Source organism: Apodemus sylvaticus, chromosome 4, assembly GCF_947179515.1.
Source record: "Apodemus sylvaticus chromosome 4, mApoSyl1.1, whole genome shotgun sequence".
Classification (NCBI taxonomy): Eukaryota; Metazoa; Chordata; class Mammalia; order Rodentia; family Muridae; genus Apodemus; species Apodemus sylvaticus.
Genome location: NC_067475.1, coordinates 77,072,411 through 77,133,511, shown reverse-complemented (window position 1 = coordinate 77,133,511; position 61,101 = coordinate 77,072,411). Strand labels below are relative to the sequence as shown.

At 46.8% G+C, this 61,101-nt stretch overlaps 5 protein-coding genes across 11 annotated transcripts; 3 read left to right on the top strand and 2 right to left on the bottom strand.

Moving 5' to 3' along the window:
* Positions 1-6,093: 6,093 nt before the first annotated feature.
* On the bottom strand, positions 6,094-16,728 carry Chtop (chromatin target of PRMT1). 4 transcript variants are annotated; one of them, XM_052179916.1, is made up of 6 exons: positions 16,419-16,726; positions 14,797-14,878; positions 13,354-13,507; positions 10,187-10,373; positions 9,217-9,354; positions 6,094-7,257 (listed from the first exon to the last, which is right to left on the bottom strand). In XM_052179916.1, the coding sequence occupies exons 2-6, from the start codon at positions 14,859-14,861 to the stop codon at positions 7,052-7,054; spliced, it is 750 nt and encodes a 249-aa protein (XP_052035876.1). In that variant the 5' UTR covers positions 14,862-14,878; positions 16,419-16,726; the 3' UTR covers positions 6,094-7,051. The 4 variants fall into 4 exon arrangements, with proteins under 4 accessions (XP_052035876.1, XP_052035877.1, XP_052035878.1 ...); XM_052179917.1 differs by having other exon boundaries at positions 10,187-10,370; XM_052179918.1 differs by lacking the exon at positions 9,217-9,354 and having other exon boundaries at positions 16,419-16,728.
* Positions 16,729-18,207: 1,479 nt separating this feature from the next.
* S100a1 (S100 calcium binding protein A1) lies at positions 18,208-22,995 on the bottom strand. The gene is made up of 3 exons (XM_052179914.1): positions 22,897-22,995; positions 20,674-20,827; positions 18,208-18,526 (listed from the first exon to the last, which is right to left on the bottom strand). Exons 2-3 carry the CDS (start codon positions 20,812-20,814, stop codon positions 18,383-18,385), a joined length of 285 nt encoding a protein of 94 aa, XP_052035874.1. The 5' UTR covers positions 20,815-20,827; positions 22,897-22,995; the 3' UTR covers positions 18,208-18,382.
* A 180-nt stretch (positions 22,996-23,175) lies between these two features.
* On the top strand, positions 23,176-31,715 carry S100a13 (S100 calcium binding protein A13). The gene is made up of 4 exons (XM_052179915.1): positions 23,176-23,265; positions 23,460-23,728; positions 24,535-24,727; positions 31,480-31,715. Exons 3-4 carry the CDS (start codon positions 24,575-24,577, stop codon positions 31,609-31,611), a joined length of 285 nt encoding a protein of 94 aa, XP_052035875.1. The 5' UTR covers positions 23,176-23,265; positions 23,460-23,728; positions 24,535-24,574; the 3' UTR covers positions 31,612-31,715.
* Positions 31,716-33,790: 2,075 nt separating this feature from the next.
* Positions 33,791-35,752, top strand: S100a14 (S100 calcium binding protein A14). The gene is made up of 4 exons (XM_052178669.1): positions 33,791-33,858; positions 34,161-34,278; positions 34,681-34,827; positions 35,041-35,752. Exons 2-4 carry the CDS (start codon positions 34,249-34,251, stop codon positions 35,176-35,178), a joined length of 315 nt encoding a protein of 104 aa, XP_052034629.1. The 5' UTR covers positions 33,791-33,858; positions 34,161-34,248; the 3' UTR covers positions 35,179-35,752.
* A 7,786-nt stretch (positions 35,753-43,538) lies between these two features.
* Positions 43,539-49,314, top strand: S100a16 (S100 calcium binding protein A16). 4 transcript variants are annotated; one of them, XM_052179911.1, is made up of 3 exons: positions 43,539-43,669; positions 48,164-48,342; positions 48,519-49,314. In XM_052179911.1, exons 2-3 carry the CDS (start codon positions 48,190-48,192, stop codon positions 48,747-48,749), a joined length of 384 nt encoding a protein of 127 aa, XP_052035871.1. In that variant the 5' UTR covers positions 43,539-43,669; positions 48,164-48,189; the 3' UTR covers positions 48,750-49,314. The 4 variants fall into 4 exon arrangements, with proteins under 4 accessions (XP_052035871.1, XP_052035870.1, XP_052035873.1 ...); XM_052179910.1 differs by having other exon boundaries at positions 48,161-48,342; XM_052179913.1 differs by lacking the exon at positions 43,539-43,669 and adding an exon at positions 47,387-47,499.
* The last annotated feature ends 11,787 nt before the right edge of the window (positions 49,315-61,101 follow it).

Below are 61,101 nucleotides of genomic sequence, written 5' to 3'. Positions count from 1 at the left end.
GCCAGATTATATTCATATTAAGTCTTTCTTCATCCCCCCCCCCCCCCCCCCCCCCGCCCATCTCTCTCCCTTTTCCTTGCAGACAGCATTTCTTTGTGTGGCCCTTGCTGTCCTGGAACTCTCTTGATAGGCTGGGCTGGCCTTGAACTCCAGTGCTGGGATTAAAGGTATCCAGCAGAGTGTTGGATTCCTGAGTGCTGGAGTTGACAGAAACTTCCTGATATGGGAACGCATCTGGAGACCTCTGAAAGTGCTGTAAATACTCTAAATCACTGAGCCATCACGTCAGCTCTCTCACTCACGAATATTTTAATGGCACCAAATATGCAGTTGTGTATGCTTTAAAAATGGATTTAAGAATGAAATCCAGATAGAGGATAGGGCAGGAATGGCCCTTAAGGATGTTTTTGCTGCACAAAATAACCCAGCCTCCAAAGAACAAATATATGGTTTCATTTATATGAATGGCCAAATTCAGAGAGATAAATGTCGGTCAGGGCTGAAGTTGAATGTCCTCTGGGTGAGGACACCTGCAGTGGGCCCAACGCTCCAGGTTAGATTATCAGCACTGGCAGACAACAAGAGCAGAACTGGATTGGGAGGAGTGGAGAATACAGTTGCATAGGGTAAGAGTCCCAGCTTGGGAAGATCATGCATTTGCTGATACTGAACTTAGACATACTTAAAGAGGTAAATTGTCTTATGCACATTTATTATGTCTTGTTTTTCAGGCAGAGTCTATGAAGTCTGGGCTGGCCCGGAACACAAGAGATATCAAGCACACAGAGGAAAAGCAGATATTCAGAGCAGCCACAGCCACTGGAGATTGGAAGTTGTTATATCACCCATCCGAGGTCCATGTGGGAAAGGGCATGGATCAGCCCTCCGACTGGCAGAGAAATCGCGGCAATCCCATTTGTGGACTGTGCTAGAGTTCTTGCTAAAGCAGTTATGGCAGATGGCCCACTCAGTATGCTGCTATAAAACAGCTTGGACACTGGGTGACACTGGCTGTTCTGCATCCCAGAACGTTAAACACGGAGAAGCCCAGAGCCAGGAAGCAGCACTGTCTCCTGACAGTTTCTCCAGCCTTCTCTGTCAGATGGCAAAGCAAACATTTCAAGAGCCCCAGCACTAATTTTACTGAGTAGACAAAAAGGGATAATAAAGCATTGTGAGGGTATCTTTCTTTCATTTTAGACGAGGTTTCACTGTGTACCCCAGGATGTCCTAGAACTTTCATTGTAGACCTAGTGGGCCTTGAACTCATAGAGGTCCACTTGGGGCCTGCACCATAATACCTGGACTATTTAGTTTTCTTAGAGAGAAATGTATCAAATGTTTAAAAATTATGAAAAGGAGCAGGGCATGGTGGCTCACACCTTTAATCCTAGGCAGAGGAAGGCGGGCCTCCGTGATCAAGGCCAACCAGGGTATGGAGAAACCTAATCTCAAAAACACCACCAATATCTACCACCACCACCACCACCACCACCACCACCACCACCACCACCACCACACCACCACCACCAAACAAACAACCTAAAAAGGGTAGAGGGTACCTAAAGTCAAGAGAGGGAAGGAATAGGGCAGAATTAATAGGGAGCTGTACAAGGAAATGCAGAGATCACACCCTGACAATCATCAGTGGTCCTCTGGGTCTGTCTTTTTCTTTTCCCTGTGGGGGTCCAACATGGGGCATTTGTGATTTACCAGCCTTTTCACTTCTGAAGACTTCATGGTGTTTGTAGACAGTGAGCTGGAGCAAGGTGCTCAATCCCAGTACAGTAGCATCTGTATTCAGATGGATGTCAACGATGATCTGACGGTAGCAGTGTAGCTAAGACAGCTAAGCATTCACAAAGCTTAGGTAGAGTGCTCATAGCTACTGCTCATTGACTATTGCAATGCAGCACTTTCTGACAGTCCTAAGTGGCCGAGAGGCTGGAGCTAGGGTGACTTTGACTTCATAGCCTCCAATTTGGGCCTCAGTTCTTCAATGTCACATTTCATTTCCTTTCTGACTTTAACGTAAGAAACCCCTGTATCAGAACCTACCCAATCAGGCAAGACACCTTCCCTGAAGCAAAACAACAGCCTGAACATTTCCCTACTTCTTCCAAGGTCCCTATAAGGAAAATCTTCCCTTTTGGTTCCCAAATTCAATCTATTGCCTTTCTCCCCAGTCAATCACCTTGGCAGGGATAACTCCTTCAGTCAGGCCTGGAGATGTTGCCCACCATGACACATTAAGTTCTGATCTTTGCTGCTTTTGTCTGTAATAGGTCAACTGGCACATACAAACCCGCTGACCCAGCTGTCCTTAACATGGTCAACCCTCCCTTCAGCCTAGGTTTTTCTCTTTTCTTTTTAGATTTATTTAAGTACACTGGAGCTGTTTTCAGACACTCCAGAAGAGGGCATCCAATCCCATTACAGAGTTTTGTGAGCCACCATGTGGTTGCTGGGATTTGAACTCAGGACCTCTGGAAGAGCAGTCAGTACTCTTAGCCGCTGAGCCATCTCTCTCCCCAGCCCCTCAGCTTAGGTTTCTCATCAGTTAGATTGGTGCTGCTGGATTCCAGTGCTGCTGAGCTTCTGTGTGCCTCCTGGAGGCTCTAGCCCCGCCTTACCTTTGGCTCCCTCTTTGACATCACCTCCCCACCCAAACAGTAGTTAGGCTGACTTGCCTTCTCTCTTGGCTGCCTTAAGGTAGATGCATAAGGAAGCTCTGCAGTTGGTTCAGGTAGCACTGAGTGCCTCTGCCTGGAGGCCACCTGCACCCTGTCCTCCTCCTGGATCAGACAATGCACACTTGTGGAAGGTGCACAAGAATGATGCCTAGCTTTACCCAAGTAGGGCACTGGTGTCAGACACCTCTGTTCTCTTGTCAAAAGGACAAGGATGGGGATATTCTGGGAGGTACTTTTAAGGTGTCCCACATTTCAGTCAAGGAGGTAAAGGAGTTGTAGGGTTAAGTGTTGGAAAAGGTTAAGCACAGCCAGATTAAGTTAAGATGTAGCTCTAGTTGCTTACAGACAGGTATTCCTGGAGAGTAGCCATCTGCTTGGGTGAAATCTCAGGTGGTGCCAGGATTCCTGCTTATCACAAAAGGGTGAGGCTTGAGGATAAGGTCCTGGCCTTGGCAGTGCTGAGGACTCTAGATGACTTTTGTTTTCATTTTTATTATTTCATCTTTCCCTCATCTGTTCCCATATCTTTAGAAAAGGTGGTTCTCAACCAGTCAAGATCTTTGGGGTTGGGGGTAGTGTCAAAGGACTCTTTCACAGGGGTTGCCTAGGCCATCCAGAAACAGTTCCTAACAATAGCAAAATTAGTTATGAAGTAGTAACAAAATCATTTTATGGCTGGCGGTTTAACACAACACTAATTGTATTAAAGGGTCACAGCATTAGGAAGGCTGAGAAGCACTGTTTAAGAGATGTGCTAGTAAATTTCAAGGAGGATTGCCCAGCATTTTGGGAGAACTCTTTTTTCATCACACTCTAGAAAGCTTTTTTCTGAATCTCTTTCCCATACATATTTGTCTTGAGCAGATAATCATTAAAAATATGGCACACTTAAATGAAATAAATCCCTTAAAAGACATCACACATGGGACTGGAGAGATGGCTCAGCAGTTAAGAGCACTGACTGCTCTTCCCAAAGGTCCTGAGTTCAATTCTCAGTAACCATAGCGGCTCACAACCATTTGTAAAGGGATCAGATGCCCTCTTCTCGTGAGTCAGAAGACAGCTACAGTGTACTCATACATAAAATAATTTTTTTTAAAAAAGAAATTCTTTTATGTATGTGATTACACAGTAGCTGCCTTCAGAAAAGGGCACTGGATCCCATTACTGATGGTTGTGAGCCACCATGTGGTTGCTGGGAATTGAACTCAGGACCTGTGGAAAAGCAATCAGTGCTCTTAACTGCTGAGCCATCTCTCCAGCCTCTAAAATAAATCTTTAAAAAAAAAAAAAAGACATCAAACATAACTTACCATGTTCTGGGCCTGCAGGGCAATTGCCATCAGCACAGATCCCAGAGCTGCCCTCGGCCTGCCTGCCTTCATTTCCTAGGCCTGCTTTACCATACCTCTCTTTCCTTATCTTGCCCTGAGCTATGAGGTCAGCCAGGATCTCCAGCACCCCTGCTTGGGTCACTAGCCATGGTGTGAAAGGAGATTGGAGCCCACTCAAGACTGGGAACCTCCAGCTCTATCCCTACCCACTTTGCCATCTTTAGTGAGCAGAGAGCAGCTAGGTGGCAACAGGCTCACACTCCATTAGCATACCAAGCAAAAGAATTGTGGATGTAATGCCAGCCTTCAGGAGGCAGGCAGGACCTGTGTCCAAGGGCAGCTTAGGCTTATCAGTCTTGAAATACAAAACATGGGCAGAACATTATATATCTGGATGTGGATTCCCAGTTCACAGAGAAGAACTGGGTATGGGATCAGAGTTCAGAGGGTAGTATTGTCACGAAGATGATACTTGCACAAGACGTTATGGGGAAATGAAAGAGGCTGGAGCACAACTGAGGCTGAAGCTGGGGAGGGTGAGAGGAGGAACAGAGAGGCCAGATGCCGTCCTCGTCCTCTGCAGGTTCCAGGCATCTAGGGACCCTTGCCTCCTTAGGCCTACCTTAAACTCTTAAGAGCCACTCTGAATGCTGCTTAGTTTCTGGGAAAACAACATCAGTGCTAAAAGCCCCAAGACACCTAAGGGTAGAAGGTGTCTTAGGGCTCTTACTATACTGACTGGGTAGCTAGGGCTTTGTCCCTGTAGTCCTATCTCCCACCAGGACTATGAAAATCATCCCATGTGCTTCTCAAAAAATTTGAATGGGGTAGGGGAGCTGCTTCAGCAGTTAAGTGTGGCTAGCACCTATCTGCAACTCCACTTTTGGGGATTTAGTAGCTCTCTTCTCACCAGAGGGCACAGGTCACCTGGTGACAAACACATGCAGACAAAACTTATACACACAAATCTCTCCTTCTCTCACACACAAACTCCACTTAACATAACTTCTCTGTCTATATGGTACCCACATATTTATTGCCTTTGCTTGTAATTTTTGATACGTAACCCAGGATAGCCTCAAACTTGTATGCAATCTCCACAGTGCCGGGATTACAAACAATTTTTGCATTGTCCTGACTCTTCCCACCTATCTTTGAACCCTCCTGAGCTTCAGCTCTAGCTGCTCAAATCTTTTCCGTTGTCCCAATGCACTTCCATGACACCATGGGATCTTGGCTGGTTCTGGGGCAAGTCCTCAGAAGACAGCAACCAAGTAGGTTTTAAAGGCTGATCAGGAGTCAGGTTTGCTCTCTGGTCCACCTGAGGCATTACTAGGAAATGAGGGTAGCTAAAGTGAAAACCCCGAGACCTGTACACAGCAGGTGGAGTTGAAGCTCAAGGGCCCATGGCTGGTAAGGGAATCGATGACCTTTTCCCTATAGTAGGAATGACGGTAGGTAGGAAGAGGTTCTAGTCCTCACTTTCTTTAGCTGAAATCTACCATTACGCACCAGCCTCCTATACCCCAGAGTCCACCTTCCTTCTGTCCCAGAGATTCCCCACCTCAATCAAGTAAAAATTCAAATTCAGGTGATCTTGTTCAGTATCTCCTTCCTGGCTCCTGATGCATAGCACAGTAGGAGGGCTGTCATCTTTTCTCCTTAATAGTCATGGTCCAGCCCACTAGTACTTTCTAGGCAGGTAATTCTTCTGAAGGGCTTAGTCAAAGGAAAGTACAAGTTTTACTTTCTACCACAAAGCAACATTTCTCCCACCCCTAGAATATTTTTCTTTTGTTGGGGGTGGGGGTGGGACAGGGCTGGTGTAGCCCTGTCTATTCTGTAACTAATTCTGACATTAAGCTGGCCTTGGAACCCACAGATAACACCTGCCTCTGCTTCCCAAGTGACAGGATTAAAGGTTCTGTACCATCCTCTTATCTGGCCCCACCCCAGGAATCTGAACTTGGGAATTTTCAACTATACAAGGGACATATTAACACACCACAAAAATGGTTATATAGAATTTTAAGAACCCCTACCCCCCAAATAAACAGAAAGCCTGGTTTAAATTTTGAGAGAACAATTTGTTATAATGAACCAGAAATACAAGATTCCACTGAAACTGAACAGCTGACAAAATATGGTTGAACTTAAGCCTTCAAGAGGGTCAGATGAAGCCAGTTAAGTGGATAGAGACTGCTTCTGGATAAACACAGGTAACTGCATTTCAGCACGAGCAGCACACAAGCCCTTCCCAGCAGTCAGCTTGTTACAAGTTTCCCACCCTTGTCTCTTCTGCCACTTTGTGCTACAACAATGGCTGCTTCTTCTATATGAGAGGTGCAGAAACCTCTTGGGCATGGCAGAAAGCCAAAAGGAGAGCTTAAAAATATTTTCTTAGGGTGGAAATTCCAATTTAGCTTGTCAGCTACCATCTATGTGGTTTCAAAGTAAGCAACACCAACTTTGATCAAAGTTGCTACCATGTGTAACCCATTCTGTAGCCCAGTAGCAATACCAACATTTCCAATTTACTACCTTCACTATCAACATAGCAAACACACCTTTAGCTCCAGCTATTAACAAGAAGCTTTTAAAGAAAGATGTAAAACTCTATTCCAAAGACCACCCAATAGTGAAAACTCTGGCTCCTTCTGGGATCATAAAAATCAACAGAGGGAATATTTAAAAATGTCAAGAGTATATGACAGGCAGAGGCTGGAAAATTGTTCTACTCACAAGGCCAACGCATTCCTGTTCAAACAGATGTCTGGGTGACTGGATAAACAACAAAACAAACTCAACCAGATTAAAGGAAAATAGGGTTTCATATAACACAGTATCAAAAAGTAGACAGAACAGACTAAATGCACCAACTGGTGGCAGGTAAGTCCACAGCCTATTGTGACAAGTCCTTCCAGCATCGATCAGGTTTTTCTCATGTTTTTTCAAGGTTGTTTTATAGATGTGGTGACTTTAACAAGAGTCTAACAGGTGGGCAGGCAGGCAGGCAGGCAGGCTTCAATCATTGGTTTCAGGATCTGTCTGTGCCATGTAGGCATCCAATTCAGCATCCAGGTGTCCTTTAGTTTTCGACATGTATGCATCCAATTGGTTGTCCAGCTGCTCCTTGGTCAATACAGGGCGAGTGAGGGCACCTCTCCCTCGGCCACGACCTCGGCCTCTGCCTCCGAAGCCCCCTCTTCCCCGACCTATCATACCCCGACCTGGCCAAACGAGAGAAAGAGAGAGAAGAAAAAGACAGTTACACGTTGGTTTGATGGGTCCTAGGAAAAACGCCCCTTTATAGCTGTGGGGACTAGCTGAGACAAGCTCGAAGACAGGGCAAAGAGGAGAAAGCTGAAAAAACAAGAAACACATGGGTAGAAAGCAGCACACGAAAAGCACACACAGTGAATCCTCTTAAATATTCGTCTCTAAATGCTACTATAAGAAAAAAAATCCTGTCCCCTCCCCCTTTGAGGCAGGGTCATGCAGTGCAGACCAGCTAGCCTTAGACTTGCACTCCTGGGCTGGAGTATAGCTCAGTTGGTAGGGTGCTTGTATAGTATGCACGAAGCCCTGGGTTCAATCCTCAGCACCACAAATGCATACCTGTATTCCTAGTATCTGGGAGGCAAAAGCCAGGGCTACAGAAGACCCAGCCTCAAAAAAAGAACAAGAGTCTCCCAGTTGCTGAAATTACAGGTGTGTAGTATTAGCTGAAAAATATTAAACATTAACCTCCCCCAAGACAAAGAATTCTAAAGTCTGCGACTTACTGTAAATTCATAACTAAAACACATTACATATGGTTAGGAGGCAGTAAAAGGGCACAAAAAAAAAAATCAAGGGTATTCATATTAAGCTTGAACTGAGACCTTTCTGGACTGTTAACACATTTGCTTTATAAGTTTATTAAGTTTAATGAAGTGATTCAATGCAGTCAAAGACTGAAAAAACTTAGCTATTTCTCTGACTGGTCACCTTAAGACAACTATTATCTGAGAAGTAATTTCAATTCACTAATCAAATGCTTAACTTTCTCAAAATGGACTTTAGTTTTTCCTAACCTGTGACGTCTCTCTCAGAAACTATGTCAATACAATCTGGAAACATTCTATCTTATCTTGAAACCCAAACTTGTACTTCATTCAATAAGCCAGATGACATATAATAGCCGAGAAAATAAACCTGTTAACAAATATCATTTCCTAAGTGATTATTCAGCACCTTCAAGATTGTGGACTATGAAGACCTGCCCCAAATTTTAGAAAGAACCAAAACAAATATCCACAGGGCTTCTAGAGCAAGATGCTCCATGTATCAACATGTGTTGGGAGCTTCTTACTCAGTTATAAGCCAGAAAGCGCCTATGAAATTTGATACTAACATCGCCATCATTAAACTCTTTTCTAATCTGGTCCATGAGGTCACAGGACAAGAATCAGGGCATCAAAGGTAGGGTTACTAACAGTCAGCTGACTAACTGGTTGTAACACGTCTTACTTTCAACCTTGATCAGGAAAACTGTCTTTGGTTCCTCAGACACAAATCCTATGTTAAATTTACTTGATTTTAAGGCTAACAACAGGTGCCAGGTCTCATCCCACCACCTAACAGTGCTGCTGACTGAATCTAGTCTCATGCATGCTGAGCATGTGCTGCACCACTGAGCTACATCCTCTGCTTCTGACCATTCTCCTCGTCTTTGTTCATATATCTCCCTCTTGTTATTTCTATGGTGTGAGATTGAACCCAGGGCCTCACAAATGCTAGGTAAGAGTTGTATACTGTACTTCATTTCCATTCCACTTCTCTAATCAAAGTTAAACTGGCCTTTGGGCTATGGGATGGGTGTGTAATGGTGGTGAGGGTGGCGGTAGCAGGAAGATACAGAAAAAGGGAAAATTCCAAACTAATCACTGCACCAATAATACAACAACTTAAATTTCTAAGAGCCTGGAGAAGAATGCCTACAATGTGGTTCTAGAAAATGTACCTGTTAAACCTAACAGACCTTTGCATTATCACTGTGTGAATTTAGAAAATAAGCCAGTTTCAAGAAACAAACAAGACAAACAAACAAGCCTGCCTATGACTTGAAGCTGTGCAGAAAGGTGGCTCTGAGTTTTGAAGGGAGGAAAATAAGGGGAGCTATTCTCTGAAGTTGGTAGCTGACTAACCTCTACCACCGATTCCGCCACGACCCATAGCTCCACGCCCTAGGCCCCCTCTCCCAGGACCTCCACGACCTCGAACACCACCTCTTCTTAAGCCCATTCGGGGAGCTACGGCTCGTCCACCTCGGAGCAGGTTTTGACCTTGGAGAGGAGGCATACAATGTATATGCAGGTAAATCCAAGAGAGACAAGTAGATTGTAACCAAAGGAAGGCGGTGAGGGTTAAATAAGAATATTAGTTCATTTTTAGTCTAGGTGGGACAAACTGCACAGTGCGTGTGTGAACAGGTTAAATGGCTCTTTATTCGACTTAGTAATTCTGACCACAAGCTGTCTTTGGAAAAAGCAGGGACTTAAGTAAGTGCATATGTTTAGTAAATTAACAATCAGATGCCTAGCATTATGGGAGATTTGAAAATAAATGCTGTGATTCTTGCTTTCAATACATTTTTTAAGGGGGAGAGTTTTCTAAGGGAACAGTGTCCAAAGGGTATGACAGATGCGTAGGCACTGTGGACCACATTGTCCCCTCTTTCCCCTGTCAGATCACTAGTTTTCACTTCAAGAAGAAGATGGTTAGTCATGACACAGGCCGAAAGACTCATATTCTCTCTCTTGGTATTGAGGATATTCAACCCAGGGCCTCGCACATGCTAACACACATTTCTTAGACTTATTTCTAGAACTTGAATATGCTTTCATTCAAGCAGCAGCAGGTGTTTTAAAATGGAATGGAGATGACATGAATTACCTGTTGTTATGCAGGTTATAGCCTCTCACCATTGCATATTATTAGAAAATAAATAATATTGGTAAAACACATGCAGCAGTACTAAAAATGTGATTTCAAAGTTATCAATTATATTAATACAAATTTGGGATTAAAAATGCTAAACAAATGTGTTGATAAGCAGCCCAAGAGAAAGGGGGGAGGATAGAGCCAAACCATTATCAGCTACACAGACACACTGACCTCGGAGTGACATCCCACCCCTAAGCAGGGTTCTGGTGGCACGTCCCCCACGCAGTCCTCCTCGGGGCAAGCCTCTCTGGATTATGGGTAGGCCTCTTCCTCCAATTGCTCCCCTGGCCAGGGCACCTATGGGTCGGCCTAACCGTGCCTGGATGTTACTCTTACCCAGGCGCTGCTTTAAGCTCTTCTGGAAGAAAAGGTGTTAGAAGATTGAGATCAACAAAGCAATTCCTCAGGATCTGGCAACTTCACGTACAGGACAAAAGAGGCAAGTTAGACACTTGGGGTGGAAGGTATAAACCTGTTGTGTGTAACATAAGGATCCCAAATGAAACACTTTTCCTCAGAACATGGATAAAAGCAGAATTCTGACCCAGAATAAAGGCTCTTAGAAGCTTTAATATGGTCTATGACAGCAGAGCCAGCTCAGATAATCTTACTAATTTGGCTATTCAAATAACACATTAGTAGCTACAAACTTGCTGCTTCTGAGCCACAGGTTAACAATGATGTGACTTCATCCATATCTGCCTATGGACTACACTGTTTGCAAAGGCTTACTCACACACCATAGGAAGTGCATCACATTCTGGGTAAACTTAAATTACAAGTTCACGTGAATTCTTGAGACTCAAAGGAGAAGATTGACTTCTCAGTTAAAGAGGCCAGTGTGCTGAAGTTTTCCTTTGAGTATCTATCTCCAGACGGTCCTTTTTTTTAAACCTTAAGATGCAAATAAACACAAAAAAGTCAACATTCCTTTCCTTACATTTAAAAAAAAAATCTGTAAATTCTACATCTCTCCTTGCCAACAGTTCCCTTAAGCCAGTACAATGGTTTTAAACACACAGCTCAATTGTATCTTCATAGAAATCCAGCCAAATTCATGTTAAAATTAAAGCAAACTGTTAACCACAAAGGCCACCACACAAAGAACAAGGACATACTAAAGATAACAATTTTCAACAGTTTCTCCAAAAGACCCTGAAGATGACATCTCAGAGAATTAATTTCTTATAAGGAAAAGAAGACTATATAGCCTCAAATTCAACCAAGGCCCTAATAATTCTGTTCTTGCACATAATCAACTTCAACCACATCCTAATAGTGTATCTAAGTCTGTGCATATATACTTTCCTTCAATTAAGAGCTCTGAAAAGGATGTGGCATTATCAATTTCTTAGCACAAAACTTTAAACTGGGGGCTGGATCAGTAGTTAAGAGCACTGACTTGTTCTTCCAAAGGTCGTGAGTTCAAATTCCAGCAACCATATGGTGTTCACAACCATCGGTAATGAGATCTGATGCTCTCTTCTGGTGTGTCTGAACACAGCTACAGTGTGCTTACATATAATAATAAATGAATCTTTAAAAAAAAAAAGTTAAAAACACCTTCCAACTTGAGACGAAAGGATCTTAACATTAGATATCTAATACAGGCAGGTACAACCAACCTTAAAGGCCTGTTTTGTTACTCCAATTAATACAATAATAATTTTTTTGTGGTGCTGGTCATGAAACTCATGCCCATGGTAGGCAAATACTTTACCACTGACCTGTACTTCCAGACCCCAGCACACAATTATGAAGTCATACTGCACTCTCATGCTCAATTACTGACTATACTCATTTTCCAGAGTCCTTTGTTTTAGGGAAGAACTGTATCATGTAAAGTTCATCTTCATCCTTAGTTGCTACCCATCCTGGACACTTATACACACTGATAGTACTACTCAGTTTTAACTCTATAGCTGTGCTGTATAACAAAGTAGTCACTAATTACATATGGCTACTTAAATTTAAAAAAAAAAAGTTTTTGGTTCTGGTATGGTAGCTCCCACCTTTAAACCCTGAAGACAAAAGCAGGCATACTTCTGAGTTTGAGGACACTCTAGTCTACATATAGAGTTCTAGGCCAATTGTAGCTACATAAGTATCAAAACCACACTTAACAATAAACAAAATTTGTGTTGGCCTTGAGCTCATAATGCCCCTATTTGCTAAGATTACAATTGTATGCCTTTTGTCTGGCTTTAACATAAGGGAAAACAAAACCAAAAAACCCCCAAAATCCCAAACAAAATTAAGCTCCTCAATTGCACTAGCCACACTGGAAGCCCCTTTGACAGGACAAATTACTGAAAAAATTAAGAACACCCCACCAAAACAGGAGCTGGTGGATGCCACTGGTTTAGAAGTTAGTCTCTTGGAAGGACCTGTCACAGTGTATCAGAGACTTCATGACTCTTATTTACTCTTGGAAAATGTGGGCCTATTGTTTGCTGTTCTCCTGAGTCAGGGAAAAAAAGAAACACCTAACTACTTCAAGGCTGAAAGGAAGACAAAGCAGAAAGCCCTGCTTATTTTCGGTCAGTGAGCCCAATGGTTCTGAGTAGGGGTGGGTGTTATAGGTGCTGACTCTATGCACAGCCATGCAGTGCTGCTACCAGTTAAAATCCTTACAGTTGCATGGCACCGCCCTCTGGACGCCCAGCCACAGCTTGGACACATCGTTCCACAGCCACTGTCCGGATTTGCATATAAAGTCTACGAATGATAAAGAGCAGGTTTTTATTTTAGGCCTGAACTGGATTATCTCTAATTATGGAAATGTGAAAGAGAACTGACACTTGATTATCCTATACGCTTGTTCTATTATGCTAATGAATCTAGGTACTATTTTAATACTGAAAACCTCAGACTAAGGCCAATTAGAATCTTACTGAGAAGAATAAGATTAAACTAGTTTGTAAATCACTTGTACAGAGAGCAAAGCTAACTACAACAAAACTTTCCTCTTTTTTGTTTAAGTGTTGAGAAATGAACCTGGGACCTCATCCTTGCTAGGCAAGTGCTCTAGCATTGAACAACACTGCTACACCAAACAAAAGAGATAAAAAGATGAAAATAAATGAATGAATAAGTAAATTACTCTAAGAACAAGGGCCAGAAAATAATAATTAATCTTCATTGATAACACAGGCTTCAGAGGTGTCAAACTCCTTAAAAGAGAAAGTTATTTAGTTGGTACCTGTCCAAATTGGAATTCTTTGAACATTTGCTCAGCTAAGTTTCAGCCTTTGCCCTGAGCCATCTTGTAGCCATCCAGTACACCCTGACAGCCTTGGTGGACTGCCTGACGCATATGGCAGGACTCATTGCCTCACCTGCTTAAGTTTTAATGCTGCCTGGACAGAGGGTCTATTCTCCATCTGCTGGGCCAGTCTTCTGTTTCTGGCACTGGCTAGCTGCTGCTGCTGCTGCATCGAAGCCCGAATATTCACTGGCATCGGCTGTTTGTTCTTCAGCATATTAGTAAAGCTTCAAGGTCGAACAAAATGGGTGTTTAAATAAAAGCTTTATTATAAAACACTTATTGGCATTTTCATGGCTTGCTAGACCAGGAGCTCCAGATCCCACGAACTTTAAAGTGGTACATTTGGATCAAGGCTGATGTGGGTTAAAGACTCCTCTGTTTCCACAAACTTGCAAGAACCAGAAACTCAGAAATGCAGCCAAGTGCAGCACAATTAAAAGCGATAACAAGGGCTCAGGTAACAGCTCTTAGAGAAGTGGAAAGTATGAAATACACGCAGTAAGCAAATATGATGACAAGAAAGAGATGCAGTTACAAAGACAAACAGAAAATGCCTACACCTTCGGAGAGTGAAAGTTCATTCAAAGGGCAAACAGGAAAAAGGATCAGAGCACTTTCAAAGTCCACAGAAATAATATAGATTCATGAGTTATGGAAGTTTATTACATTGTAACATGTTACTTAGTAACACACGAATACAGGTAATTAATGTATCACATCTTAAAAGATGAGCAGAGAGGCACATGTGCTTTAGAAGCAAACACAGGCATTAAATGCCTGGGGAGTTCTAGCAACAACGTAATAGTGAATGAAAGACACCAAATAAATGAAATTCTTTGGAACAGAAACTGCCTTTAAATACTTTAACGTTTCTTGGTCTCAACCACTCTTTCTGACTCAGGACTTCTGAGAAAGTTTAATTAGTTAAGTCACTTATGAGCCTAAGAGGACATTCTGTCATTCCTGTTATAAGCTTAATGGAAGCAAACACACAGCTGTCGAAAGATTTCAAAACAAAACAAACTAAAAAGCAGAATAGGAAGAAAGTGAGATGGAGCAAAGCGAGTGCCTCTTACAAGGCCCAAGAATGACATTCAGGGGCCTTTGGACATAGTCTCGGCTTGCTACCTGCCTCTTACAGGCCAGACACAACACTGCTGGCCTTGGACTAGGCAGCAAGCCTATTGCAGCCAGGATATACCATACCATCATGCTGCACCACCCCTGTATCAATGTTAGAAAAAAAAAATCGAAGGGAGGGTGTGAGGAGTCTTTTAAAAAAATATATCCCACCAGGTAAATATTTCAGATAGCTTAATATAAAAATCTACTGATAAAGGGTTTTAAAACAACTGCCCAATTTCTTTTGTACCACATTAGATGCAATTAAGAACAGAGGTCTGTAGCCTTCTGTCATTTAGCTTACAACTGGCTTTTTTTTGTATTGGACCCCAGGGCCAATTTAAGTAATGTTTTCTTAGGAAGGAGCTGAAGTTGCTGTTGGCTGCCTCACCGCTCATTTAGAGACATCTTGGTGGTGCTTTTTAGCACAACTTTCGGCGCTGACTGTGCAGCCATCTTCAAATCCCGAGAATCTACAAAGGACAATATGCATGAGTCAATCAAAATAATGAAGTTTGCATTTTCACAAGAAGCAAGGCATAAACCTATTAAAGGCCTGTATTAGTAACTGCTGAACATGGTATCCTGAGAAGTCAAGTTTGCCAGGTGGTGGTGGTACACACTTTTAGTCACAGCACTCCTGAAGCAGAGGTAGATGGCTCTCTTTGAGTTCGAGGCTAGCCAGGTCTACAGAGCAAGTTCCAGGACAGCCAAGGCTACGTAAGAGAAACACTAGGGGGCGGGGAGGGGGGGGCGGGAGGCTTAATTTTTTATGACAGTTATTTTGATTTACCAAAATTTCAAAGCTCTAGCTAGGATAGAGAACATCTGCCCAAGTCTCTAAAAATGGCAGAATCAGATGTAGCCAAAGCCGAGGAGTTTGGCTTTCAATCTGGAATAGTTCTCCTCAGCCTGGGCTGTATATGACTTCTTACATGTCTATAAAATTGAGGGCCATGGAGCAATGGAGGAGCTGGGAAGAAAGCTCAGCAGTAGAGTGCTTGTTTAGCACTGACAAAGCCCTAAGTTCAATTCCCAGCAGCAACGGGAGTGGTGCAACAGTCTGAGGCTGTAGAGGGTTGTTACACTGTCAAACTGGGAGGCCCCGACTCTCTTACACTTAAAATAAACGAAATGCCTAGTTTCAAAATCGATTCTCAATTCCACATGCAAGTGGAGCTCTAGTAAGACATGGCAGGGGAAAGACAGAAAAGGTTTTCTAAATGGGTATTCAATCTGAGAGCTCTGTCAAGAACGCGCCACAATTTTTTTTTTTTTTCTGAGACAGGGTTTCTCTGTGTAGCCTGGCTGTCCTGGAACTCACTCTGTAGACCAGGCTGGCCTCGAACTCAGAAATCCGCCTGACTCTGCCTCCCAGAGTGCTGGGATTACAGGCGTGCGCCACCAACGCCCGGCACGCCACAAAATTTTTAACTGTAGTGCCACATACTGGGGAGGGGCTGAGGCAAGAAGGTCACAAGCAGAAGGCGAGCCTGGGTGATTTAATAGACCCTGTTTCAAACTAAAATTATTATTTATTTTTAAAGCTGGGGATGTTAGTTAACTCGGGACGCTAGTCTAGCCAAAGCATGATTTTGGGGTTCAATTTCAGTGCCGCAAAAACGAACACCCCAGAGCCGCTGGCTAATTCCTGTCCAAGACCCCCACTTTGGTCAGGCGCCTATTTCCGTTGTTATTCTCATCAAACGCTATTCTGGGGCGAGGCTTTGGCTCCGATGGAGGGCGCCTATCTAGATCGGCAAGACACTGGGACTGAGGCCAAAACCAAACCACCACCACCAACCACCACACTAGCCAACCAACCCCAGCACCAACCATCCTACCCGGCCGCCGGCCGGCCGCGGTTCCGGCTGAGCCTCCGCCTCCCGGCTCCGCCCCCTCCCCCCGGCCTGCGCGCACCTCAGCGCCGTCCACACCTGCCACCCACGCCGCCGTGGCCCGTGCCCTGCGCCCCCTCGGCGCTCCACCTCTGCTTTCTCCACAGAAACTCACCGAAGGAGATGGACGCCAGCGCTCCTCCCGGGGTTTCCACCACGGCTGCGGCGGGCGGGCCGGAGGCCGGCCGAACCTGAGCTGACGGCGGACCGCTCGGGTTAACTAGCTGGGCGGTGGGTTTAGATGCTTAAACGGTAGGATGCGAGGCTCCCTCGTTGTGGGTGGAGTATCTAGCTGACCGATCCTCTCGCTCGCCAAGCCTGCCCTTTCCTGCCTTTCGTCTGTGCCACCACAGCCGGCGCCGCCAACTCCCGCCTGGTGTCCAAAACAAAATGGCTGCCAGGCCCACCAGTGCAGCGTGACCGGCTAAAATGGCGCCGACGGGCTTGCGTCATTGCGCGCGCAGCTAGGGGCGTGGCAAAATGGTCCCTTTGGCTTGCGCAGGAATCGCAGGCGAATCCCCACGGACTGGGGCAAAGATCCCTTAAGTTAGGTGTAGTGCTCCGCCCTTGGGGGCGTGGCCAGTGGCCATACTCGCTAAGTACCTTCTAGACTACCTTCTGGACAAGTTTATGCCCCACTTTGGTGGGGTTTTGGTTTGCAAAGAGCAACTTAGATTGGAAGCCGTGTTTGTATTCTTTTTTCCCCATCCCTAAGTTGAAGACAATTGTAAAATTTATTTATTTATTTATTTATTGTTATATGTAAGTACACTGTAGCTCCATTAGAGGGTGTCAGATCTCATTACAGATGGTTGTGAGCCACCATGTGGTTGCTGGGAATTGAACTCAGGACCCTCGGGAGAGTTGTCGGTGCTCTTAACCACCAACCCTGTAAAAATTCTTTATTAAGACCTTAGAACCTGACTGATTTGCTCTGGTCCTCTTCTCATCCCTATTTGTAGTGTTTTTTGTTTCTTTTTGAGGCACGGTTTCTCTGTGTAGACCAGACTGGCTTCAAACTCACAAAGATCTACCTCCTGCTCCCCCTCCCCCCAGTACTGGGATTGAAGACCCACACCAGACTCATCTACATCTTTTTATAGGGACTGCCACTGTAAGATGTGGCTAGTTTTAGGTTGGGACTTTTCACCTCAATCCAATAAAGCAAATCTGTATCCCCACTAATGTATCCCTAGTTCTTACATAATGTCTAGCAAGGATGAGACATCAATAAACACTGAATGAAGCTTGGGAAAAAGTTGTGGTGTTTTGTTTCGTTTGTTTGTTTTGAGATAGGGTCTCTATAATGTAGTTCAGGCTGTCCTGGAATTCCCTGTTCAGACCAGGCTGGCTTTGAACTCACAGAGGTCCTCTTGCCTTTGCCTCCCAGGTGTTTAGATTAAATAACTGTGATATGTGCCACCATTTCTAGCTTTCCTCAGATTTTTTTTTAAAGATTTATTTATTATTATATGTAAGTACACTGTAGCTATCTTCAGACACTCCAGAAGAGAACATTAGATCTCATTACAGATGACTGTGAGCCACCACGTGGATGCTGGGATTTGAACTCAGGACCTTCAGAAAAACAGTCAGTGCTCTTAACCGCTGAGCCATCTCTCCAGCCCTCCTCAGATTTTTTTTGATGGCTTGTTTGTTTCTGGTTTTGGAGACAAGATCTGGCTATGTAGTATGGGCCGGCTTGGAACTCAAAATCTTCCTGCCTCATCCTTCAAGAGCTGGTATAACCAATTACACAAGACCTTGAAAGCCTATGCTTCCGACCCCTACATTTCTAGGTTTTGGGTGTTCCTTAAATAAGATCTGATATAAACTCGACCAGATACTGTGTTGGGAGTGAGCGCCCCTTACTTCACACATAGCCAGACCAGAGGACACAGACATTGATAGTTGGCGAGAGAGAAGACTTTATTAAAACGAGTGGCAGATCTGGACTGCCACCCTGCGCCCTTGGTGCTTGCTGAGACTGGGCAAGGCTGGGGACATAGGGAGGCACAGGTGGGGTGAGGAGCAAGCAGGCTAAAGGGGAGAGAAGGGCGCGGCCCACTGACTGTGTGCTCAACTGTTTTCCCAGAAGAAGTTGTTACAAGCCACTGTGAGAGCAGCCACCAGCACAACATACTCCTGGAAATCCACTTCCCCATCTCCGTTTTCATCCAGTTCCTTCATTACCTTGTCCACAGCATCTGCGTCCTTCTGGACCTGTAGAAGGAGATGGAAGTGTATATCACTAAGTTAGAGCCGCCACAGTGGTTGAGGAGGGGGAGGCGGAAATGAGCAAGCAGGAGAATAATATTTAGTTATGGGAGTCTTCTACAGCCCTAACGACTGGTGAGCTAAGAACTGGTGACCTACAGAACTGAGCAGAGTTAATATTTGCATCAGTTGTTATACATGATTGTCTACAATGTGACAAGTGCTAAGCTGGGAACCTTAAGGAGTTTGTTTCATTTAATTAAAACCTCACACACAAAATCCTTTTAGGGCACCATGATGCCTTTAATCCTAGCACTCAGTGAGGAGAAGCAGGCAGGTCTGTGTGAGTTCAAGGCCATCCTGGTCCACATAGCAAGATCCAAGCCAGCGGGGCTACATAGTGAGGCCCTGTCTCAAAAGACACCATTTTTTGCCATATGACTCAGGCTGGATGTGAGATCTTTCTGGGTCTGCTTTGTGAATGCCAGCATTACAGGTGTGTGCCACCAAGCCTGGTTTTTTGTTTTTTTTTTGTTTTTTAATATTTTTAACACTAATGCAAATAATGTGGGAGCCATTCCCACTACTTTATAAGGAAGAAATACATTGACAATTGGGGTATATACAAAAGTCTTGCAACAGCAGACCTTAGCAGGGCCACAGCTTCCGTCCAGCTTCTGCAGGTTTTGTATGTAGTCTCTGACAGCACCTGCCTCCTACGTCTCTGCATCTTTTAGTCAAATGAAGCTACTGGGCATACTTTCTACCCTTCCTCTCTTGCTTCTTTTCGCGAGGCTACCTCCTACAGATCATAATTTACCTCCAATCTTCCGGTGGAAACCCATGGCTCAAGTGCCATCTCCAGAGAGAAGCCATGTGACTTCAGAGTACTAATCTCCACAGTTCTTTGGCTACCTCTCTCTGCTAAGATTCTGTATTTGAGTTCATGGTTTTATTTATTTATTTTTTTTGAGATGGTGTGTGTGTGTGTGTTTCTCTGTGTAGCCTGGCTGTCCTGGAACTCACTTTGTAGACCAGACTAACACTTGAATTCAAGAGACCTGTGGGCATCTGCCTCCAGAGTGCTGGGATTAAAGGTGTGCACTGAACCATCACCACCACCGCCCTGCTGCCAGCTTCCAGGCCTACTTTCTAAAAAAATTCTCATGGGTGTGGTGGTGCACGCCTTTAATATATCCTTTTGGAGGCAGAGGCAGGTTGATCTTTGTTTGAGGCTAGCCTGGTCTACATTGTTAGATCTAGGCCAGACTAGTAAGACATTGTTTCAAAAAAAAAAAAAGTTCAGTGTGAGTAGTACTTATTTATTTGTACATATAAGAGTGGGCATGCACATACTAAGATGCTTTTGTGGAGGAGAGCCTGTGGGAGTCAGTTCTCTCTTGACTCTGTGGGTCCTAACTCAGGTGCTTATGGTTGGCGGCAAGCACCTGTACCTGCTGAACCATCTGATAAGTCCGGTTTTGAGTCTGTCTCACTTTGTAGTCCTGAATTTAGTCCAGGATGGCCTCAAGCACATGATCACCCTCTGGGCTCAGTCTCCCAGGTGTTGGGATTATAAGTGGGAGCTACCATGCTTAGCTTCGTGGCTTATTTATTTTCCAACTTTTTTTTTTTTTGAGACAGTGTCTTACTGTCTAGATCAGGCTAGCTCAAAATTCTAGAGATTTGATTGCCTCTGCCTCTTGAGTGCCAAGATTAGGCATGCATCATCACACTGGGCTGGCCTTCCTTCCTTCCTTCCTTCCTTCCTTCCTTCCTTCCTTCCTTCCTTCCTTCCTTCCTTCCTTCCTTCCTTTCTTGCTTTCAACAAGGGCTCACATAGACCAGGCTGGCTTTGAACTACTGATCCTCCTGCCTCTACTTGTGTGTGAGTGCTAGGGTTGAATATATCCGCTACTGTGCTTGCCTCTTCGTGACTTCATTCCATGCTGTAGGCAGTCTCATTGATGAGTCTGCAGAGCCTAGTATTGCAGGTGGCCAGCCAACCAGGGCATTTTGACTTGTTCAGAGAGGAGTTAAGGGAGCCTGGAAAATCTAGTCAAGACAGGAAGAGGAGGCTGGTTGGGCTGAGCTGGGGATGAGGCGGGGCACCCATTCCCTTCCTCCGCCCTGCACCTCGATCCTCTGCTTACATCCAGGAAGCCAGAGAGCTCCATCTGCAGCAGGTCTTTCAGCTCCTTCTTGCTCAGCTTGTATTTGTCCCCTTCCTTGGCGGAATGGGCATGGAACACGTTGATGAGGGTCTCCATGGCAGTCTCCAGCTCAGAGCCCATTTCAGCAGAACACCTACCCATTCCCACAAGGATGGAAGAGAATTGTAAACCAAGTTCAGCATATCCGGGGTCTGGGTAAGGGAAATCTTCAGACCTGGCCCTGGTTTCAAAGAGCTCAAATAGCTACAAGATGAGCTCCCCTCCCCACATGTACTTTATCTTTCCTTCAGATTTTGCAGTGTTGGAGGAACCCTAGCACACTTAAATCTGGTCCAGTGTTTTGGGTCCCTCCATCATTTCCCAGTTAGAGGGAGTCAGGGATGGCCATGGAGATGAAGCAGTAGGACCTGGACTGTCTTCAGAAGTCTGCAGAAGACATCTGCAGCAGCTGGCTCAAGGCGGGGAGGGGGAGGGGAGGCATGGGTGGACACCGGACCGGGCAGGCTTCGAGCTCTATTTTTACCTTCCAGGCCTGTCACGGTTAAGCTTTGTTGTTGATATGAAGTGGGCTAGGATCTCCTCTGCCTACCCCAGGAAAAAGTCTGATACCTTTGGTGAGCTGATGGAGGGTTGGCAGTCAGGGGGTGAGATCCAAGAGTTGTTGGGAAGAGGTGTCTCACAGTTTCCAAGCTTTCTGTCAGCAAGCATGACTCTTCCTCTTAAGGAAGACACCGAGGATTAAGCCCACAGCCTTTTGGCTATAGCTCCATCTTTTTGTGCTTGAGCTTTATTTATTTATAACAGGGTCACATTCTGTAGCCTATGCTGTCCCCAGAACTAGCTCAAGCAGAACCTCAATTGTGGGCAGTCGTGTCTTCTTGTGCAGATATTACTGGTCCGAGTCATTATGCCTGGCTCCTCCTCTCTCCTCAGCGTGTCATTTTGGCTTCTTTGGGGGTATTCTTAACATGAGTGCCTGTTCTAGTCCTTTTCTCTACAAACTCATCCTTTTCCCTCCGGTAAGTAGAAGGAGGGAGAGGCGGCGTCTGAGGCTTTTCCTTGGGGATGAGCTTCTAACCTGTAGGTGTTCTCCCTGATGCTGCTCATTCCTGCCTCGGGCCAGCTCCGGTTCGGTAGCCCCAGTGGGAGCAGGATAGGGCTGGTTTGTGTTAGAAAAAGGGCTGAATGTTGAGGTCATTTGAGCTCAAGGGCTGGGCCGGAGTGGGAGAATGGAGAGGTCTATTGAAAGAGACAACTAAGCTAGGGGGCCTCAACATTTTGGCCCTGGGAGGGTCATGCCTTCCAGAGCCTCAGGGGCAGCTCAGGTGTCTCCGCTCAGGTGTCCTCATCCTTCCTCACCACGGAGTGTATTGGACAATGGGTACTGATTAGATGACATCCCAGCTCTTCAATGGAGCCCTTGTGACTGTCACCTGAACTCCAGTCACAAGAAGCAGTCATCACAGAGACAGTGGGAGAGAGAATTCAAGCCGGGCTGATCAAAGGGATAAGAGGGTGCACAAGGGAGGAATCTGGGTGGCTCAGTTACCGGTCTCATCTATGAGGGGCATCTGGAGGTTGCCTCAGCCTTCTAGCAGCTTGGAATTTTATGTAGGGGAGGACCTAGGGCTAGAGCAGTGGGAAACAAAGAGGGAAAAATTAGGGGAGAGAGAAGTGGGGGTGAAGGCTGAGGAAGAAGGGATGGAGAGGAGGTCTTGGGAAGGCAGAGATGGGACAGGGCCCACTGCCACAGACCCCCTTCTGTGTGATATCACATGGATATGATATATATCCACGGAGCAGAGTATGCTCCACTGCTCGGAGCCTTCCCTGGTTCCAGAGAAGGCGAGAGTGAGTGGAGAGGGGGCAGGAGCAGCTTTTCTTATTCTCACCGGAAAGGAGCAAGGCTGCACCCCTCCCTGGCCACACCGAGAGCCTGGCGTCCCTGGCAGGAGACACAGGTTTCTGTGTAGCCGGGAAGCTGGGCCGTCCTCATGCAGCCCAGGCTCCCAGCCCTCCTCCTCTCACTACTTTCCAAACTTCATCTTCCCTAGTTCCCGAACTGTGCTTTCCCTTGACTGATTCCTCCCGGACCCCCGTGACACCACAGTATCCTTTTCAGGGCTCTTGGGGTCCTTTTGAAGTTCCCTTTCCTTCACTCTGGCTAAGCCAGACCTGCCCTAACCAGGGTAGGATACTCACGGTTGGCCTCGGCCTGACGTCGGAGCAGGTTCTCGACAGAAGGACACGCAGCAAATGTGGCTCCTGGACCGGTGTGGGGAGACCTGTCTTTAGTCGTCTTTCTCGGCCGACCCTCCTCCCCAACGGCTCCACCCCTTCACAAACGACACCCGAAGGACTAGGGGCCAGGGGTGGACAGAGGCGCCCTCTGTCTCCCAGGACGGAACGGGCTGCGCTGGGTTTCTTTCCGTCCTTGCTGGCACCACCTCCCGAGCCTAGCGAGAAGGAGGTGGAAGGGAAGGAGGTCGTGGGAAGGGTGCGGCGGTGCTGGGTGCTGCGGTGCGGGCTGAGCAGGGAAAGGGAAGGATTCTGCCCAGGAGTGCTTAGCCTGTGAGTCTCCGAGAGGGGCTTCTGTCTCGGAACTCAGGGAAGACTCTCAATAGGGGTTCGTTCCACTATGGGGTCCTTAGTCTGGGGCTCTCCTTTGGATTTGACTCTCTAGTTTCTCAGAAGGGGCTTCCCGGTGCTGAATTCCTCAAATTTATTTTGTTTGTTTTTGTTTTTAATTTTTTTTTTTCGAGCAGCAGTAGCAGCCCCTCTAAACTCTGATTCCCGAGTAGCCTTCATAATTGGGAGGGATGGGACCCACTGGTCGCTCCTGATCAGGCTGTGTCCCAGTCGCGTGGTGTTGTGTTAGGATGGCTAGTGACAGCAGGGGCGGTCCCCTCTCCTGAATCAGCGGAGGCGGAAACTTGACACTTCGGATTTGGGAGTGGCTCTCTCCTTGCCTGGTGCTTATAAACTTCAGCCTCAGGGCTCCAGATCGGTTAGCGGCACCCGGCTTCTTTCCCCGGTGAGTTACTCTTCCTGACTCTGCAGAGAGCCCGGAGACCATCTTTTCTTTATCAGATCCCGGGTCCCTGCTTCCAAGCGGGTTCAGGCAGAGATTCAGGAAGTGATTTTAGGACAGCAGGCAACAGCCCTTGCAGGAGTATGCGGGTGGGTGGACACAGAAATGAGGGGGATGAGTAGGCATGCTCTCCCTTCCTGGACCCTCGAGGGCTCTGGCGTCTAGGCCAAGCACTTTGTGGGTTGTGGATTTGAGGAGTTTCTAGACCCTGTCAACCATGGACAGTAGCGGTGAAGGTCGGTGGGTTCTAGTGCTGAGCACACTCAGCCCCTTAGAGGTAGGGAGGGTCTGGGGCAGAGACGATGGGTCTGGCCGGATCCAGCCAGCCCTGACCTCAGCTGGGCCTTTGCCAACCCTCCGCCTCTCTTGTAGGGACAGTGGCCAGTATGTAGCCAGCGGGGAGGGTGGGGACTCCAGTCTCAATAGAAATCAACATTGGAGACAAACAACCTCCTGACCCTCAGACAGGGAGTGACAGAGAGAAAGGGACATTAGAACAGAGCCCCTACACAGTATGTGAGCACATTCAGGGGACTCCAAAGAAAGACTCTCGCAGACAGAGTGGTTGCCACATGGAAGAATCACTACAGAGGCGTGACACTCCAAAAAGACAGTCAGATAAAAGTGACTTCTGAGGTGAACCTAAACTGAAATACTGTTTATTTCATCTTTCCCACATTGACCCTTTCAGCACCCATGTCACCCTTTCTTGGATCCCTGACTCTCCTGGTCCGTTTCTTCCCTGTCAGGTCAATCTGTGTGGACACCATTTCCTGCTTTGGCACACTAATGGCAGCAGAGCCTCTGACTGAACTGGAGGCGGCCATTGAGACCGTTGTCACTACTTTCTTCACCTTCGCAGGGCGGGAAGGACGCAAAGGCAGCTTGAGCCTCAATGAATTCAAGGAACTGGTCACCCAGCAGCTGCCTCATTTGCTCAAGGTTGGTAGAGGTCTCGAGGTCTGAGACTTTCTATGGATGCTAGGTGATGACACTGAACAGGTAATATGACAGAAAACAATGCAAGTAACTGCATGTTTAGGTGGTTCTGTGAGGTAGGTGCCTTGGGTAGGGGTGTGTGTGCGTGCATGTGTGTGTGTGTGTGTGTGTGTATGCACGCGCAAGCATGCTGTGTTGATGCAGTTGGGAATGGGCTACTGTTGGGCTTCTGTTGAACGATGCTGTTAAGTCCTGCCTATGTCTCTCTGGCCTCATTTTCTCAACATATTACCTGACTTAGACATGAATTCTCAGAGATTTACGGACAGTAAAAACTAAAAGGCTTAACAAAAATAAAACTACAAGCCAGGCATGGTGGTGCATGCCTGTACGTCTGTAATCCCAGCACTCAGGAAGTTGAGGCAGAAGGATCAGGATTTGAAGCCAGGTTAGGGAGACCCTTTCTCAACAACAACACATGAAGTTATAGTAGCTGTACTCTCGGTGTACTCGGGCCTGTGAGGAACACCTGTGGCTACTTTGTACTCCCTGTGGTATCCCCTCAATAAGGGAATCATTCCACAGAAGTGTGTGTGTGGGGTTTAGCTTATTGACTCTGAGTTTGCATGCTATTCTAGTCTGCTAACAGTTTATTTTACATCCTTTATGAAAATTTACAGGCATGTAAGAGTGTATGACTGTGGCTGGGCGTGGTGGCACACACCTTTGGTCCTAGCACCTAGGAGGCAGAGGCAGGCAGATCTGAATTTGAGGCCTGCCTGGTCTCAAGTAGGTATATAAAGCAAGTTCCAGGACAGCTGGGGCTACATGGAGAAACCCTGTCTTGAAAAAACAGCAACAACAAAAACGTATGTGAATATGAACTTTTTTGAGACAGTCTCATGTAGCTAAGGGTAGCCTCAAACTCCTGCTTCTCCCTCCTGCCTCTGTTTCAGAAGTACTGAGATTGCAGGTGTGTGTCCCAGCCCCAACATAAATATGAATTATCTTTTATTTCTTTCTTTTTTCTTTTCTCTCTCTCTCTCTCTTTTTTTTTTTTTTTGAGACAGGGTTTCTTTGTGTAGTCCTGGCTGTCCTGGAACTCAATCTGTAGACCAGGCTGACCTCGAACTCAGAAATCTGCCTGCCTCTGCCTCCCAAGTGCTGGGACTAAAGGTGTGCACCACCACCGCCCGGTATGGATTATCTTTTAAAAAATAGTATATTAGAAAAGATATTTTTAGATTTACTTCTGTATTTTATGTGTATGAGCACCCTGTAGCTGTCTTCAGAGGCAGCAGAAGAGGGCATCGGATACCCTTACAGATGATGGTGATGTGGCTGCTGGGAAGTGGACTCTAGAAGAGCAGTCAGTGCTCTTACCTGACGAGCCGTCTCTCCAGCCTGGATTAGCTTCTTCTTCTTTTCTCTGTTTTCACTTTGTGTGTGTGAACGCTTTGCTCACACGTATGACTGTGGGCATTGTGCTCATGGGAAGCAGAAGAGGGCAACCGGTCCGGCACTGGAGGGCATCAGGGACATCATCTGGAACTGCTGTTATGAGTGGTTGTGAACTGCCGTGTGGGTGCTGGGGATTGGAACCGAGCCCTGCTGGGTGTGGTGGCACACTCACAGCTTTAAAACTGGCAGAGGCAGGTGGGTCTATGAGTTCAAGGTCAGCTTGGTGTACAGAATGAGTTCCAGGACAGCCAAGACTACACAGGAAAACCCTGTCTCAAAAAAAAAAATTAAAAAAAATTAAATGATGTGTGGCCTTGAAGTCACTGTGGTCTCCTGCTTTGGTCTCCTCAGTGTTAGGCAGGATCTAGACAGGAGTGTGTCGGCTTTGCCGGGACCTTAAGTCTCTTGACCACTCTGTTTTCATTTCCTTCCATCAATGTCGTTTCCTCAAGGATCTCCTTGTTCAGTTCATCTTCTAAGACACATTACAGGCATGCTTGGAAATCCTTTGATCCTGTCTTTATCGTGTTGCCAGGCAGGACCCCCACCTGCCTAAGTTACCCTCAGTGTCTGCACTCTGCAGAATCTACCTAGAGGACCACGCGCAGCCCGGCTGACTTGCTTCACTCTTAAATCTCTAACCACAAACTCCAAAGGAACCCTTGGCCTTCTAAGCAGCCCTGTATTTACTTCCCTGTGACTGGTTAGGTCCGGATTCCAGGAGCTCTTTTCACCTTCTCCCTGTCACCGAGAAACTAAGAGAGTAAGCAATCAAGAAGGCTTCCCGAGCCTCCCGACCCCCAGACCTCCCACCTCGGCAGCATCTGCCTTCCTTCCTGCCCTCATGTGGTGTGTTCATGCTTCTAAGATGGCGGCGGTCCATCCCTCTCGCCTGCTTCGCATATTTTCTCCCGAGGTGATTCCTGACTTGCTGCACCATCGTGCCTTCCTCGGGATCATTTGTGTCCGTTTACCCTGTGCTGGAATCCATAACAAAACCCGCTTGGAACTCAGTCACTTGGCTCTGTTCTCACCTCCCAGTTCAGAGTACTTCTCTCCCCCCTCCCTCCCCCTCTCTCTTAAAAGATTTATTTATTTGTTTTATGTATATGAGTACACTGTCTTATTTTTTAAGCTTATTTTATTTATTTATGAGGGTTCTGCTGCATGACAGAAGAGCACATCAGATTCCTTTATAGATGGTCATGAGCCACCATGTGGGTGCCAGGAATTGAACTCAGAACCTCTGGAAGAACAGCCAGTGCTCGTAACTGCTGAGCCATCTCTCCAGCCTCAGAATGCTTGTATCTCTTAAGAGCTGTCACTGTCTTTGTTCTGCAGTAGGCGCACACACTCAAGCTTAGCATGTTCTTCTTGGTGGCTTTAATCTTTTTGAGGAAATAGGGTTTAATTTGCCCACTCTAGCCTGTCAGAGGGCACACAGAGATCCTTGTTCTTCTTGTACTGTGTCTCTTTATTTTATTTTATTTTATTTTTATTTTGGTTTTTCGAGACAGGGTTTCTCTGTATAGCCCTGGCTGTCCTGGAACTCACTCTGTAGACCAGGCTGGCCTCAAACTCAGAAATCCACCTGCCTCTGCCTCCCAGGTGCTGGGATTATAGGTGTGCGCCACGACCGCCAGGCTTGTGCGGTGTCTCTTAAGGGGCCATGCTTGCTACACTTCTTGCAGAAAGTCAGGCAGGTCTTAGAAAGTTCAAGATGTTCCTGGGAGTGCTAGTAAGCACAGAAAGCTTTTGCTTATTTCTTTATTTTTAATATTTATTATTTTTATTTGATGTGTATGGGTGTTTTATCTGCATGCATGTCTGTGCACCGTGTGTGTGTGTGTGTGTGTGTGTGTGTGTGTGTGCGTGCGCGCGCTGGTGGGGCTGGAAGAAGGAATCGGATCCCCTGGAATCTGATTACAGATTATTGTTAGCAGTCATGTGGTGGCTGGGGATTAAACCCAGGTCCTCTAGAAGAGCAGCCACCTTAACTGCTGAGCCATCTCTGTAGCCCTTTTGTTTATTTTTTGAGGCAGAGCCTCTCTGTTTGTCCCAGGTTGGCCTGAAACTTGAGATCCTCCTGCCTTTTCTTCCCAGGTGTTAGGATTACAGGTAGACACTGCCACAGCTATCTTTTCTTTTTCTTTCTTTTTCTCTTTTCTTTTTCTTCCCCCTCTCTCTTTGAAATAGGGTCTCTTTGTATAGCCCTAGCCTCTAGCTGTCATTCAATTTAATAATTATATTCCATCTCCCCAGCCCTTTAAAAAATATTGAGACACCCCTCTACCGCAGTTCTTACTATGTATTCTCTAGCTAGTGTTGACCTTTCTCTAAAACAAGCTGGCCTTCAACTCATAGCAATCCTCCTGCCTCAGCCTTCTAAGTGCTGGAATTACAAGAGCACCACAGCCCATTTGTATTTACTTAATTATTTTTCAGAATTTTACTGGTGAGTCTCATACATTTATTTTTCAAGAAGAACTCCCTATTTATTTATTTATTTATTTATTTATTTGATTTTTAGCTATTTTAAGAAAGAGTATCATTATGTAGCTTTGGCTGATCTCACTTTGCCAAGCTGGCCTTGAACTTACAGTGGTCCTTTAGTCCTGGACTCCCACCTGTTATGGGTTACAGGCATTTGATGCTACACCTGGCTCATAGCATTTTATTATGTTAAAAAGAGTCCAATAAATATTTGAATTAGGATCATATCAATTATGTTTAAGGGAAACTGCCAACTTTACACTATTGAGTCCCTCCATGATGTTTACTTTAAGCAGACAGTGTTGGAGCTGGACTGAGGTCCAGAACACCTGGCTAGCATCTGCCAGAGAGTTGCTTGGTATGAATACCCACACATAGCTGGCGTCAGGAGTGTTTTGTGTTGAAGCTGGGCTTGGTGGTACACACATATGCAATCCCAGCATTTGAGAGGTGAAGGTAGGATGATCAGACTTCGAGGTCCTTCTTGGATATCTAATGGGTTTAAGACTAGCTTAGGCTACATGAGACCCTGCCTCAGGAGACAACCAACCCAGAGAGTGTTCTGTGTTGACACCAGGTATGGTGGCACACGACTGTCATTCTCCATCATTGCAAAAGCAGCTTTCAAAGGGAATAAAAAAAGAGTTTATTCTGAGCCATGGCTAGAAATCGGGTTGCCTGGAACAACACATTAGCAGATGGAAGCAATTACACAAAAATATTCTGTCTTTCTTTCTCTTCTTCCTCTTCCTTTTATTCTTCTCTTATACATTCTAGGCTGGCATTGAATTTGCCTTGTGTCAGAGATCAGTCTTTTTTTTTTTTTTTTTTTTGAGACAGGGTTTCTCTGTAGAGCCCTGGCTGTCCTGGAACTCTGTAGACCAGGCTGGCCTGAACTCAGAAATCCACCTGCCTCTGCCTCCCAGAGTGTTGGGATTACAGGCGTGCGCCACCAGGCTCGGAGATCAGTCTTGAACCTCCAATCTTGTGAATCCCTCCCAAGTGCTGGGGTTGTGAATCCATGCCATCATACCTAGTGCATGTGGTGCTGGAGCCGTAACCCAGGGTGTTGCGCATGCCATGCGAACTGAGCTGTCTTCCCAGCCCCATGAAGGTTTTTTGTTGGCATTTCTCTGTGTAATAGTCCTGGGTGTCTTGGACTCACTTTGTTGACCAGGCTGGCCTCGAACTCACAGAGATACACCTGACTCTGTTTTCCTGAGTGCTGGGATTAAAGGCGTGTGCCACCATACCTGGCTTCCTGTGAAGTTTTCGATGTCATAGACCAGAGGAAATCAAGGCATTTTTTTGATTATATGGGTGAGGGCCTCAAGTCTGTAAGTGTCACGGCTAAGCCAAGTCCAGAAGTCTGTGCTGTAGATGCTGTGTGATAACTTTCTTAGTTTTAGGTTGGTGCAAGCCAGCAGTTAGTTAATGCTTTCCAGAGGTTTTACCTGATATCAAGTCAGATAAAGAAAGTGAGTGATAAAATGTGTGTGTGTGTGTGTGTGTGTGTGTGAGAGAGAGAGAGAGAGAGAGAGAGAGAGAGAGAGAGAGAGAGAGAGATGGACTCAAATACAGGTTCTGGCTGTTATCTGTGCTTGGTGCCAGAACCTGCAGTATCTGATTTTTCTGAGGTTTAAGTTTCTCATCTTCTAGGCAGACTTGTCACACCTTTCTTGTTCGATTAGTGGTGTGTTTATTTAACCCGTACTTATTGAAGACCCACTCTGTCTTTTCCTGACTCGATGAATAAACTTCAGCTGTGTACTTGACACTGAACGTATGGTGTTAGATAAGATAGACACGGTCCTTGGGCCTTGGAGGCTGTCATCCTAGTAGATTGTGAGGATCAAATGAAATAAATAATGCAGTGTCACCAGGCCTGGGACCAAGGCCTGCTTGCACTCTTCCCTTCTGCTGTTGGTGGAAATGTTGTACAACGAGTGAGCTTATGACGCTGCTAAAAACCCTGCTAGGAATTGGCTTCGTGTCATCTAGGGATCTGTTTGGCTGATCTTTGCCTTTGTCCAAATGTTGACTCAAGGGTTGAACATGGGGGGTGGAGAGATGGCTCAGTGACTATGCACACTGCTTTGCCAAAGGACCCAGGTTCAGTTCCCAGCACCTATGTGGCAGCTTACAACGTCTGTAATTCCTGTTCAGGTTTTCTCTTCTGACCTCTGTGGGCACCAGGCATGTACATGGTACACGTACATACCACATGTTGGCAAAATGCCCATACGTATAAAATAAAATGAATAAATCTAAAAACTAACATAACCCCCCTCCACCCCAAAAAATTCTCCCAGCATTGAGAATCAAGCTGTATTTGAGGCACCCTTCAGTCTGACATCCACTAGTTGTTCAACAGTGACGTTTATGTTGTAATGGTTTGTCTGGCAACAAATCCCTGCATCATGAAGGCAGGCTTGCAGAATCCATTGGCTTCATTGCCATGACACTCTTTGTCAAGAGCAACCTAGAAAACCAGATAACCTGGTATTTTTGCTATTCCCCCGACCTACTGGGTGGTGACTACACTGAGAAGACATTAGGCCGATGCAAATGAGCAGCGGTGGTGGTACCGCTTTGTGAAAGAGGCAGGTAGTTTGCCATCAGCTAGAGTGTCTGTTCGCGGCCCTTGGAGCTGGGACCTCCAGGTAGTGCCATCCTGGGATCATATGCCTATCCTTCAGACGAGGAGTGGCTGTTGGCACTGTCTGGGGGAAGGCGCCCATGTTTCCCTCTCTCCCTGCCTCGAGCGCCCTCGTCTCTAACCTTCCCCTTTTACATCTTAGGACGTGGGCTCTCTAGATGAAAAGATGAAGAGCTTGGACGTGAATCAGGACTCGGAGCTGAGGTTCAGCGAGTACTGGAGACTGATTGGGGAGCTGGCAAAGGAAATCCGGAAGGAGATCCGGAAGAAGTAAAGCCCGTGTCGCTGTCGGGATGGCGGCGCGGCCGGCAGGGCCTGCTGGGCAGGGCCAGGCAGCACTCCACCCCCCAAAATAAAGCTTCCTCCTTGAAACACGGATGCTGGTTTTTATATATCACCCTGCTTTCTTTTCTTGAGACCGGGAGATGGGAAAGCTCTGTCTTTACCTGAGATGAAAACATGAAAATTATGGGTACTTTGAAGACAAGGAATGTGGTTCATCTTCAGATATCCTACATGCAGCCATCTAGAACTATGTTTTTTTAAAAATTTATTTTGTTTTATTTTTATTTTTGTCCCTCTGCTGTTGAGGACAGAACTCAGGTCCTTGAGTATGTGTGACATAGCAACAGATCTTGCACTAAGTAAGTGCTCAGTAAATACATAGTTGATGAGCAGAAAAAGTACAGCGATTTGAGGCAGGCAAGGCAGCTTTTGGGACTCACTTTCATGACTCCAGTTCCTTGTTTCCCCCATATAACTCCTAGAGTTTGTCCTTTGGCTGGGAATGGTAATAATGAACATCACTAAACATTTCATCTCTATTACCCTAGTTAACTGTCACAACTGTCAAGGCTAATTCAATTAATTTTTTCAGTGTTGAGGAGTAGACTAAGATCTCACACGTTAGGCAGTTGGGAGGAACCCCCCCCCCCCCCAGCCCTCTCTTAGCTTTCTTTCTTTTTATGTTGTTATTTTTTTAAGGGCTTGCTACCTTCAGCAGTCCTCTGTGTGCCAGGATTACAGGTGCATTAGTCCTTCTGGCTCTGAGGAAACATTTTTAGGGAGGTTAGGTTACAAAGACAAGAATGTCTAGAACTGGCTAGGAGAAGTATTGCTCAAATATGACAGGGAGAGGGAGCTCGGGTAGTGTGGAGCACTTGGGGACAGAGTTGTCCTTACCCAGCATTCCCTGACTTGCGGGGCAAGTGTTTTGTATAACTCACCGCTAGAGAGAGTAGGGGTGTGGCAGGGATGTAAGCCGTGGGAGTCACTGCTGTACCTGTGGGTGTCCACTTGGGGCAGCTAGTCAACCAGAGAAAAACCTAGCAGAGACAAATTCCCCATCTAGAGGCAGGAAAGAGGCCCCAGAGGGACCTCAGAGGGGCAGAGACATTTGAGAGGTTTTCCGATTTCTGGGCCCCTCAGACAGCGAGACCCTTGTAGGGTCTCCAGACTGAAAGCTGTTCAGAGGTCTCCAAATGAGACATGCAGACAAATCCCTGACTGAGACCAGAAATACAGGAGTCCTCCAGCATGTGACACAGGAAGACTGTCTGGACGTCTGCTCTGATTTCAGAGTAAGGAAGGGAATTTTGACGCTAGGCCCATGCACTCCTTCCACTGACTCCTCTGCCCTTCCACGTGTCTCTACTTCCCCATGGCTTTAGGTCCTAGGTCCTGGGCAGGTAGGAAGGCTAGTTAGGTCGGTTGGTCACAGTCCCAGGAGGTACAGTTCAAGCTCCCCTGGCGTGCCTGGGTAGTAGCTTGGAGGGCTGGTATTGAGATGCTGGTCCAGGGAGAGGGTAGGACTTTGAAGGAGGGAGGAGGTAGCAGTGTAACCAGTTTGGAGAGGTTGTTACCTGCCAGGTAACTCCTTTGAGCCTTGCACATGCATACCCTGGGCTGCTACAGGGTGCTGGCAGGACTTCAGGGGAAGACTCAGTGTGGTTCCCAGTACCAGGACATGCTTCTCTGGCCTCTCTTTTAACCTTTCATCTCTAGGCTGTCAGGACTGAGAGGCTTGGCTCTAGATTTCAGCAGGCTAGAGTGTTCCTAGCCAATTTGCTCTAGTTGGGAGGGCGAGGAGACGAGAAACGTCAAAGCCCAGAGATCCGCAGGCCTCTTTCAAGCTCCTCCTTCCAGAAACGTACCTTGATCAGCCCTTGCTTCTTTTTTTGTAGACTCCCTCTACTCCCCTGCCTCGTAGCTGCTTCAGACCCCCTCTGCATGCCCTAGCTTTCCTTCCTCTTCTTCCCATGACCCTGTAAGGTGATCTTGTGCCAGGGGCATCCCATACCCAGCCCTCCACGGCTTCCTCCTCATGATAGGGGTGGGGACTGACTCTGACTGTAGAGGGTGGGGCTCATAAAGCTGGCTCCCAGCCCAGGAGGCTGCCATGGCTGGGGTGGCTGAGGGATAAGGCCCTGGCCCTGCCCCCGGCCTCCCCTCCCTTCCCCCAGGTATAAGAGCTGAGCTCAGGCGAGCGGGCTCCTCCATCCTGTCTCCCAGCTGCCAGCAGGTAAGAGAGCTCAGCTCCTCACCCTGGACGGGCTGTCCTTCAGGGAGCACCCCATGCCTCTCTTGCCCAAGTCTTCACAGGGGTGGCTGGAGGAGGTGGGAAGGAGTGAAGCTGAGGGGGATTCCCTCTGAGTGAGTTGGCTTGGGGGCTGTGGCCTTAGCTCCTGGGGTTTTGGCAGGGACTGGATCAATGTGGGGGCCACTCCAATACCTTAGGTGAAGGCATATGTTGGGTGGAGCCAAATGTGGGCATGAGGAAGAAGAATGAGCTTTCTTCTCGCCTTGGGCCTCCCCCTCCTCCAGGTAGATCATGATCCATCAGCTCCTGTGGGGCAGGCTATAGGACAGACGACAAACCTCAACTCACAGAAGGACCAGTGTACCAGGAACCATGGGGCAGTGTCGGTCAGCCAATGCTGAGGTGGGCCATTCATCTGGACTGTCTTTCTCTTCTGTTATGAGGGTAGCCCTCCCCCCACCGAATTCTGCTCTTTTCCTAGTCCTTGGCCTGTACACATTGCCAGCAAGCCCCAGATCCCCTCCCTTGTGCCCACACAGGGTGATGCAAATGAATTTCTTCTGGAAATAGGATGTCTGGGCACATGCTAGGGCCTGCCCTGCCTGAGATCGGGGGCGGAGGGCTTGCCTAATCAGTGGCTTAGGGCAGAGGCCACTGTGCCCTAGACGCTGTGCTAGAGGAGAGGGAGTGGGCAAGATTCTGGCCTCTAGAGTGTCTTCTAGCCTGTTGATTCTCTGGACTCCTGAGAAGGGTTTCATAGGGTGGGTGGGCCCTCCTGATGTGGGTTGTATCTCCTATCTTCAGGATGCCCAAGAATTCAGTGATGTAGAGAGGGCCATTGAGACCCTCATCAAGAACTTCCATAACTACTCTGTGGAGGGTAAAAAGGAAACACTGACCCCTGCTGAACTTCGAGACTTGGTGACCCAGCAGCTGCCACACCTCATGCCGGTACTGGGGGAGTGGACCCTCCCCATCCATACCCCTGACTTCCCAAGCTAGTCCTCCAGGACCCCACCCACTCTGGCATTGGGAACCTCCTACCTTTCCCCCTTTTGGGGACACCTGGTAGGCTCCTGTCCTACTACTTGCCCCAGGCTAGGGTGGGGCAGGAAGATCTGGAAGTGCTGCCCTGTTGACTTTTGATGTCTTTCCTGTCCTCAGAGCAACTGTGGGCTAGAAGAGAAAATTGCCAACTTGGGCAACTGTAATGACTCGAAACTGGAGTTTGGAAGCTTCTGGGAGTTGATTGGAGAAGCAGCCAAGAGTGTGAAGATGGAGAGGCCTGTTGCTCGGAGCTGAGGATTTCTACCTGGAACTTGTTGGGGGTGTTGGGGATAGGGGATTTTAGAGGCCCTGGAAATAAAACTCTCAACCCCCACATCCCCTTCCCCAGCACGCACCTCTCCTCATCTCTGCAATGTTCAGGCTCAGGGAAGGCTTCCCTGTGGGCTCTGTGGAGCTCCTGGGCCCAGAAGTCCTCATCTCAGGGGAGCTCAGGGGGTGGGTTGGGGCTGGAGAGGATGTGCAGGGATCCTGGAAGGGTAAGGGCCAAGTCATTTGGTAGTAGGGGAAGGACAGAAAGGTACTGGGCTATGGGAAGTGATCCAAAGAGAGGGGCTGGGAATCTGGCTGCTTATTTGGTCCTGAAAAGGGTGTCTGAGAACCTACCCCCTTCTAACCTTATCCAACCTAAGCTGTAGTTGTCTGCCCTGCGCTGTCCTTGTTGTTTCCAGCTCTGCCTCATCCTCCTTCCTGTGTGTGTCCCTGAGCAGGGGTAGGGGAAATGGGAGCAGAGCTGCAAAATAGGCTGGGGAGGGCATGGCTTCACAACTTTGGGGTGAGAGGACCGGCTAGATGCTTGGGCATTTATAGAATGTAGTTATTTTATATTATTTGATTAATAAAAATATTGGAAAATGTAAAATGCATTGTCTTGACTCTTTATCCCATTCCTCTGCCCAGTATTCAGGGTCCAGGGATGTGGGGTTCTTTGGGACAATGGCAGAGTCGTTGATAGGTGGGAGAGATAAGGATGGACTGGTTGGCAGTAGAAGAGACTACTCACATCTTTCCATGGACATGGACTAAGGGTGTCCCCAACCCTAAGAGCTAGGGAAGCATGCATCTCAGAGAGACAGTCTATCCAGGGTTGGTCCTCTGATAGTAGATAAAACACATGTTTGCATACCTGGGGAAAGGAATGAACCAAGTGTCCTGGGGCAGAGCTGACTAATGTGAAGGGAAATAGGTATTTAGAAACAGGTTGAGTGCCTGGAGTTTGGATCCCAACTCTGTCACTTAAAGCTTTGAACTCTGGACACTCTCTTATAGCATGTTTCCTCATGAGGATGATGAATAGTCCTCTCATAGGCGAAGGATGTGACCTATCACGTGGATTACCAGAAAGCCTGTCACTTGAGTGCCTGGCAGGTGGAGGTTGAAAGAAATCAAGGACATGACTGATCCTAGGTATGGCTGAGGGAGAGAATAGCCAGAGGCATCTGAAAGAATCCAGACTGAACATGGCCAGCAGAACAGACCACAGGAGGAAAGAGAGGGAGCGAAGAATGAGAGAGGGGCAAGAGAGAGGACGGAGAGGACAAAGAAGAACCAAGAGAGCATGTGGCCAAAATGGCCCAGTTATATGGGAATCAGAAGTTAGGCAACAGAAGTGAGGCTCAGGGGCTGGAGAGGTTTCGGGTGGGTAGTGAGGGTGAGAAGTGCCGGAAGGAGCCGGGACTCTAACAGGTGCTGCTGAGGGAGCCTGGCTTGGGAAGGCTGAGGAGGCACCACAGCTAGCTGTTTGTCCAGTGTTTTCTTTGACATTCCAACCTTTTTGTTGATGATAAGGGGCAACATAATCTCTTCTGTAACTACTTCTTTCTTAGCTGAAATTGGGGCATTATTGGCACAGGCCCAAGAAGGCTAGAATGTTGGTCAAAGGCTGGGAAGGGAGAAGCTTGCAGGCTGGGGGACATCTGTTTTCCTGACTGCCGTGTTTGAGGGACCACCTGGGCCTAGTGAAGGCCTCTTTGGAGAAGTCTAGGATGCAGGTTGTAAGGAACATCTGGAGCTGGCACGTGGCAGCAGATTCACATTCTTTAGCTGCCTGGAAATTTGCTGGTACAGATATAGATGATAGAGACAGAAGGTAAAGCTAAGGGGCTTAGGAGAACATGTTTATCTTGGCTGTACTCTTGAAACTTCCAAGCTCATGGTCCTGGTATTTATAGGTGTGTGTGGTGGGGAACGGAGGGTGACAAGTGGTGAGGGAGAGATCTTCAAGAAAAGGCAGGAAGGAAAATTTAGGCTGTTGATTAACAGGGATACTTATCTGGAGTCCCTTTGACCTGTGAGAGGTACATCCAAGTCTTATGACTCCCTGAAGCTTACAAGAATTTTCTTTAAGTTTACAAAAATAGGAGCTCACTCTGTAGACCAGGTTGGCTGGATCTCTGGATCTCATAAGAGATCTACCTGCTTCTGCCTCCCTAGTGCTGGGACTAAAAACATGTGCTGCCATTGCCTGGGTTGAAGTCTTAATATAACACTAGCACAGAGAGAAAAAGAAGTCTGAAACATTTCTCATTTTTCACATACCTTACATCACTTTCTTAGACCTTTACAAATTGCATTTACATACCTTAAAACATCTTAGACCTCACAACTCAAGTTTTCACATCCTTAGACCTTTACAGCTTGCCTTTATATGCCTTAAGTTTCTTTCTGAGACCCTTACATCAACTTCGAACCTTTTCCTTCCATCCAGTCATTTTGCCATGAGACACAGGTGGTTGGTTAGAGAGAGCAGTCATTGCAAAACAGGTTTCTCTAAATAAAGGAATGGTAAAAAGTTGTGTTGAAACCTGTTTTGTGAGTTTATCCTTTTCAGTATGAAGTCAGCCAACAAGGTATCTGTGTCTGTGTGTGTCTGCCTTTCTCAGCAGGAGACCTAGTATCGCTAGAAATAATCGAGGCCTGATTTTACAGATCATATGAAATGCACTGACCAGGCAGCTGCAGCCGGCCACAGGGAAGGAGCTGGTTTGCTTGCTGCTGTTAACATAAAGCTATAGTTAGTCATCAACACCCTCAGAGATTTGAGAGGGATTAATTATAGCAGGGAGTATAATCCAAATGGCCTATGTATCCATTAAAATGACAGAGACTTACTGGCTACCTAGGTGGTTACCCTAGGCTCCCTCTGGTGGTCTCAATGGTGGGTTGGGGGAGAAGAGGTTGGTCTTTGGCTGTCACACAGGACAACACTAAGTCTTCAGCTGCCACACAGGACAGCACTGGCTTTCGGATGCCAGTCTCAGAAGGTCTGAGAGATTTTTCTGTGGAGGAACTTGAGGAAACTGACTTATATCACACGGCAGAGTAGGACAGTCAGCCTGACAGCATCCACAGTTTGGGCAGAGCTGTGGTGACAGTTCTTTCCCCAGTGGTTAGCATTACCACAATCCAGGTTGTCATCTGTGCCCCATTACTTTCTTTGGAGACCTTAGTTCTCTCTAGGAGCTTACAGTTATGACTGTGATGGGAAGCTTTTTCCATTAAACATTTTAGATGCCGTATTCTTCAAATCTCTGAGTTTGAGGACCATCATCTATTAAGTATGCCTTATTTAAACAAACTTTACTTGTTTTTTAGTTACTTGCTTTAGGCTTAACCTAAAAAAAAATGAATACAGAGGCTAAATAAAGCTTGTCCCTGTAAATAAATTACATTTGTACTTACATGACTATGCACATAGCTCTGAGCACATTAAAGAATTTGACCATTATATAAGGTGGCTGACCATTAACGTGCATATCTTAATTATCTTTAACAGTTTACAAGTTAGTACCTTTTTAAAAAACATTTATTTTAATTTTATGAACAACAGTGTTTTGCCTACATGTGTGTCTGTATGAGGGTAGGTGGAAACTGCTGTGGGGGTGATGGGAACTGAACCTAGGTAGAACAGTCAGTGCGCTTAACCACTGAGCCATCTTTCCAGCCCAAGTTAGTACCTTTTATAAGATTAGGATTTTTACAAGGATTTTAAAAGGATTTTTGTCAAGTTTGAGCCTTAAAACTTAGGGTTGAAGATTTAATTGAACATCTTCTAGCAGCAACATAAAACTTTAAACCATAAGTAAAGTCCACAGAGAGACTGGGAACTTTACAAAACCCTAAATACACTCCACAGAGAGATTGGGATCCTTATTTTCTTGATCTTTTTTTTTTTTATAGTGAATGATTACAGAATATCAAGGGTTCTTGTAAGACTCAGTTTATCCAAGTAGCTAAAGCTTAGCAAAGACAAAGAAGCTAGACATCTGTCTTCAAGGCAGTTACTGTTAACCTGAGTAGACCGAAGGAATTTATAAACCTTATTTATCAAATATATACATTATTTATCAAACACGTTGTTTCTTATTTAAATGTTCTAGAAGCCTGGTGTTAAACAGTTAGCAAAGACATTTTAACCTTAGTAAAGATGGCTTTCAGCCACAGGATTGTTTGCATCTTGATGAGGTCATCAGCCAAGATGGAAGTGAGCTACATGGTCTCTATTTAAAAACATTTATTTTTCTAGTAGATCTATTTTTTTTTAAAACCAATAGTTGACTCCAAGTTACACATACAGTATATTCTAAACAAGAACTGAATCATATATGTCTTAGTTAGGGTTTCACTGCTGTGAACAGATACCATGAACATGGCGGCTCTTATAAAGGATAGCATTTAATTTGGGCTGGCTTATAGGTTCAGAGGTTCAGTCCATTATCATTATGGTGGGAAGCATGGCAGCATCTAGGTAGGCACGGGGCTGGAGGAGCTGAGAGTTCTACATTTGTTCTGAAGACAGCTAGAAGACAGGCTTCCAGGCAGCTAGGACCAGAGCCTTAAAGCCCACACCTACAGTGACACACTTCTTTCAACAAGGCCACACGTACTCCAAAAGACTATACCTCCAAATAGTGCCACTCCCTGGGCCAAGCATATTCACCCCCCCACATGTGTGTGTGTGTGTGTGTGTGTGTGTATAACTGTATATATATACACATATAACTGTATATATGTATAATTAGGTACTATATATATTTTAAATATATATAAAATTAAGATTACCTATGCATAGACTAAGTACAAGCCTTTTGTTATTGGTTTTAAGTTAAATGTTTACAGACTTTTAAAACCTTCTTTTGATTCTTTGTGAATTCCACATCATTTACTCCAATCCCACTCATCTCTCATTCCTTTTTATCCACCTTTCACCATTGCAACCCCTCCCCCCAAAAATGAAACAAAATGAAAAAACCCATCTTGTCATGGAAGTTGTAGTGTGTCACAGTGTGTCACACAGTATATAGTCTTTTGTCATTGTTACAGATTTTTTTTTACCATAATCAATGAACTTACAAAAATCTGACATAGTTTATAGCATAATCTCATGAGATATTTCTTAAGAGAGAGTAAAGAAATAATAGAGATAAAAGTTTTTTTTTTTAAATTTAAAGTAGAGAAACCTTGGAGATAAGAGACTTTTGGAAGTATAGAGCAGAGAAAATTTAGATATAAGAGATCTTGGGATTATTTGTTTGTGCTGTGGCTGATGTTGTAACCAGATGAGAGAATTAGGAAACTGAGTGTGTCAGCTTTTGGCCATTGATTGAACTGTACTGAGGCCAAGCTGTTTTCAGTAAGAAAGGAGGTTTTAATAAAATCTCTGAGTTAAAGGAAGAAGAACTATAGGATCATATAAGACCTGAAAGGCAGTAAGAAAGCCAGAGTTCCAGAAGGATGGAAGGAAACAGTGGGATTTCCAGGAAAGAGGTGAGAGACAGAAGGGACAAAGGTCACGAATAAGGAACTCTGCCTAAGGGAGGATTCCAACATCGCAGAGGGTCAGGAAGACATCCGGACAGAATGGGAACACAGTTCCTGGAGGGGTGATGAGGAAGCTCCCGGATGACCAAGGGAACAGAAGTTACCTTCTCTGACATGGTGTCAAGAATGACCGGGCATCCCCGAGTGAACTGAGAGCCTTGTCAGAGAGAAATGTCTCAAATCACAGACGAGGGGCATCCCTAGTAGGGCGAGGGGAACTTTCTGGCACACTGGTCGGGCTTTTGTAGAAAGAGCAGGCAAAGCAGGCAGCTCCAGGGTGACACTTGTTAAGTAGAGGAGGTGAGATGAAAGGTTAGAGCAGGCAGAGAACACAGCTGAGGAGGTGGACTGGGAGAGGCTTTTGGGAAAAGGCAGGAGGGATCCAAGAGGACAAGAGGAGAGTGCCTTAGTAGGGAGATGCTCAAATGGTGGGGGCGGGAGGGTGTAACAGGCTCCAGGAGCCAGAAGGACATGTACTGAGTGAATAAGGAGAGGTCAATGGTTAGAGCAGGTAGTAGGAAGAGGCAGATTTTAGAATTTGAAGTCAAATTTTGTGGGTGGCAGAAGCCAGCAGAGACAAATGACCCGTACATTCTTTAGGAGAGTCAAACAAGCGACTTGGTTCTGTTAGGAGAAGAGGTCAACTGAGCTCCTTCAGGAGGCTCACATATGTGTGTATGTGTCTGTGTGTGTGTGTATGTGTGTGTCTCTGTGTATGTGTGTGTGTGTATGTCTGTGTGTGTCTGTGTGTGTGTGTCTGTGTGTGTCTGTCTGTGTGTCTGTGTGTGTTTGTATGTATGTGTGTGTGTCTGTCTGTGTGTGTGTGTTTGTGTGTGTGTGTTTGTGTGTGTGTGTGTATCTGTGTCTGTGTCTCTGTGTGAGTGTATGTAAGTGTCTGTCTGTGTGTGTGTGTCTGTGTCTGTGTGTGTGTCTGTGTGTGTGTATATGTTTGTATCTGTCTGTCTGTGTATGTGTCTATGTGTGTGTGTGTCTGTATGTGTGTCTGTCTGTCTGTGTATGTGTGTCTGGGTGTCTGTGTCTGTGTGTGTCTATGTATGTGTGTGTCTGTGTGTGTCTGTCTGTGCCTGTCTGTGTGTATGTCTGTGTGTGTGTATGTCTGTGTGTGTCTGTCTGTGCCTGTCTGTGTGTATGTCTGTGTGTGTGTGTGTCTGTGTGTGTCTGTGTATGTGTCTGTGTGTGTGTCTGTGTGTCTGTGTGTGTCTGTGTGTGTGTCTGTGTGTGTCTATATATGTGTCTGTCTGTCTGTGTCTGTGTGTGTGTCTGTGTCTGTGTGTCTGTGTGTGTGTCTGAGTCTGTGTGTCTGTGTGTGTCTATGTATGTGTGTGTCTGTGTGTGTCTGTTTGTGCCTGTCTGTGTGTATGTCTGTGTGTATATGTCTGTGTGTGTCTGTGTGTATGTCTGTGTGTGTGTGTCTGTGTGTGTGTGTCTGTCTCTGTGTCTGTGTGTGTCTGTGTGTCTGTGTGTATATGTATGTGTTTGTATGTGTGTCTGTGTGTGTGTCTTGTGTGTGTGTCTGTGTGTATGTGTCTGTGTGTGTGTGTATGCCTCCCGGGTTTCGAGAACCAGATGAAGGAAATGAGGACATAACTGTTCCTAGGTATGGTTGAGGAGAAGCGTTTTATGGTAAATATGAGACAGTATATCTAGAAGTGTCTGGAAGAGTCCAGACTGGACATGGCAGCAGAATAGACCAGGAGAGAAGGAGGGGTTGGGGGAGAAGGGCCAAGAGTGGAGGACCAAGGCAGAAGCTGAGAGGATAAATAGAACCAGGAGCGTGCATGGCTAAGATGGCTGAGTTCTAAAGGAAAGAAGCTGGGGGAAGGGAAGCTCAGGGGTTGGAGAGGTTTAGGGCAGGGGCTGAAGGTGGGAAGTGTTGAGAGGAGCCAGGATGATGTAACTGACAGATGCTGAGAGAGCGGGCACACACTTTGATATGGTTTTTTGTTTTTGTTTTTGAGACAGGGTTTCTCTGTGTAGCCCTGGCTGTCCTGGAACTCACTCTGTAGACCAGGCTGAAATCAGAAATCCTCCTGCCTCTGCTTCCCAAGGGCTGGGATTAAAGGCCTTGGTGGTATGCTAACACTCCCCTGCTGCACTTTGATATGTTAATAGGCACCCCAGTTAGCCAGTGTGTGTGTGTGTGTGTGTGTGTGTGTGTGTAGGTGTGTTCTTTTGCACCTGACAGAAGTCATCATGAGAGTCCTCTCTGTTCGGCTGCAGCCTTCTGAAAGGAGGTCAAGTTGGCCATTTTCCTTGGGTACCTTCAGGGAAGGTGTGTACAGGACTAGGTGCTTGCAGTGGAGGCATCTGCTGTGCAGGAGAGTCTTAGGAATGAAACCCTTAAGCTTAAGGTGGCTGAACTGGAGAGGGGAGACCAGAAAGAGCTGTTGTGTTTGTTCTAGCCAACAGAAATCAAGTGCCAGACTCCTTAATCCCAGAGAAATCCTGAGGCCAGGGAATCTAAGTTGTCTTTGGTGGGGGTTGCCCTGAAACCTGGCTCTCAGTGGCCTAGGTGAGAAAAGCAGGTGATGAGTCTTCTCTTTCTTTCCTCTGCCTTGTTGGATTCTGCTTAGAGCCTGTGGGTTTAGGAGGGTGGGGTTGGGGGACTGCCAGCTTCTACCACTCCCTCTAGGGTGAAGGTAGAGGGGTGTTTAAAAAAAAAGGTGTGTATCCCTTTAACAAGGGCCCAACCCCAGGGCCAAGTCAAGAGTTCAGTCACTACCTTCCCACAGCCAGCTCAGCCAGGCAAGACCGGGAGGGAGTGGGACAGATTCTGGGAGTGCAGTGGGGAGGAGCCCTGGCTCCGCTGAGCAGGAGCTGCTTGGCTGTCAGTGCCAGAGCCCAGGCCTCATAGCCCTACTGGAGGAGGTGGACTCGGAGGAGGCAGGTGAGCCCTCCAGGCCCAGCTGGGAGGTCTGGGGCTGTTGTAGGGACTCTGAAGCCTTGGGGTGGGGGTCCGGAGAAGGCTCAAGGAAGGGAGCCCGGGGAGAGGTGCCTGCCAGAAACAGTGCAGGAAGATTTTGGTAATCATTAACTCTCCCCAAAGTCTGGTTAGGGTATGAGCAGCTCTGGCGGCTTTGTGAAACCTGTGGAGGAGTAGATAGGAGAGCAGGACCCTGTCCCTGGCCAAGAGGCCGACCTGGCTCATCTCCAGGGGCTGGGACATTGGGCAGAACATTCCAGGGCCTTGCCCACAGCTGTTGCGTCCTCTTAAACGGAACAGGGAGGAGAGTGTGTCTTGGTGGGCGTTAGGGGCTGACTGACTCTCGACACAGGCCTCGCTGGACTACGGAAGCTGTGACCTGGGAAAAAGAATGGTGTTCAGGAGGCACTGGAGAGGCCCAGAGAGCCTAAGAAACCAGCGAAGGGAGGCAGGGGCTGAGGTGGCTTCTCTTCCACCTGGGGCACGGGCAGAACCGGGATGCAGTTCTCATTTGCTCTGGGTGGCGTTCCTAGGGAGTGGCCTGGGGAAGCCGGTGAGGGCCCCTGGATGGGGGAGAGGGAAAGGGAAAGGGAAAGAGAAAGGAGTGGAGCTTCAAACTGGCAGCCTTTTCTGGAACCCAGGCAGGTCCCAGCTTGACTGGCCTTGCCTGGCAGAGGCAGGGTGTTTGCCTGCCCGGCCCATTTGTGGTGGTGGCAAGGCCAGGGGTGATGGGTGCTAAGGTGGGCTCAGCCTCTACTCAGGAGAGGAACTCTGTGAATGTTGGAGAGGCCTGGGGTAGAGGTGTGTGTGTGTGTGTGTGTGTGTGTGTGTGTGTGTGAGAGAGAGAGAGAGAGAGAGAGAGAAAGAGACCCAGTTACAACATTATGAGTTGGGGAAAAAGTTTGTAGGACTTCTTGCTTCAGCAGAAGTTTGGCTGAAGATGAATGGGGTACTTAAGCAGATCAGGACTGGCAGAGTTGATGTAGGCTGATATATGGGTATGATGTCATGCGTCCTGTGAGGGCGCAGAGGTAGGAGCACCTCTGTGAACCATTAGCCTCCAACACTGGGAAAAGAACACGAGGGAGCAGAGAGACTGGGGAGACTTGCAAGCAGAGATTGCAGCCTGCTTCGGTTACTGCACTAGCTCTGCATATTGATAGCAGAGGAATGAGTTAACTGAGAAGGGGGCGGCTGAATGTATTCCTGAGTGGATAGGTGAATGAATGAAAGTAACCCACGAGGCCGTCGGGGAATGAGTGAGCCAATGGAAAGAGAACGAGTGAACTCGACGAAGATGAGAGGGACACAGAGAACGCCACAGTTCAAACTGAACGTCTTGTAGGCTTTGGGGGAGATCCTGAGTATGAGAGTTGAGCAGGGACATAGTCAACATTTGGAAATAAGTAACCACTTAAGTGTATGTGAGGTGAACCTTGGAGAGTGTGGTGGCCATTCAGAACTCCCGGAGCGAGGAGAGGGGTGGGGACCAGACTTGGGGGAGGGAGGGTGGGGCTGAAGTGGCTGAGGTCCAGGGGCAGGGTCAGGGCAATTTGGGCTTTTGGAAAAGTCAGCAAGGCAGGCTCAGGTGGGCGGGGTGGGGGGGGTGGAAGGGGGAGAGCCTCCTGGTTGCTCAATGATGAATCAGTTCAGGAGACTGAGAGAACACTGAGGGAAGGGTGGGGCCTAAGGTGAAAGGCCCCTTTAGGGGAAGGCCCTTTGAAGTGATTCCCTATTGCTGCCTTTTAGGAAGGCTTCAGTGTACACCTGTATCCCATGTCCTCGTAACCCCCAACTCTCATTCCAAGACTTGCCTGTGAAGAAACTACCTCCAGGATAGGTCTGCCTAGGAGAACGGCTCACTCCCCACACACCTGGTGGTCCTCAGGCCTGCCTAGACGGACCGGGCAGCTGCAGGAGCAGGCAGCTGTGAAGTGACTGGGGTAGTTGAGCCTGTCTTCTGCCCCCCCAGGGGAGGGCGGAGGGGAATAATGACACCTGACAGCCGCACTCTGATACTCTGTCTTCAGAAAACACTTCAGAGACACACTTGTCCTGATGGTTATCTCAGAGCTGTCCATTTCATAAAAAGAGCCTTGGGAGGAGGCAGATCCCTGGGAGGCCAGCCTGGGAAAGAGTCGGGACACTAAAGCTGCATCTCTGGTCGGCCCAGTGCCCCTGGGATAGGCGGCTGCACCATCTGTTGGGTGTTTCTCTGTCAGTTGTTTGCTTGGCTGCTGCGAGAAGCCAGGTAGGGATTGGACATAGCACTAAGGGGTGGAAGTTTTGCCCCTGGTGGAGGGGCAAAACTTAGGGCAGGTAGAGGGGAAGCCGGGTTGGCCTTTTCGGAGAGCAGAGTATCTCAGTGAGCTCTTCCTTCCCTGCCTTTGACAGTTCCCTACAGCGTTCCTCGTTTGGAACAGCTCTGGAATGGTGAAGGGTGGGAATGGGGCAGAAGGGTCTCCACTCCACTTCTCATCTTCCTCTCAAGACCTGAGTGAGAGAGGGATGAATATAGCCCATCCTGATTCTGCTGCAGGTTCCAGAATCTCTAGGAACACTGGCCATCCTCACGCAACCCAAAGGGCATCAGGGCAGACAGATCATGTGTTGAAGCGCCTTCTTCTTCCTTATTTGTGTATGTTAGGGATTTATCTGTATGTCTTTCAAACATTAAACCACACTGCGACACCCTTAACAAACAGAGTACGGGGAAGAATATAGTTTCCTGTGGGTTTGGCACTGTGTCAGCCATCCTTCTAGCCACAGACCGGAGTGGTCGGGAGGGTAAGGAGGAGAGGATTTCCTACTGGACATGCCCCAGCCTCACCACTCTCCCTCTCAACACCCCTTTATTCTCTATCCTGGTCTACTTCCTCCTGTTCTTGTTGTTCCTTAAGAAAAAGATGCATAAAGGTGTAGAAAGGTGATCAGGGCTGTGGGCACCTGGCATTAGGTGGAATAGTTGAACATCTCCTTTGAGCAGGGAACTGGGCCAGGTATTGTGTGCCAGACAAGTTATCGAGATTAAAAGGAAGGTACTTGTTTATTCAGGATTTAACAAACCTTGCCCCCAAATCTACAAATTCTGCTATTCGGATTAGGGAACAGCATCTGAATGTTAAGAAACACTATGCTGGCCTTACAGATGGAGAAATAAGAGGCAGAGACCAACCAAACCAGCTAATGGCCCCGGCTGGTGTCGACACAGTGAAGACAGACATGGCTGAGGGAGTCCAGAAAAAGTGTAGGGATGACAGAGGTCAAGGCACGTTTCCTGCAGGCACAGTTTGGGGAGGGCCAGGGTGACAGGCAGGTGTCAGCTGAGAGGAGTGGGCACGGGAGAGAAGACGTGGTAAGGACAAGGCTAGAAAGCATGTGGTAAGGACAGGAGGCATGTTAGAGTCTGGCGAAGGAGACCACCTTTTTGAATCAGACGGTGAGTGCACAGCCTGGCCCAGGGGCTGTGTCATTTGGTGTCTACCTCCCCTTCCCGGGACAAGCTGGGTGGGAGCAGCAGGAGTTAGTTCATTGTTGAGTTTGAGGGTGGGAGGGGAGTTTGATTTGCCAGGCTGATCTGGAGGGGCTCTGGGCATGGGCGGCGACACACAGACTAGGTCCGCCTGCTCCCCTCATATCCTGTTATTCAGAAGGCTGTATCCGCTTGGAGTGTGAGTGGCCTTTTGTTCTGGGGTGAGGGGGTGATGTATGTAGCCTCTGCCAGGCAGCTGCTGTGTCCAGAGGCCCAGAATCTGTCTCCAGCTGGGGCAGAACTGGGCCAGGATCTTCCTTAGGTAATGGGGTGAAGGGTGTCGTTGGGCCATGATGTATACTTAAGGAATGGTTATGAGGGAGGAGAAGCTGGCAGGGTGTGGCCAGGAGGGGAGCCACATGAAATCTGATCTGATGGAGGCGGACTTTGCTCTTTCCTAGAGATGGGCAGTGGTGGCCTAACCCCCTGAGCTCACTACCTTAGAGCCTGTGCAAAGGGTTGAGGTGGGCCAAGGTTCCTATGCCTGCTCTGTTGTTTAGGCCTGAGCTCTCAGCCAGTCCTTGGGACAGAAGATAAAAGCCCCTGGTTTCCTCTGTCTTGATTCTTCCCAGCTAAGGTTGCCATAGAATAAGGGATCTGTGTGTGTGTGTGTGTATAGGGGACATGGGGGGACTGTTACCTGCCTCCTCTCCTCACAGGAGTCTCCTGCTCTCAGAGGGCTCTGACAGGCATCAGGCCTGCCTGGGGCAGGGGAAGAGCCTGGAGAACCTGTCTTGGCAGCTGTCACTCTGGCTGGGGAACACCTGGATTAGAGGAGTCACATAGCTCTCCTTTTAGGGCCGCCCCCACACTCACTTTGCTATCCTATGTCTGCTTCCCTCCCTTCTCTGGTAGACAAGAAGTCTGGGGAATGCTACAGACTGTGTGCAGGGGTGTCCCTCCTCATCTCTCTTTCTGTTTAGTAGGCCCAGAGAGGAGCTGAGGCAGTGAGATGGCTGACTGCTATACAGAGCTGGAGAAGGCAGTTGTTGTCCTGGTGGAAAACTTTTACAAATATGTCTCCAAGCACAGCCTGGTGAAGAACAAGATCAGCAGGGCCAGCTTCCGGAAGATGCTTCAGAGAGAGCTGAACCACATGCTGACGGTAGCCCAGGGCCGCCCGCGCTCTCTGTCTGCTCTTCTCCTCCTCACAGTTCTCCCAGTGACCCCTCCCCTCTGTGCTCTGCTCAGTGACCTGTGCCCTGCTAGCCTGGCCAGGGGACTCTGCCTAGGGTCCTGTCTGGGTCATCCCAAGCTTTACTGATTCAAGTTCTTCTACAGGACACAGGGAACCGAAAGGCAGCTGACAAGCTCATCCAGAACCTGGATGCCAACCACGACGGGCGCATCTGCTTTGATGAATACTGGACCATGATTGGTGGTATCACCAGCCCCATGGCCAACCTCATCCGCCAGCAGGAGTGCCAACAGGAGTGCCAACAGGAGGGCCAGCAGGAGGGCCAGCAGGAGGGCCGGCAGGAGGGCCAGCAGGAGCAGCAGGGCAGCAGCTAAGAGGCCCGTCTCCTGCCCCTTTTCATGTCCTGACCCATGTCCTGCCAGTGTTCTTCCCTTGCTTTAAATTGACTCTTTCTTCCTCCCTTCTCCCTCCAGACCCGTTCCTACCCTTGCTTAACAGCACAAGGTGGGTGGGGGGCTATCAAGGCCTCTTTGTGAGCGGCTCACTGTGGTAGTGAGCCTGTAGGCCCTGGTGGGGAGTCCCCTTTATGAAATATCGATGCTGTTTGGGCCCCCCCTCCCCCCAAGACTTTCCTCACTTGTTGAGTCTGTGTGCTCTTGCAATGGCTGATGTTCCTGTCTGATTCTAGCCTGATTCTGGGTCTGTCCTGACCTGTAGAGGTCAGCTTGCTGCTTGAGGTCTCCCGGCTCCTGGCTGTGGCAGCTGTGGTAGTGGGCAGTACCAGAATTAGCCTCCTCTTTTCCTCCCAACCTCTTAGCTGGGTGGAGAGGCATTCCCAGGGGCTCCTGTCCAGCTGTCTCTGTCTGGGAATGACCTTACCTGGGTTGAGCCCCCTCTCTGCTCTGCCACCGAAATAAATGCTGGATTTGGAATTTGTAACTCTTGGCTGGTTCCTTGGTGATGTTCTTTAAATGCTCCATACTTCTTGGGAATCTGTTTCACCTTGGTGATCTTTGTCCTAGACCCCGAGGCTCTAGGGAATTGCATAAGAAAACCTTATGTGCAAACAAAACAAGACAAAAGGAAGTCAGAAGTTAAACTGGGATGGATGGGACACACGTGTGATTCTAGGAGCCAGGATGAAGCATAAGGGTCTGGCCTTCAAGGGCAGCCAGGGATGCATAGGCCAGCGTGGTGTTGTTTGCCTACCCGAAGGCCTTCCTAACCTATTCTCAGATTCAAATTCAACTTTTAGGTGTATAGGAGGTGTCATTTAGTCCTCAGTACAGTTAAATAAAAGGGCCTGTGACCCCCAGCCTTGAGCTGAGATAGCACGACAGGCTTAGATCCTCAGAGGCTAATCCTAATGTGAAGAGATGTTGTGGGGGTAGGGATACAGGGTGCCAGGGGAGAGAAGTGTGGGAAGCCAGAGAGAAAGGGGAACCACAGTTTCAGTTGCTGGGAGCCATGCCAGCTTTTCCATCCCTCTCTGCTACAGAACTGAGGAGCCCTCAATAGGCACATGGCAGGAAACCCAGCCTGTACCCACAGTTCAAGGTTCCCCCAAAGAAGCGCAAGTGTAGAGAGGTTGAATTTTTGTTTTTCCATTTTTTTTTTGTTGTTATACAGGGTCTCACTATGTAGACTTGGTGGAATGGGTCTCTCCATGTAGATCAGGTTGGCTTTGAACTCACAGAGATCCAAGCATCTCTGCCTCCCAAGTGCTGGGATTAAAGATGTGAGTCACCACACCAGATCCAGGTGCAGACTTTTACTGTAGTGCGGTTAAGGATTGTCAACTTTGTGAAATTGGTGTGTCTCAGATAGGCTGTCGTCAAGGCCCTGCTGGCCATTCTTTCCTACTGCAGTCATAATAACCCTCATCCCCTTTAAAAATTAAAACGATATTTATTTGTTTGTTTATTCTCTAAAATAGATTCTTCTCTCATACAATACAATACATCCCAATTATGGTTTCCCTTCCCTCCCGTCCTTCTAGCTCTCCCCTATCTCCCCAATCTCCATTCTCCCCTCATTCACTCCCCCTCCATCTCCCGTCAGAAAAGGACAGGTTTTCAAGAGGCAACAACCAAACACAACAAAAAAATACAACAAGACAAGGCAAAAGCCCCTAAACAGAGGCTAGACAAGAGTCCCAAGAGCGGGCAGAAGATCAGGGAGCTGCTTGCTCTCTCACTCAGGACTCCCATAAAATACTAAGCTAAGACTATAGTATATACACCGATGGCCTGGGGCAGACTCCTGCGTACCTTGTGCTCGCTGCCCCAGGCTCTGTGAGCCCGCTTGTGCCCTGCTTAGACAATTCAGTGGGCTATGTTCTCCTGATGTCCTCCAAACCCTCTGATTCCTACAATCTTTCTGCCCTTCTTCCATGGAATTATCTGAGGTGGGGAACCTGATAGAGATCCTTTCTCTGCATAATGTCTGGCTGCATCCACTCCTCTCAGATGTCAGAGGAAGTCCCTCTGATGGCAACTGGACAAGGTACCAATCTATGAGTACAGCCGAATATCACTAGGAATCCCTTCATTATCTATCTATCTATCTATCTATCTATCTATCTATCTATCTATCTATCTATCTATCTATCTATCTATCTATCTATAGATCCGTTGTATTTCGGTTCTACTCTATTTAGGTCTCTGGGCTATCTGGTCTCTGGTTTCTGGTCATCCAAGTAGTGTCAGACATGGGCTCCTTCTAGTGAAGTGGGCCTCAAGTTAAATCAGACATTGGTTGGCTACTCTTACAAGTTTTGTGCTACCACTGCCCAAGAACACCTTACAAGCAGGATAGATTGTAGGTCAAAGGTTTTGTGGCTGGGTTGGTGTCCATGTTTCTCTTTTGGTAGCCTGCAGAATATGTTCCCACATGGAAGAGACTAGAACATAGGGTTGAGGACTCCATGCAGACATCAGCTAGACCTCCCCATGTTACAAGAGCTGTGTTCACATTCTTGGCAATGCCTGCCCCAACTTTCCCTCCTTCAGTTTACAGAGAGCAACCCTCTGTCCTAGGTCAACCTAGGTTGTTTGAAGATCTTCACAGGACCTCCTCGGCCAACAACTTGATGGAATGCAACCTAGTCCTTTGACTGGAAGCCTTCCCTGGTTGCAAGAGATGGTCAGTTGAGACTATATCCCTCATTACTAGTGGTCCTACTAGGATCACCCTCATAGATTCCATGACATTTCTACTATACTAGGTTTCCACACCACTCTCTGAATGCCCTCTAATTCTAGCTGTCTCTCTTTGTGCTTTCTCTATTCCATCTTCCCCAACCCCTGATCCCTCCCACTCCTGTACCCACCTGTTCCTAGTACAGCCCCCCCCAATCTATTCTATTTCCCCTTCCCTATCTTTTTCTAGGGGGACCCATATGTCTCCCTAGAGCCACCCTGTTTTCCTAACTCTGGGTTTATGGGTTGTAGTTTGATTATGATTTACTCAGTTGCTAATATCCAGTTATAAGCGAATGCATCCCATATTTGTTTTTCTGTGTCTGAGTGACCTCACTCAGGATGATTTTCTCTAGTTCCATCATTTGCTTGTAAATTTCATGATGTCATTTAAAAAAACCCCAGGTAAGCAATACTCCATTATGTAAATGTACATTTCTTTATCCAATCTACAGTTGAGGGATATCTAGGTTGTTTCTAGTTTCTGGCTGTTATTGAATGAAACAATGAATATAGTTGAGCAAGTATCTTTGTGGTAGGATAGAGTGTTCTTTGGGTGTATCCAAAAGAGTGGTATAGCTGGGACTTGAGGTAGATCAACTACCAATTTTTTTGAGGAGATGCCATATTGATTTCCATAGTGGCTGTACAAATTTGTACTCCCGCCAGCAATGGAGGAAGTGTTCTCCTTGTTCCATGTTCTTGATAGCATGGACTGTCACTTGTGTTATTGATATTAGACATTGTGTGATACTGAACATTTCTTTAAGTGTTTCTCAGTCATTTGAAATTTCTCTATTGAGAACCCTCTATGTGGATCTGTACCCCATTTAAAAGTTGGATTATATGGTTTATTCGGTATCTACTTTCTTGAGTTTTTTTTTTATATTTTGGATGTGGAATTGGTAAAAATCATTTTGCATTTTGTAGGCTACCACTTTGTTGGAATAATAGCATTTTTTTGCCCTGTAGAAGCTTTTCGGTTTGATGAGGTCCTATTTATTAGTTGTTGATCTTAGTGCCTGCACTATTGATGTTCAGTTCAGGAAGTTGTCTCCTGTGCCAATATGTTAGGCTGTTTCCCACTTTCTTTTCTATCAGGTTCAGTGTATCTGGTTTTATGTTGAGGTCTTTGGTCCACTTGAACTTGAGTTTTGTGAAGGTGATAAATATGGATTTATTTGCATTCTTCTATATCTAGTTTGGCCAGTACTATTTGAGATGAAAATGATGTCTTTTTTCCAGTATGTATTTCTGGTTTCTTTATAAAAAGTCCGGTGTTCATATACATGTGGCTTAGTCTGGGTCTTAAATTCAGTTCTATTGATCAACTTGTCTCTTTTTACACCAATACCATGGATTTTATTACTATAGCTCTGTAGTACAGCTTGAAATCAGGGATGCTGACACCTCCAGCAGTTCTTTTATTATTCAAGATTGCTTTAGCTCTCTTGTTTCTTTTTCCATATGAAGCTGAGATTTCTTTTTAAAGGTCTGTGTTGGGGGGGGGGAGCTAGAGAGATGGCTCCGTGGTGGAGAGAGCGCTGGTTGCTTTTCAAGAGGACCCTGGTTCAATTTACAGCACCCACATGACATTAACAACTGCCTGTAATTCCAGTTTCGGGGGAATCTGGACTCTGCAGACACTGTATGTGCACGCTGCACAGACATACATGCAGGCAAAACACCTATACACATAAAATAATAAATGAATGAATGAATAAATAAATAAATAAATGAGTTGTGTTGGAATTTTAATGGGGGATTGCATTGAATCCGTAGTTTGCTTTTGGTAAAATGGACATTTTTACTATGTTAGTGCTACCAATCCATGAGCATGGGAGATCAAGGGGCTGGGAGGAGGGGCAAGAAGGAAGGAGAATTGCTATGGGGAAGCAGAAAGATGGAACGTGAAGCCAGGCATGCAAGAATGTGGGAAAGTGGCCCTAGGGCCCCTTCCCCTATCGGGTCTTGGGTAGCAGAGATTAAGTACAGATTTTAAGGGATGCTAACTCAGGAATACCGGAGGGGAGTGTTTGCTAGCTGCTGGGAGGTTGAAATGACCAGCCATTGAGCTAGTCAAGGCATATCAAAATTAGCTGGTATGTGTGTGTGTGCGTGTGTGCGTGCGTGCGTGCGTGTGTGTGTGTGTGTGTGTGTGTGTGTTTCATTCGAGAATCCAGCACATTTGACTCGCCAGAAGCCAGAGAAGCTTACCCAATTCACCATTGCATAGTTCTGCTTTCTCTCAGACTCACTCCAAGTCTCCAATCCTTCTGCCTTTGCCTTAGGAATTCTGGGGTTATGGACGAGCACACCCAGCTGTTGCTGCTTCCTTTTCTTCCTCTCCATTTCCTCCTTATCTTTCTTCTTCATCTTTATTTTTATCACTTTTTGAGACAGAGTCTCTATATAACCAGACCATTTTGGTTGTACCGGACCCTCCTTTTTGGCATATAATTACTCATAGAAGTCTCTTATAAGCCTCTTTAATGTTCGTGGCTTCACACCCCTCCCCCGCGCCATCCAAAGACCTTGTTTTGACATAGGATTGCACTCCAGCTCGGGCTGGCCTTAAACTCTCAACCTTTTGAGGGTTTGGACGACAAGTGTGATTCACTGCTGCCACAATTACTAAGCCTTTAAAAGCCTGTCCTTAGAGGGTCTAAGTTTAAGCCTAGAGTTATGCGGAGGAAGCTGAATTTTTATGGAGGCCAGAAACTTTAGTGGCACTCTGGGTTTTGCCTCAGGGCCTGAAGCCAGAGAAGTCCCAGAGGGCCAAATACAACTAAGACAAGGTCAGGGCCCTTGGAGCTCCTTGGGAAGTGTGGGGTGAGAAAGCGCTGACAGACTAGACTGAGCAGGCCAGAGGACCAGCTGCAGGTCTCGGTAAGCTGGATTTCCCAGCTCCCACTGTCTAGGGAGCGTCTCACACTGCCCTGCCTCAGTGTCTGCACCACCTGGAACTGAGGTTAGGAGTTGTCCAATAAACTGTGTCTGTCAAAACCACCATGTCTTGACTTGTCATTCTTTAGAACCTGGAATATTATGTGGCATGAGGGCAAAAATATCTAAAAATACATATGCCAACATTCAAAAAAGAAAGAGCCATCTATCTATCTATCTATCTATCTATCTATCTATCTATCTATCTATCTGTCTGTCATCTATCTATCATCTACTTTTATGTATATAAGTGTTTTGCCTGCATCTATGTATATGTACCATATGTGTGCCTAGTGCTGTTAAGGCCAGAACACAGTGTTGGATGCACCTGGAGTTACAGATGGTTGTGAGTCAGCTTGTAGGTGCTAATAACCTAGCCTGGATCCTCTAAAGACAGCAAATGAGTGTTCTTAGGAGCCTCGCCAGCTGCCTCCCCAGCCCTGCAGCAGCGTTTGTTTTCCATTTAGATTCCTAGGAAAATCCCTTTGGAAAGACTACAACCCTTTCTATTATCTAGCATTCAAAGTTTCAAACTTTGTTTTTCAAATCCAAGGCTTATCTGTTCCTCCTGGCAGCCTCATGAGGCAGAAATCAGTGCTTACCCTTCACGGGAGAAGGCACTGGGGCTCAGGATATGCTGTGACTTACCCAAGGAAGTCTTGTTCATTCCCCAAACTGCTGCAGCTCAGGCCCCTTCTTTTACGAGGTCTCTGTGGACTGAGCCATGGACAGGAACGCTTGTCTATATTTTGACACCATTACAATGGCGAGCCAAGCGTGTTCTCTTCGGGCGCTGCATGGTGGTGAGAAGAACTGTGAGCTGAGAGGAGACAGCTCAGTGTTTGCTGCATGAGCATGGGAATTACATCCCTGATATTTAAGGACAAACATGCAAACAAATCCAAACAGGTCGGGGGTGTGTGCTGGTAATCTCAGAGCTGGTGAAGCACACAGCCAGATGCCGAAGGCTTGCTGTCCAGCTGATCTGGTGAGGTACAGGTTCAGGAGAGACCTTGCTGCATAAAAATAAGGCAAAGAATAATTAAGGATGATATCTGTATCAATCTCTGGTACACACACACACACACACACACACACACCCACACACACCAATGTGGTACCTAGTTTGCACCAGGCTTAACAGAGGGTACCAAAGAAAGAGTATAAGGGGGTGTTGTTCGATTTTATGTGACTCACAGCTTAGTGAAGAAGACAGAAAATAGACAAGTGGTTGTGTAAACATGGGGGATTGCAATGTGAGATAAACTCTGAAGGTGTTTTAGCAGAGCACCCTGGGTATCCTTGATGTCTAGGGTGTCTTTGTAGAGGTGGAACAGGTGGGATGTGTGAGAAGGGGTGGGTTTGTGAGTGGAGATGGGGTAGATCTGATGGAAGTGGGAGAGCAAATGGTGGGAATCAGAATGGTGGTACTATCAGATGTTTCCTGCCGATGGACACAAAGCTATGTGAATATTGTAAGTTTAGTTTGGTCATGTGGCAATGTCACATGAAGTTGTATATGTACACCTGGAGTTTAGAGGGAAGTGCTGGATTGGTAGTCTGAGAGTCAGAAATGTTTAGATGGCATATTAGGGTTCTGCAGAGGGACAGAACTGATGGACAAAGAGGACTTATAAGATTGTCTTACTTGAAGCAGGCTGGGTAGTCTAGCAATGGTTGTCTGCAGGCTGGGCTTAGAGGCTTAGAATCTAGTAACTGCTCAGTTCACAAGACTGGATGTCTCTGCGGTCTCATTCTGGTGCAGAAGCGATGGGGCGCTTCTAGAGAGCTGGTCTACAGTCCACACCGGAAGTCTGAAGATGCTGGACTGTGGCCGAGAGCATATACCGCTTGCTCTTCAGAGGATCTGGCTTCAGTTACTCCCTACTGGCCCATGATGAGTGACTTGTAATTGCTTGTAATTCTAGTTTCCTCAGACACCTGCCTGGGCATACACTTATCAACATACAGACACATACACACTTTTGTTTTTTAAAAAGAAACTGAACAGTGAGACTTGGTGGCACATGTTTTTAATTTCAACACCTGGGAGGCAGAGGCAGGCACACATCTGTGAGTTCAAGGCCAACATGGTTTACACAGGGACCTCTAGAACATCCAGGATTGCATAGCCTGTGTCAAAAATCAAAAACCAAGACTCAAATAAGCTGTAAGCTTTTTTTTTTTTTTTTTTTTTTTTTTTTTTTTTGTGGGTTTTCGAGGCAGGGTTTCTCTGTGTAGCCAGCCCTGGAAGTCCTGGAACTCACTCTGTAGACCAGGCTGCCCTCTAACTCAGATATCTGCCTGACTCTGCCTCCCAAGTACTGGGAATAAAGGCATGCACCATAATGCTTGACTCTTTTTTTGTTTTTTTAAGCATTCCATGTGTCTGTGTGTTTTGCATGTACATGTATGTGCATGTATATACATGTATGCCTGTGCACTACTTGTATACAATGTCCTGGAGCAGCCAGTGCTACTCTTGCATTTCTCCAGACCCAGAAGCTGGATTCTGATGTCAGGGAATGGTAGCAGTAACAGCAACAGCTACAGACCAGATGCACTCGCACACAAAGAGCCAAGGCCGGAAGGCAAAGGCAGTGCCACTTCTCCTCTGTAGCTCTCTGTATCTTGGTTCCTACTGGATGGTACTGATCACTTGGCTTGGCCGAGGACTTTCCTTTCTCAGATAATCATTCTAGGAATCACTCTCAGACTCATCCAGAGGCATATGTCTTAGTTGACTCCAGATCCACTCAAGGGGACAATCAAGATGGCAGCCTAAGTATTGGACATAAGCAGGTTTGCCAAGGAACTAGAACACAGAGCAAGAAGCATGTTTATTTCAAAGTGAACATGTGTAAATCCAATCTCTTGATGGCCCTCAGTACCAACTCCATTCTCCCCACTGTGGAGTCTGGAAATCTGGAGCTGCCTCTGGCTGCCTTCCCTACTTAATGATCCTTTGTCTGTTTCCAGGTTTTGCTGGTCAGTCTTCAAATGTATCCAGACTCAGTCTCTTATTTCCACCACCTCAATCATTATCACACCATCTGGAACCATGGTCACTTCTCTGTTAAATCGAGCATTGACTCTTCTCCCTTTATGGAGGTTAGATGCTACATAGTCACTTTTATATCCATGCAGCAGCAGGAGTGAGTCTGACTTGTAGATAGCTCACTTTACAGGCCTACCTGGCACAGACCTTGAATTTGCAGCAATCCCCAATACAGGGATTACTGGTGCACTCTCCCATGCTCAGCTCAAAGTGAGGAGTTTTTAAAAAAAATATTTATTTATTTATTTATTTAATTTAATTTATTAATTAATTAATTTATTTTGTTTTTTTTCGAGACAGGGTTTCTCTGTGTAGTCCTGGCTATCCTGGAACTCATTCTGTAGACCAGGCTGGCCTCGAACTGAGAAATCCGCTTGCCTCTGCCTCCCAAATGCTGGGTATTTATTTTCTATAAATACACTGTGGCTGTCTTTAGACAAATCCAGAAGAGGGCATCGGATCTGGTGATGGGAATTGAACTCAGGACTTCTGGAAGAGCATTCAGTGCTCTTAAATAAATACCAACCATCTTACCAGCCCTCAAAGTGAGTTTTTTAACAAGTATATTAGATCACATTCCTCTTCTGTTCAAAATCTTAATGTTTTCCAGTTTCCCCAGGGGGAAGCTGAGGCAGGATAGGGAGACGGGAATGACTGACCGTATGGGGGCAAGGCTGGGGGAGAAAGGGACTTCTGATCCTTTTTATTACTGCTGAGAAAGGCAGGGAGGGACTTCAGACTCCACTGAGAGGGACCTAATGGCAGTAGGGAACCTGTCTTTTATGATACATCTTATCCAGGTTTGGTTGATTCTCAGCACACACGTGGTGGCTCGTAACTATCCGTGACTCCAGTTCAGTAGGAGGAGAGCCAACACCCTCTTCTTGCCTCTCAGGACATTGTACACAAGTAGTGCACAGACATACATACAGGCAATAAGTAAGTTTCCTGTTTAGGCCCAGATGATGTGTTCAGAGAGAGACCTCCAGCAAGGACCTCGATGATGGGGATGACAGTAACCTCAGGACTAATGTCATGTCTGACCTCATTGTCCCGGCACTTCTCCCTGCTAGACTAGATGATGCTGTTCGTAAGTGTACCTTACCACTGTTTCCTGAGAAAACTCTAACTTTGAACCTCCTTACAAATTATACTCCTTAGGCAAAGTTAGAGGGAAAGGAAGTGGTTTCTTAGCAACCTTTAGAGATGTACTTTGAGAGCCACCGGGCTCCTATAAACACCGCGTGTACAGGAACGTAATGCTGACTCACCCCAGGAGCTCCACTGGTCTTATCAGGTGAGTTTTACTCACTTGGACTGTCACCTGCCTGCCTACTGTTTTCTTCTATTTTTGTACTAAGGATTGAACCCAGGGCCTTACAAATGCTAAGCAGGTGCCTTCCCACCCAGCTGTACCCTCACTTTTGTCTTAAGTTTTACTTTGACACAAGCTCTTTCGAATTTTCCCAGGTGGGCCTTGAACTTGAGACGCTTCAGCCTCCTCAGTTGCTGGGATCATAGGCCCATGCCACCATCCTGCTTGGTTTCTTGACACAGCATTTATAGATCTCTAAATATTGTTTATCATTTTCTTCTCTACAATGCGATCTCTACGAGGGAGGATTTCCTCCTGTCTTGTTTACTGTGTTGTTCTGCCATGTACCCAGTGCTCAATAGTTAAAGGATAAATGCACTTCCACGTGGAAGTATCCAAATCCATATTTTCTGCCCTGGTGTTCTTTGCTGTCTTATTCAGGTGTCTTCATCTGTCTTAGGGTTTCTATTGTTGTGATGAGACACCATGACCAAGAGCAACTTGGGGAGGACAGTTTTATTTCACTTCTGCTTCTACATCACGGTTCATCACTGAGGAAGTCAGGGCAGGACCCTGAATGCAGGAGTTGATGGAAAGGCTGTGGAGGAGTGATGTTACCAGATTGTTCTCCATAACTTGCTCAGCCTGCTTTCTTATAGCTCTCAGGACTGCCGGTAGGGTGGCACTGCCCACAGTAAGCTGGGCTTTGCCTCATCAGTCATCAATGAAGAAAATGCACGTAGACTCTTCCATGGGGCAATATTGTGGGGGTATTTTCTCAATTGAGGTTTCCTCTTCTAACATAACTCTAGTTTGTGTCAAGCGGACATAAGTCCAGCCAGCACAAAGTCTAGTCACAGGATTCTTCCTGAATTCTTCCTTACCCCTTGTTGTGTTTTATAAAAAGAAAGAAGAGGAAGGGGTGTGTGTGGTGGAGGTGAGGTATGGTGTTGGGGGAAGGGGCCCTCTGTGGGCCCATGCTGAGGCAGTCCTTCCCCCTGAGGTGCCGGCCACGTGAAGGTACAGTATAGAATAGAGTTTATTTAGGACATGGGGAGGGGGGTTGAGGGAGTAGAGACAAAGGCAGAGAGAGAGAGAGAGAGAGAGAGAGAGAGAGAGAGAGAAGAGAAGAGAAGAGAAGAGAAGAGAAGAGAAGAGAAGAGAAGAGAAGAGAAGAGAAGAGAAGAGAAGAGAAGAGGCATAGAGAGGCCGGCCATGAGCACATAGAGAGAGAGGGTTAGAGGGTGAGGAAGCAAGAGAAGCAGAAAGGAGAAGAGAGCGAGAGAGGGAGGAGAGGGCAAGAAGCCCGTTTGTAGTGAGCCAGGCACACCTGGCTGCTGCCAGGTCACTGTGGGTGGCACCTAGACAAAATGCCAACACCCTTTACTTCTCATGTCAAGTTGACCAACAAGATCTATTATTTTTACCTCAAAAATGAACCTCAGCCAGCTGTGGTGACATGCTTGCAATTCAAGGACTTGGGAGGGTGGGGCAGAAAGATTGCGGAGGTAAGGCTAGCAATGTCTGGGCTACAGATGTCTGCCTCTTTCCAGACTGCTGCTCCCCAGCTCTATCTTACAGTACTAGCTCCTGGACACCAAGGTTGCAGGAGACAGACTTCTAGCTTTTTTTTTTCTTCTGACAAAACAGTATACTTTGATTTCTTAAGTTTTTCTTTAGGTTTATTTTCTATGTCTCAGTGTTTTGCTTGCATGTATGTCTGCGTACCATATACAAGCCTGGTGCCTGCAGAAGCTACAGGAGGGAGTCGGGTGCCCTTGAATTGGAGTTACAGGTGGTTGTGAACCACCATGTGGGTGCTGGGAACTGAACCCTGGTCCTCTGCATGAGCAACAAGTGCTCGCTCTTAACCATCGAGACATTTCTTCAGCCTTACTTGTAGAAGTAACTGACAGTCTGGGTATGGTGTTGAGTGCTGTTAACTCAGCTCTTGAGAGGCTGAAGCAGGAGGATTAGAAATCAAGGTTAGTCTGAGCTACATAGTGAGTGGGTCTCACTGTGTAGCTCAGACTGTCTCACTATGTAGACCAGACTGATCTTGATCTCACAGATGTCCTCCTGCTTCTGCCTCTCTAGTGTGCTGGGATTACAGGTTTGTGGCACTGTTTCGGGCAACACTCAGGACTGTGACCATGTTATTAGTAACAGCAGGAACAACTGAGGCAAAGTGCAGGAAGAGATGGGTG

What these genes read in the sequence shown, in the direction of transcription:
- Chtop (XM_052179916.1), bottom strand. Translation starts at nt 14,861, where the DNA reads ATGGCTGCACAGTCAGCGCCGAAAGTTGTGCTAAAAAGCACCACCAAG. An exon ending in AAGATGTCTCTAAATGAGCG is followed by an intron (nt 13,508 to 14,796) that starts GTGAGGCAGCCA and finishes TCGACCTTGAAG; the next exon opens with CTTTACTAATATGCTGAAGA. An exon ending in TGGCGGAATCGGTGGTAGAG is followed by an intron (nt 7,258 to 9,216) that starts GTTAGTCAGCTA and finishes TCGTTTGGCCAG; the next exon opens with GTCGGGGTATGATAGGTCGG.
- S100a1 (XM_052179914.1), bottom strand. Translation starts at nt 20,814, where the DNA reads ATGGGCTCTGAGCTGGAGACTGCCATGGAGACCCTCATCAACGTGTTC. An exon ending in AGCTCTCTGGCTTCCTGGAT is followed by an intron (nt 18,527 to 20,673) that starts GTAAGCAGAGGA and finishes CTCCTTCTACAG; the next exon opens with GTCCAGAAGGACGCAGATGC.
- S100a13 (XM_052179915.1), top strand. Translation starts at nt 24,575, where the DNA reads ATGGCAGCAGAGCCTCTGACTGAACTGGAGGCGGCCATTGAGACCGTT. An exon ending in AGCTGCCTCATTTGCTCAAG is followed by an intron (nt 24,728 to 31,479) that starts GTTGGTAGAGGT and finishes TTTACATCTTAG; the next exon opens with GACGTGGGCTCTCTAGATGA.
- S100a14 (XM_052178669.1), top strand. Translation starts at nt 34,249, where the DNA reads ATGGGGCAGTGTCGGTCAGCCAATGCTGAG. An exon ending in GTCGGTCAGCCAATGCTGAG is followed by an intron (nt 34,279 to 34,680) that starts GTGGGCCATTCA and finishes TCCTATCTTCAG; the next exon opens with GATGCCCAAGAATTCAGTGA. An exon ending in AGCTGCCACACCTCATGCCG is followed by an intron (nt 34,828 to 35,040) that starts GTACTGGGGGAG and finishes TCCTGTCCTCAG; the next exon opens with AGCAACTGTGGGCTAGAAGA.
- S100a16 (XM_052179911.1), top strand. Translation starts at nt 48,190, where the DNA reads ATGGCTGACTGCTATACAGAGCTGGAGAAGGCAGTTGTTGTCCTGGTG. An exon ending in AGCTGAACCACATGCTGACG is followed by an intron (nt 48,343 to 48,518) that starts GTAGCCCAGGGC and finishes GTTCTTCTACAG; the next exon opens with GACACAGGGAACCGAAAGGC.